Source organism: Lagopus leucura, unplaced genomic scaffold, assembly GCF_019238085.1.
Source record: "Lagopus leucura isolate 7727_CA_CO unplaced genomic scaffold, USGS_WTPT01 Super-Scaffold_73, whole genome shotgun sequence".
Lineage (NCBI taxonomy): Eukaryota > Metazoa > Chordata > Aves > Galliformes > Phasianidae > Lagopus > Lagopus leucura.
Genome location: NW_024962252.1, coordinates 36,487,072 through 36,555,659, shown reverse-complemented (window position 1 = coordinate 36,555,659; position 68,588 = coordinate 36,487,072). Strand labels below are relative to the sequence as shown.

General features: G+C 39.1%; 1 protein-coding gene across 1 annotated transcript; it reads left to right on the top strand.

The window, feature by feature from the left end:
- Nucleotides 1-8,182: 8,182 nt before the first annotated feature.
- On the top strand, nucleotides 8,183-65,805 carry SEC63 (SEC63 homolog, protein translocation regulator). Its single transcript, XM_042882631.1, has 21 exons — nucleotides 8,183-8,332; nucleotides 27,433-27,532; nucleotides 28,336-28,450; nucleotides 31,262-31,374; nucleotides 33,256-33,317; nucleotides 35,681-35,739; nucleotides 36,481-36,531; nucleotides 39,208-39,316; nucleotides 40,634-40,728; nucleotides 43,388-43,520; nucleotides 44,595-44,687; nucleotides 51,884-52,038; nucleotides 53,025-53,172; nucleotides 54,497-54,579; nucleotides 56,093-56,152; nucleotides 56,369-56,527; nucleotides 57,234-57,392; nucleotides 58,342-58,443; nucleotides 63,854-63,952; nucleotides 64,821-64,925; nucleotides 65,382-65,805. Exons 1-21 carry the CDS (start codon nucleotides 8,209-8,211, stop codon nucleotides 65,523-65,525), a joined length of 2,268 nt encoding a protein of 755 aa, XP_042738565.1. The 5' UTR covers nucleotides 8,183-8,208; the 3' UTR covers nucleotides 65,526-65,805.
- The last annotated feature ends 2,783 nt before the right edge of the window (nucleotides 65,806-68,588 follow it).

Here is a 68,588-nt window from a genome sequence, read left to right as displayed (position 1 = left end):
GGAGAGAGCCTGAGGGAGGTCAGATGGAGCATAAGTGCTCTGCTTTTTTTCTTTCATTAGCACAAATGGTGGCTACCCATGGATTTCAAATTTGTTTCAGCTCTTACCAGGAGCTCTTTGCAACCTGAAGCAGGCATTGATTGCCAGTGAAGAGGCTCTGCAATAACAAAGACAGAAGTCGTATAGCAGAGGTCTGACATGTGAGCTGTCAGAGGTGATGCCACTGGCAGCTGACCTATCATAAGACCTTCGGGAAAAGCCACTGGGAGCCGTGCTTGGGAGTTTCTAGTGCCCTGCTCCCCGCTAGTGTGTGCTTGGAAACAGATTGACTAACATAATGGAGTGATTTTGTAATCTGTCATAATACCATAAGCTACAGATCCACAGACTTTGACCCCTCACAGGTATAATGAGCTCCTTTATTCAGCTGCACATGCTCTCTCGATGGGGGGCAGGGGGGGCTTTTCTAATTATATATCCAAAGCATATGTTTTGCCCAGAAACAAAGCATTATATTCATTAGTAAAATCCTATAAGCTGGGCTCTTTCTATTAGCCAGTTAACTAATTGACAGTTAAGAACATGTATTAATATCACGGTGTAACCACGCAGTCACTTAATCTGACAGCTTTATTAAAATCATAGCATTGCCCTCTAAGTTGCTGCCATGATAGGCTGTAGCATTCGCTGTGTAAACCCTGGTGCTTAGAAATGTGTGCCTCAACATAAAGCGGTATGGACTGAGCCTCACGGTGGCTTCCTTCAGTGTTCTGACAGGGTTGGAAAAACGCTGGAGGTCCTTCTTTAAAAATCTGTTCAATCAATCTTAAATACACCTCAGGAAGCACACAAAACAGATACTGGCACGTTTTCCTTTACTAATTCAGAAAATGATCTCGCTGTAGGAAAACACAGCACTGTGCATCTGAAAGCATAATGTGAAGTGCTGAGCACAGTGAGAAGACATTGCACAAATCAATCTTGCGTGCTTACCTCATCCAGGTGAGAGCACTTTAGCAGCCTGTGCTTGGGAAGGTTGTGGTCACAGACGTGTCACAGAGTGCAGTGTTTTGGTGAGGAGTAATCAAAAGAGTTCTACAGAACTGCATTATTCACTCAGTGTGCTCACATGGCCTCTGCATTTTCTTGCAGATCTTTATCACCTGGTGTCTGAGGTGTAAGATAGAAAATATAATATGGCTTTGGGATTGTCAGCCTGATAGGTAAAGAGATTTAAAAAAAAAAAAAAAAAAGCCAGGCAAATTGGAAATGTGTGAAGGAAAAAATGAATTAATATGAAAACAGGTATTTTTACAGGTCTTTATTTCATATACATCAGCAGACAACAAGGGAAAGAAAGCTTTCAAGAATACTTCCACTGAGCATCAAAGCTGCAGTTGTCTGGCCGCACCACTGCCATTGCAACTGGAGGAGATTTGTGTTTAGCTGGGCTGGAGCTGCTGTGCATATGATGAGCTGGTGTGAGGTAGGATATACCTCTTGTTAATCACTGTCTAAAGTGCTGGCCCGACCCTTTCCCTACAAATACGTAGTGATGTGTCCCTGTCCCCACTAGGTTAGTATGAACCCCACTGATTCAAGCCTATACCCTGCCTTCTGCACCCACATCCCCAGTCATTGCTTTGGCTCACTGAGCAGAGGATTGCAGTCTGACACCAAGGGCCATCTTACTCAAGATGCTCTGTGTGCATGGAGTGCATCCTCAGTGGCTCACACAAAATCACAGAATCACAGAATGGCCAGGGTTGGAAGGGACCTCAAAGATCATGAATCTCCGACCCCCCTGCCACATGCAGGGCCACCAACCTCCCCATTTAATACTAGACCAGGCTGCCCAGGGCCCCGTCCAATCTGGCCTTGAACACCTGCAGGGATGGAGCATCTAAACCTCTCTGGGCAGCCTGTTCCAGCACCTCACCACTCTCTCTGTAAAGAATTTAGAGTCTTGGAACTTAGAACTTAAGGCTCATTGCCTCCTTTCTCTGTTGCACTGGGGATGTTCAGGGCCTAGTCCTTGTAGCACCCATCCATGGGCCTGATGTCCACCAAATTAGTTTACGAACTAGCTGACATGATCTGATTCCCTCAGCATCTTACAGGTGACAACTATGAGAATGCACTACATTCTGCATACATAAATTCTTTCCTATTTGAAACCAGTCTCCTGCCAGTTTCTTCAAGTTGCCCCCATGCTGATATTGCAATATTTGTGAATGGTGCTTCTGCTTATGTGTAGTTTTCAAAGCCTTGTAAACCTTGAACATGTTCCTTCCCACCATTCCCTATGCAGGGTCCTTTCCTGCCCGGTCTCTCCTTGTGAGGTGATCATAAGATGATCTCCTCAGTCCTTCAGTTGCCCTTCCACATGCTTCCTCTTTCTTCACTTTCCCCATCAGGTGTACATGCCAACTGCCATTCACTTGCACAAGCTGCCCAGAGAAGCTGTGATGCCCCATCCCATCCCTGGAGGTGCTCAAGGCCAGGTTGGATGGGGCCCTGGGCAGCTGATCTGGGGGGTGGCAGCCCTGTCTGTGGAAGAAGAATGAAGATCAGTAATGTTTAAGGTCCCTTCCAACTTAAGCCATACTTTGATTTACATTAGCCACAAATATGAGATGTAGTTAAAGTCTTTTTTATTTTTGCCATGATTTCTATTTGATATCAACTGCATATCGACCTTCAAGAAAACAATTGTTACCCTCTGCTTTCTGATGCTTTGGTCTTAATACAGGAGATTTTGCCCCTAAAAAATAAGCAGAAGATAAAGCGAAGCAGAGATCTGTAGCTAATTATAAGTCATAAATGAAAACTGACAAAAGCTGCCTGGAAGCCAGCACAAGCCCTTACGAATAACATTGCATCTGCAATGTGGTTCTGCAACTATTTTTTGGGCAACACTGGCATTGCTATTAGTCAGACAGCGGTGTCAATGTGAATTTTGCTTGATCACTGGTAGCATAAGTGAAAAACAAATAAAATGTCAGGGAAAGCCCTTCTTAAATATTCAAACTGGCATGGTGAACAGACCGTGGCACTGTGCTAAGCTGCTATAACTTGGACCAGGTTTGTAGGGTGGGCCATAATATCACACTTACTGAGCATTTTCTGAGCAGCACAGGAGTAAGCAATACCTCTAATGCGAAAGCAGAGGTAAAATGAATTAGGTGATGATAACCCTTTAAAAAGAAAAGGTATTTTGTGAGTTTCTGTGCAAAGGCCACTTGAGCGCTAAGCTTTATAATCAGCTTGGAAAATAGTTTAACCCACAGGATCTTTGTGACTTACTTCTGTCTTCCCCACTTTACAAGGTCAACTATCAAAACAGATACTGTTTGAACAATTCCAAATGCAAAGAAGTAAGTACAATTTCTAAACCATTTCCCATTTCTAAGGGAAATGCTACTATATCATTTTTAGGCTATGTGTAATACAGTGGTATAAAATCGCTAATTTAAACAAAAAAAAAGGGAAACATAGGGAAAAAAAAAAGGGATAATCCACTTACTGCACCTCTGTTGTGCCTATCCTCGTAATACCCCTGAGTCCCAGTTGCTGGATTTAACCACAACGTTTTCTGATTTCCAGAGGAGCAACAGCAGCACTCCAGCTTTCATCTTTAGCATTCCCAATTATGAGAGCTTTGTCAGCATGAAGCAAAGCCTGAACCTTTGCATGGGCTGAACCCTCACGGCAGCACTGGTGCTGGGGCATCCTCTTTTTGTGAGAGCAGGGAGAGGGAAAGACAGAGTGGGAGAGGGAGAGAGGGAGAAGAAGAAAAAGCAAGTGAGGAAGAGGGAAAGATGAGAAAAAGAGAGAGTCAGTGAGAACACAAAGAGAGGAAGAAGAGAAAGCGGAATTTGCCTTTGCTGTGGGCCCAGAAAGAATGGAGAGGGACCTCCCCTGAGAAACTTGCATGTTGGACTACCATCCTCTCAGTTATTCCTAGCACCAAACAGGAAAGGTGAAAGTAGGCCAGAATGCCAACAAAACTGATGTACATCCCTGATGTAACTTTTCCATCACTTGATCTTCTTCCAAGGGCAAGACTCCAGAAAATCACAGCCCAGATGAGCTTATGAGGTGCATAAACTACGTGCCCACTCTCCAGGTTCTTCTGGCACCATACTTCGTTCAGGAGCACTAGGTGTGTTTTTTTTTATTTGTTTGGTTGGTTTTTGTCTGTTTTTATTTTGTTCTACTTCTTTTGGCTACCATTAATCTCTATACAACTGTGATATAGGCTCCCAGCAACTTCCTCTAGTATCTTTTTCCCGAATTTGTCATCTCTCAGTAGGAAATACCACCGATTTCCTGCCATCTGTAACTACAGGTATGAACTACAGATGCAAACCAGGGCGAAGGTCTGCAGTACTCAGCAGGCTGCGGGTCTGTCCAACAGATCTTCACACCGCTGCCCCCCAGCGTCTATCCACCGCCTCTCCCATCCCAAATCAGCCCAGCAAACCGTTGTGCCTAGTCAGGAGTGGATCTGTGGAAGCTTTTGTGGAATCATGCCAAAATGTTGTGAAACGTGCCAAAGAGAATGCATTACGTGGCTTCCTCACCCCTCTTCAGAACCGAATCAGGTACATAAGAACGAGCAAAGACTCCTGTGTGCCGCTGCCTGCAGAGTGAAGGTGGCTGTGAGATGAGTAAACATTGAACACGACTGAGCAACCCAAAGAGAATCCTAGTTGCATGCACAGTGCACATCCTGCTGCCCTTCTCACACTTTTTCACAGCTACAGGTGCTTCTGAAACTCTTACAAAGAGCTATTCTGTTAGCAATACCCATTTCAATGAAATATGTCATACAAATCTGCTATCTTCTCTCCTCCCCACCTAAACACACTAAGAGCGTTCTTCCATCCTTGCCTTAATGACCCAGATATGGCAGACTTACATAATGTCACACTGCATTTCACTGGAAACCGATATACCCGCAAAACTGGCAAATCGTTTGAAATACATCACCCTGTTATCAGATTGGTTTGGCAGCTGTGTGAGCTGGAGGGAGTCCCAGAGCAGTGTCGGATTGCCATCTGCCGGCCGTTCCCTGCTTCTGGCAGTTCTGCTTCTCGGATTTCATCGGATTTCAACGCGCAGAAGTTCAGGAAGGCCGTGACATCTGGGGTACAAGTACCCACAGCTGTAGGCATTTCTGCTGAATTGTCATTCCCATTTCACAAGTCATAAAACCTTTCATTCTGTTTTGCAACTGCATATCTGTTGCAACAGGGATGTTTGGAACGTCACCATTCCTACCTGCTGAACCAGTCCTGCTGTCATCCTTAGTGCCTGATCACATCTGGTTTGATTTTTCTTCCATAGACACTATGTGTGGATCGGTTGCTGTGCAACTTCAGATATTAGGCTTATAGATTCCTACCTTCACACTGCCATTTCTCCTTTCTCTCAGCAGGCAAACCTGCCAGGAGCTTGGGTCTCTTGCTCACGTGTTGAGGAATTATGGTAGGACTGAATGTAGGAGACTGCTTTTTGGAACCTTTCCTTGACAAAAGCTTGAAGCCTCATGCTTGGTAGTGGCAACCAGCAGCTGACCATCTCTCATGACTGGACACATTGCCAGTGGGTGTGCAAAACTGATGCTGGTGACTGTAGTCATTCACTGAGTGAACAATCATGTAGGTGATTTCACAGGTCGGTGATCACTGAGCCATTACTGCTTATGGGGAAATTGTGCTAATAAGAAACAGCACTCTGCTAGACTGTGAGGGTCTCTGCTACAACTGCCTCTGCTCTTCAATTTCTGGGTGACAGACCTCCCACCTGAGGAGCCTTTCACCATCAGAGCTGGACAGTTCCACACCTGGAACAGGCTGATGGGAAAAGCAGAGGCAGGATGAAGCCTGGAGCAGAACCCAGGACTCTCTTACTAGATCAGTTAATGCCAAGACAGCACCCTCACAAGCCAACTGGGCAAAGGAACGATGTTACCAATACCCAATAGAAAATCAATGCAAAACAATGGCATTAGGAAGCAGTTTCATGACCTGAAACATCAGTGATGCCTGCTTTGCTCCTGACTGGGCTCCCAGGATCAGCTGAACACATTGACTAGAGACCTACACTTACAGATACTGTTCCCTCTGTGAATTATACGGTGATCTGCTGTGAGTTCACCCACTTCAGGTCCTTCAGTTACGATCAGCCAGCAACCTTCCACCTTCAACAGGCTATTTTCACAAAACCCATGTAAACTTAGTTGCCTTTGAAGGCTCTTCCTCCTTATCTGAGTGAAGCAAAGGACTTGCAGAGGAACAAAGTTGCAGAAGAGCATTTCCTCTTACAAAACTAGGCTAAGTATGTATGTAGATTATATAGACCCTTACTTGTCTTCTTGCTTTTTTTTTTTTTTTTTTTAAACTGTACAGAAGCATTTCATTTCTTCACTTCGAAAAGTTAGAGACTGGAGTCCTGCAATGGAAGGGAGTATTCCATCTACTCAGGTATCTTCCAAACCAGCTCTTTGAACAGTTGTCCCCACTGCAGAGGGTACCCAAGAGAATACTCAATCAAAGGTAGTGTATAAAGCAAAAGACTAAAGAAAGTATCTTAAATTTTGCCTATCAACTCTAGAAGGATCTAATGGAAAAAATGAAAAGTATAACTGGAAAAAAACAAAACAAAACAAAACCTATATATTTTAAACATTTTAATTAACAGAAAATCATTTTCCTTGAATAACTGAAGATTTCTTCCATCTATGGATTACTATATACCTTTCCCTACAGCTGCCACATCAGCCTTCCCCATCATTATGTTGCCACTAAGCAATACCTAACACCTTCCTTTCTTGTGCTGCCATCCCAACTTCTCTGTCACCTTTTCATAGAATCACAAAATTGTAGGGCTTGGAAGATTTCTGGAGATCATCTAGTCCAGCTCCCTGATAAACCATATATTACATAGGAAAATGTCAAGGTGGGTCTTGTGTATCTCCAGAAAAGGAAACTCCACAGCCTCTCTGGGCAGTCTGCTTTGGTGCTCTGTCACCCTCACAGTAAAGAATTTCTTCCTCATGTTTAATGAAACTTCTTGTGACCCAGTTTGTGCCCACTGCCCCTTGTCACATCACTCTACACCACTGTAAGAGCCTGGTCTCATCCATTTGAATCCTTTAGATATTTATAACCATTGATGAGATTCCCCCAGTCTTCTCTTCTCCAGGCTGAACAGCTTCAGCCTTTCCTCACAAGGGAGATGCTCCAGACCCCTCACCATCTTTGTGGCCCTCTGCTGGACTCTCTCCAGGAGTTCCCCATCTTTCTTGAACTGAGGAGCCCACAACTGGACACAGTACTCCAGGTGAGGCCTCACCAGGGCAGAGATGGGAGGGGGGAGGATCACCTCACTTGACCTGCTAGCCATGCTCTTTTTAATGCACCCCAGGATCCCATTGGCCTTCTTGGCCACCGGAGCAGACAGCTGGCTGGTGGCCAACCTGTCATCTACCAGAACTCACAGGTCCTTCTCTGCAGAGCTCCTCTCCTGCAGGTCAGCCCTAACTTGTGATGATGATGATGATGATATTATGCACGTGATTATTCCTCCCCAAGTGTAGCATTTCACACTTTCCCTTGCTAAATGTCATTAGGTTCTTCTCTGCTGAACTTTCCAGCCTGCCCAGACCTCACTGAATGGCAGCACAGCCTTCTGGTTTGTCAGCCAACCCTCCCAGCAGCCATCATCAAACTCCTGAGGATGCATTCTATCCCTTATTCTGGGTCATCGACGTTGTTGGACAAGACCGGCGTTTTCCCAGTGAGCCGAGCTGACACGTATCGAAACACTGGGGCACTGGTGAGACGCGCTCCTTTCCTCCCACCATTAAGCACCTCGCGTACCCGCGCACTCCGCATTCCGCGGGACCACGACGCGGGGAGCGCGGGTCGAGCGCCACCTCGCGGGCGGGAGGAGCCCGGCCGGCAGCTGTGCGGTCGCCCCACGCCGAAGGTGCGGGGCGGGGCTCGTGGCGGATGCGGCTGCGCGCGGCTCGTGACGCCAGAGCGGCTATGGTGGCTGCAAAGTGACACGTCTCACGCGCGGCGAGGGGCGGGGGCGCGGCCGTTCTCGCGGGATCGCGCGGCGCCTGCCTCGGCCCCGCGCGAGCCGGCAGGGCGAGAGCGGGGGCCGCCGGGCGGCGGGGGCGGCGGTCGGGCGGCCATGGCGGGGCAGCAGTTCCAGTACGACGACAGCGGCAATACGTTCTTCTACTTCCTCACCAGCTTCGTGGGGCTCATCGTCATCCCCGCCACCTACTACCTGTGGCCCCGGGATCAGCACGCCGGTGAGCCCGGCGGCGGAGCGGGCCCCGGAGCTGGAGGGGCGGCGGGGAGGGGGGCGGCCGGCGCGGGGCTGCGCGGTGCCGCGCTGCGGAGCGGCCATTGCGTACGGGGCGGGCGGCGCCGGCTGCGTGCCGCGGGGCTGGCGGGGCGGCGGGGCTGGGCCCGAGGGAAGAGCTCCGGGTTCGACAGCGGGGTGCCCGAGGTCACGGCCGGGGCAAGGGGCTGCTCCGCCGGCAGCGCGCTTCTCCCCGCGCGCAGGTCTATTGTTTCCCTATCGTAAGTCGCTGTGAGGGCTGCTGTCTGCTCTGCCCTCTGGGATGCCGCTTTGTGGCACGAACTGCTTTAGAAAGTTTCTCTGGGTATTTGAAAATTTCCCTTTCGCGGTCGTTTCCCTCTTTGTCTTTATTTTTCGTCGAGGAGGAAGCACCGTGGCACCAACCGCGGTTCTGAAATGGAAAATAAATAAATAAATAAATAAATGGATCCGACCAAAAAAACCTGTAGAAGTTGTCCCTGTTTAAAGGCAGTTAAATGCCCTTCGCGACTGAGCTGCCCCGTGCTGGCTTGCCGCTGTTGGGAGCAACGAGTGTTAAGGGTGCTTGCAGGTCACTGTCTGAGAGAAGTCCCTTTAGCTCCCTGCAGCTCTGGTTTCTTTCATGTTTCGGTATCTCATGGCTGTTTCCTAGTTCTGTGTGCCATTTGCAATGGCGTCCGTGGGGTGCTTTAACTCAGGTGTCATTGTGGAGTATTTCTTCTGCGTGTGAAGCTTCCATGTAGGAGCATGTAGAAAAGGAGCCAAGAGAACAAATGGCATTTTGGTGCTAAATCACATCTGTTTACCAATCGTCGTTGCTGGGGCTTCTGCCAGGGCCCTGGCCAATGGAGGGCTGATTCTGCCTTTCTCTGCGACCTGTTGTGCAGCTCAGGAGTTAGTGCTTTCTGTTAGGCAGAAAGAGTCCTGACTGTATCTGTGTGATACTTTGTCATCCTTTGGTTGCTTTTTCAGGAGGAGGGAATCAGAGAGAGAAAGTAACTGTAACTGTTCCTCCAAATGCAACTTTTTTTTTTTTTTTTATTCCATCATTGTTCTGGTGAAAGGTGGGAAGAGGTAGTGAAAGAGAAAAGGAGACTTGCTTTGATATGGAGGTCTAATTGCTCCATAGTTTTTAGCAGCTGATTTGACTTGGTTGAGATGCTGTGCAGCAGTGACACTGCTGTCAGCTTTGCTGTGCCGGGGTCTGATAGCAGCACCAGGATCCATAGAAATCTTGTCAGCCTTGGGCACACTTCCCAAGCATTATGTTTGATCTTCAAATACGAGATTATTCTTACAGAATGCTAGAAAGTGGCAATGTAAGTTTTACTATATGAGTGTATGGATTGTTCCCAATTTCCAAGTAGGTCTTCCCACTAAACATTGCTCATCTCTTCCCCTCTAGCTAGCCTTGTCTTGTGTGTGTATGTGTATGTGGAGCGCCTATTGCATATCGCTCTGCAATTAGTAGTGGATTCTAAAAAAGCTGAATCAGGCTGTACTTTTTAAAACAATGTAAATTTTATTATGGTGTTGGTATGGTACAGAAATGAGTCAAACTAAGTGAAAGTCACCAGGCATTGCAATGATTGGAAATAAAAAAGAGTGATTTCTGCCTCATAATTGTCTTAATGGATTTTAAAATGTGAGTATGTAGTCCAATTTTCAGTGTACAGTTGAATTGTATGCCTACATTAAAAAAAAAAAAAAAAAAAAAAATGCCTGGCAGGTGTCATTGCTGTTTTCTGTTATGTGTGGCTCTTTGTATTTGGAAAGTTGAGGTGTTGCATAAGATCACACGTAGAGCTCCCAAAGCCCTTTCTTGCTTCATCAGGTTTGTCTAGTTGTTCAAGTGTCTTCACACAGCTTTGTATTAAGCTATACTCATTCTACAATTTGAACAACATATAAGGAATAAATTAAACCTATGATGATGTTAAATACTTTTTAGCCATGGCTTCTTATTTCAAGAATAATTCATGAGTTTAAAGACCACGAAATCAAAGCACACGTAGATAGGAAGCTAAGGGGAAGCCTTTGGTCTTCAGAACAGAGATCTTCTCATTGTGTTAGCTTTTGATGTGTGGTGTTCATAGAACAGAACCATAGAACCATTAGGGTTGGAAAAGACCTCTAAGATCACATAGTTCAACTACCATTCCACCCCCACCATGCCCACTAACCACGTCCCTCAGTGCCACACCTACATGTGTCTTGAACACCTCCAGGGTGACTCCACCACCTCCCTATGCATCCTGTGCCACTGCCTTACCACTCTGAGAGGAAATTTTTTTCCTAATATCCAACCTTAACCTCCCCTGGAGCAACTTAAGGCCATTCCCTCTCATCCTTTGTTGGTTCTGGTACTATTTTAGAGCAGTTTTGCCAACCAGGAAGGCACAGCACAGGGCCAGACTGAATAGTACCTCTGTTCTCTCTGTGTAGGACTAGCTAATGTTTTTTGTTCTGGAACTGTATTTTATCATAGCCGTGCTAGAGGACCTAGCATGGAGATACCTTTAATGCTTTTATGGTGCTGGGCAGTAGGTTAGGTGCTGCTGGATGTGGCTGTTTCAGCCCCAGCTCAGCCTGTCCAGGAGTGAGGAGATGGGATCAGAGTGAACTTTTGAAGCAAAATGCATAGCTGGCCTCACTTCAAGACCCTTCTGCAATGTGAAGTAAGGCACCTTAAACATATGCTGTAGCTTTTTGAGGGGGCAAAAAATAAATTGTAAGATGTACTTCAGCCACTGATGGGGATTTGATTTGTGAGCGGGCTAGAGGTACTCTGGAAGAAGAGAGAAATGCTTGTAGTCTGGAGGTTGAACCTTCAGTGCCCTCTTTTATCTTAAAGATGCTCTGCCTTGAATTACTGGTATGTGATTCCCAGCTGCCTTCCCATGCTAGCACTACAAACCTGGGTGTAGCTAATATTTGCTAACATCTCACAGTTATTTCCATGCTGTGGTTTTGTAGTAAATGCCTGTAGAGTAAATGAAAGGGAAAGAAAGAAAGTCAGTGTTTGTTTTTGCCCCGATATAGTTTGGGAAGTAGGAGTATATCTGTATTGCTTTATTACCTTGAGAGATCTCCAACTGTGTTACCTAATGCCAAGTTTATAATAGGATAACTTTTTGGCAAGCTGTTAAGATTTTGATCTTTATTCTTTTTAGAATAAATTTTTGAAAGACTGTTTCAACACTCTTGTCTTGAAGACCGTGACTCAACTTATTGCCTCTCTCAAATACTGCGTAAAACTTGATCTGCTTTGGTTTCCTGTGTTTCTGAGCTTATTTTTCAGGGCATTGAGAGTCCATATGAATGTTGCTGCAGCCTGCAGTAGGGATTGGTATTTGTATTTGGAGGAGGGGACTTGCTATCCTTTAGTAGTCACAGTAAGAGCTATCCTATCATTTTGTTACCTCAGCTTTGATAAACCAAACAAGCAGGTAATTGACTTTGTTAAACAGATTTGTCCCAGAGACTTTGCCTCCTCAGTGTTCGTTGTCAGGCCAATAAGGCTATTGTAAAAGGTTAATTGTTCAGCCTCGTGTCTTGGGCTGTAGTTTCATAACTGCTTCAAGGTAATGGATTCTAACAGAAGTAGTTTTGTGTTTCTCCCCCTCACTGTGCCAAATAGGACAGCTAAATGTTGTGGTGGACTGAAAGAGAGCGAGTGGAGCTAACTAATCTTTAGCCTTTTTTTTTTTTTTTCCCCCAAAAGTCTAATCTTGAAAATTACAGGGAAAAAAAAATTGTAATCCACACAAACTTATAATGTAAACAATTTGAGGCAAGTCCAGTAATGAGTAGGTTCTTAGTCAGGTGCTTATCCATTGCTGGCTGCTCAGAATAAAGATCAGCATCCAGAAAGGAAATGGAAAGGAAGAGGTGAATGAATCTAGCTGAGTAACACGTCAGCTGTTGCACAATACCGATGTGCTTGCTGAACTCTGTGCACTTTTGATGTACACCTGAGCTGCAGAATAGAGACGTGCAGTTATAAAACTGTACTGAAACAGATAGCTGTCAGTTGTGGTGTGTTTTGTAGTGAAGTCTGCATATCTGTGGCGCTTTGTCGCTCAGTCCAGTTTTTGAGTTGAGTTAGGCAGGTATTAAATAAATCACCTTGTTTTAGGGCACTGGTTATTTGTGATATGTTAAAAAGCTGCTTTAAAGAATGAGGGTCTCTGTCCTAAGCCTTTTACATGCACTTGACCAGAATGAGCTGTTGAAAACCGTTCAGTACCCCTGAAGAATAACAGCTGCATGAGTACTGAGATTAGTGCTAATGCAGCTCTTCTCTCTGTCTCTCCCATGATAGAAAGGGAATGCAGGAGACGTTCTGCTTGGAATGTAGGTCTTCTTTCTGCAGTGAAAGAACAGAAAGACCTACTGTAGGAATGGAGGGAAGGGGAAGGACAAGCTGCTACATTTTTCTTATCTAGGAACAAAAATACTGACACAAAAGGGAGAAAAGCAGTTTAATTGTGATAAAAAAGAACTGTATAATGTGCGTGGCTTTTTTGATTCTGTTCCTCTGAAGAGCCGTGTGCTGTATTTGCACTCATCTGCTTCCCCTGCTCCCTCCCTTCTCAAATGTTTTGGTGCCTGAGGTGCAGCTACTTTTCTAGAGAAACACTTGGCTAATACAAATAAATGCTTACAAAATCAGGTTATAGGACGCTATTCATTGTTGTTTAGAAATGCCATGTCTCTAGGAAGTAGCATAGGCAGTTTGAGAAATGCTCTTCTAGTCTAGCCTTTTTGCACTGAGGCTGGACAATGTGCACAAATGGATATATGGAATCATAGAATCATAGAATGGCCTGGGTTGAAAAGGACCACAATGATCATCCAGTTCCAACCCCCTGCTATGTGCAGAGTCACCAATCACCAGACCAGGCTGCCCAGAGCCACATCCAGCCTGGTCTTGAATGCCTCCAGGGATGGGGCATCCACAACCTCCTTGGGCATCCTGTTCCTCTGCATATATCTATCTATGATATATATATAGATATACATATATCTATAGCACTTGGTGTGCATGCTCAAAACCTCAAGTAATGTCCTTCTATGTCAGCTTCCAGTGTTAGGAGCCGTACCTCTCTGCATGCATTCCCACTAGACTGGATATTCCCATAGTAGTGTAGTAGTGTAGGTTTCTCTGTGGCTATTTTTTGTGAACTCCGTAGATCTCAAGGCTCTCTTCAGAAGTCCATATTGATCTGCTACTTAAAGATGGAAGTAGAGGAGCTGAGTCTCTGAAGTTTTTTGGCCCTTTAAGGACAAACAGTGAGTCTGCAACTTGGGAGTGACTCAAGCCAATGTAGAGGATGCAGACAGCATTTCTTCTGTCGAATTTGTAATGGAGTAATGAGCTCTTGTACCTAACGACAGCTGTGGGAGAAGGGAATTCTCAGAAGTACAAGATGCTGCTGCTTCCACTCCAGGGCAGAATTTTGTGCTGTTTCTCATCTACCTGAAAGATAAAATTGGTTGAAGTGTGTTGACTGTGACCTCCATCCTTGCCTCACAGTTTGTTGGAATCTCATTAACCTCATAAGTATTTCACAGCGTTTTTAGTGTTTGGTAGTACGGCATGCTGGTAAAATGCAGGATATCGTGCTCACTACCAGTGCTTATGTGACGGATGGGCATGGGTGTGAAAACTTGTTATCTGTGAATTTAAGTAATTTTTGCCCATGTGTGCGTGTATGTAATTTCCTGTTAATATACGCTGTGGGCATACTGTCAGGAAGTGGAAGCAGGGCAGTGAAATTCAGTTATGCGTTTAAGAACTGTTATTAGATACAAATTGATTTTTTTCTATTTTTTTTTTTCAGTGTCGACAGATAGAGTGCGCTGTGGTTAACTTCAGCCATTTCAAGTTGAGGGAAATACATCTTGTTAGGTGACTCTTGAGGGGGAGAACAGAATCTAATGGCAACATTTAACACGATTGTAAAAATATTTTTTATTATAGCACTGCTTTGAAGCAGTATTATTTTTTTTTTTTAGAAACATTAGAAGAAAGGGCAAACATCATAAGATGTCTTTAGTAGCGCCTAGCAATTATCTCTAAAAATACATTGCAACACAAAGCTTTTGGCCAGAGTTATCTCAACTGCCCTTTTATTTGGGGAAAAAAAGACGTGTCTTTTAATGGGAAGTTTTTTGAAGTATTGTAATCTTATTATGAGCATCGTAGCAGTAAAATAAAATTAATAACTCTGTGTTACAGATTATTTGAGTAGCTTCAAGACTGTCCAGAGCACTTAATTCTGAAAAGCTCTTTGTTCCAAGACAAAGAGCAAGCTATTACAAGAATTTCATCTCTTGTTACACGGACATGAAAATAAAGATATTTCTTTTTTTTTTTTTTTTTCTTAATTAAATCATTGTTATGGAAGCTTATGAAATCAGTATTGTAAAAGTTGCTTTATGTACCTCTCTGTTAATGCCCTACTTTCTGCAGGGATACACTGGCTACTATGTGGACCCTGCTGAACTACTAGAAAATTCAAATTTGTGTCATTTTACCCAATTCAAGAGTAAAATACGATGGTTCGGTTATGGCTTCATGAGCAGCAAAACCTTCTTTCAGTAGGGACAGGAACCTGAAAGAGGAACAAGGTAAGAGAGCTTAGGTAGGGACCTGTAGGATTATGCTTACCTTTGCAGGATATTTTATGTATATAAAAAATACTATTTTGTTCACATAAATACAATGTGACAGTGTTCTAAAAGCTCTCTCTAACACAGACTTCATGCTGAGTTGGTGAAGTGCACAACTGAATTAGTGGAGGGCAGCAATTGTTAACATTGCTGCTTACCCAACTTCTCAATTTTTCCATTGTCTGCTGTATCTCTTCCATTAACGAGGTAGAAGTAAATCACAAGTTTTTTGATTTTTACTGAAGTATATTCAAGCCCAGATAAGAATTTTGGTTCTTTTAATTTATGCTTTTTTTTCACCTGAACTATTGTATAATTAATTGTAATGGTAAAAATAGTTCTAAAGACATGTACTGGAGTCTTGCTCATGTTGCTTCATCTCGTATTACTCAAAGTGATGCATCAATTGCAGCCAAGCAACTCTTTTTTCCCTTCTGAGCTGTATTCTCTCTTAAGTTTTTTTTGTTTTTGTTTTTGTTTTTTTTTTTTTTAGTGTTATCACAATATTAGTGATTAAAATTGCAGAGTGCAGAGGGTGGTTGTTGGTGGTGCAGAGTCCGGTTGGAGGCCTGTAACTAGCGGTGTTCCTCAGGGGTCTGTGCTGGGTCCGGTCTTGTTGAACATCTTCATCAATGACCTTGGTGAGGGGATAATGGCCACCCTCAGCAAGTTTGCTGATGATACGAAGTTGGGAGGATTGGCTGACACGCCTGAAGGCCGTGTTGCCATTCAGCAAGACCTGGATAGGCTGGAGAGCTGGGCAGAAAAAAACCGGACGAGGTTTAACAAAAGCAAGTGTAGAGTCTTGCATCTGGGGAGGAATAATTGAATGCACCAGTACAGGTTGGGGGATGACCTGCTGGGGAGGAGCTCTGCGGAGAGGGACCTGGGTGTCCTGGTGGACGACAGGTTGGCCATGAGCCAGCAGTGTGCCCTTGTGGCCAAAAAGGCCAATGGCTTACTGGGGTGCATTAAAAAGAGCGTGGCCAGCAGGTCAAAGGAGGTGATCCTCCCCCTCTACTCTGCCCTGGTAAGACCTCATCTGGAGTACTGCGTCCAGTTCTGGGCTCCCCAGTACAAAAAAGACAGGGATCTCTTGGAAAGAGTCCAGCGGAGGGCCACAAAGATGGTGAAGGGCCTGGAGCATCTCTCCTATGAGGAAAGGCTGAGTGAACTGGGTCTGTTCAGCCTTGAGAAAAGGAGACTGAGAGGGGACCTGATCCAGGTCTATAAATATCTAAGGTCTGGGGGGCAGAATGGTGAGGCCAGACTGTTTTCAGTGGTGAGTGGAGACAGGACAAGGGGAAACGGCTGGAAACTGCAGCATAGGAAGTTCCACACAAACATGCGCAAGAACTTCTTTACAGTGAGGTGACGGAGCACTGGAACAGGCTGCCCAGGGAGGTGGTGGAGTCTCCTTCTCTGGAGATGTTCAAGACCTGCCTGGATGCCTACCTGTGCGACCTGCTGTAGGGAACCTGCTTTGGCAGGGGGTTGGACTCGATGATCTCTGGAGGTCCCTTCCAACCCCTACAATTCTGTGATTCTGTAAAAAAGAATGTAGAAGAATGATATTTTTAGCAGCTTTCTTATTGTTTCTCTCACTGACTAGTGCAACTGTAGGTATGGCCCTCACTATAAACCTGATAAATTGGGTGATGCCATCTCTAAGACTACTGCAGGTAGTCCCATTAAAAATTTGGCAGCACAAATGGGACAGTAAACTAATGGGGAAGTGGCCAGGTGTAATTGCAATATGGCACTGTGCTCCAACAAGGCTAACTGCAAACAAAAAAATCCAAGAAAAATCTATATTCTACATTAACTTCTAAGATGTTGAATCATCTTACGATGCTATTCAGCAAAGTAGTTAGTAACAAATACTGTCTTTTGGTCAACAAATATATGTGCAAAACTATATGAGCATAAGATTAGGCTGTGTTTCATCCCATAATCTAGTTGCTGCAAAACATGCTCTGGAAGATACAGCTTACTACTTAGACTTTAACAGGATCTTCTTTTTTTTGTGAACTGCTTGGAGTTTCAAAAGTTAAGAACACATTACTGAAACACTTCTGGTATTTTTTATTACTTCTATGAATATTTACAAGACAGAAAAAATCTCTTGGAAAAAAACTAGGGTCAGATTTTTCAGCTATAAACACTTGAGAAGTGAGCGTGGACATGATCTCTTTATGGATAAACTCAAAGTAATCATAGACTCATAGAATCATAGAATGGCCTGGGTTGTAAAGGACCTCAAAGATCATCTAGTTTCAAACCCCCTGCTGTGGGAAGGGTCACCAGCCACCGGACCAGGCTGCCCAGAGCCACATCCAGCCTGGCCTTGAAATGTGGGCAGTCCTCACAATAATAGGTATTAATATCAGAGTATCCATTTAATCACTTAATTCTTTGCTGATGTGATCAGTTCAAAGTCTTTCGCAACTGTTTTGTGGGACTTGCCTCCTGAAACATGCTTTTCATTTATATATATATTTTATATATATATATATATATATATATATATATCTTAACTGGAAAATTAGTGTTCATTCAAAAGCTTTTAGATTTATGCAACTGCTTTTTAAAATGCTTTTAAACCAACTAGATTTACTTCATGCCTAAACTTGGTGTTTTACACCAGAAGTCAACCCTGTGATAAGATCTGAAATTATTTATTTACTCCAGAGGAGTTACTGACTTCAGGTTATTGGGAGTTGCTATCTTGCTTCACTTCTCAGGGAAGATGGGTTACAGCATTGAAATGTTATTAACAGGTATGTTTCAGTGGCTTTTCCTTAAAATATGCATAGGGTTTTTCCTTGTCCTGTGATTCCCTTAAAATATTCTCAAATACCTTAGATGGCCTGATCAGTCAGGAAGGCACCATACCCACACTTGTGTTCATCACCTGCTGTTTGAGATTCCATTTTGCAGTTTCAAAGCAAATTTGTTCAGAGGTCCCCAGTTTAAGACATAAGTCAATTAGTTGTCTGTCATATTGTTTAATTTCTGTGTTGAGGGAGAAAAAACTCTTAAGACCTCAGCCTTTGCATATGTGCCTGTGTACGTAGCCTGCCTTAAGGGCTGGTGATTAGCTCTTGAACGAAATGGTAGCCTTTTAGTGCACCATGAAGAGAATGATAACACTTAAACAGCAAACTCAAAAGCTCTCAAGAGCAGTGTTTATGCTGAGTCCTGTTAGTCTGATTTAATGGGACAGGTTTACCTCATAGGAGCTCTGTGCACTTGGGTCATAACCCTGTAACCTTTATTGAGACACTTATGCTACATGCGTTGCTTGTATCTCTGTGTGTATTCTGCTGGAAGTGCAAGTTTCTGTGCTAGGGATAGAAAGAGATGACACTCTAAAAATACATTTTGCAAAAATGTCTTTGAAGCGATGGTGGTATTTTCTAGCCTGCAAAGCTCTAGTCTGTTACCCCGTTCCTTATTGTAAGGTGTTATTTTCTGGTGAAACCTTGGCAGTGTTCACCTTTGCATAAATTGTCTACATCTGGTTGCAGAACATTTCGTATGCACCCAATCTTATTTGCTGGGTTTTTTTGAATGTCCACCGGAGCTGTATTGTAGACTTCCTGCCTTTGCTTTTCTAACCAGCCTAAAGGTATAAAGGGCACACAGGTGGCTAGAATGTACTTCTGTTCTTCCTGTTATTTGAGGTGGAATGAGGGCAAACCTTTATCTTTGATTTGTTCTGCATATTAATTTTGTGTTAGTTTTTGATCGTCTTAAATATTGATAATTTGTTCTTACATCTTTAGACGTGAAATGAAACTGTTAATGTTACTACTTAAATTTTTTTGCTTAAAGCAAACCTGTTTGTTGCAGCCAAAACAAGATTCTGACTATTAAAACTTTTCTGTACATTACCACGTGTACATCCTTCTCATCCCTCTTTTCTAGACTTACATCTGTAATATCTCCAATAAAATGTATTATGTCCTCATTCTTCAAGAGGTTGAAAAAAATGAGAGAAATCTATCTTACATTTTCTTTTGAGTCACTTGTTGGAGCCTTTAGAACCTTTAAGATTAGGTCTAAAAAGACTTAATTTGCCAAGCATTCTGAGGGATGAAATGAAGCCTCCTGAACTTTCAAAACCAAGTAAATAAAACTTCTCAAGCGCTTCAAATAGTAGAGTAGTGACAACCGTTTCTGCTCCACCATCAGGATGGAGTAAGACCAAATATTTCTAAAGTGGTGCATAGTTTAGGTTTTCTGCTTATTCATAATGTAACAAACCTCTTGCAGTCCTGATATAATTCTATTACTTTATGGTGTTTTCTCAAAGCCAGCTTGAATCCTAGATGTTTCTTTTTATGTCTCAGCATAACTAAGTTACTGGGTGATGTTGTCGTTGCCCACAGTAGTTGTACATCCTTTCTGTAGGACTGCTTTTACCATGATTCATGAATTTATACCAACGTATGTTTCAAATCTTTTTGTCAATAGAAATGCTTGTGTTCCTTAGCTGCCCAGCAGTGACCACATAGCTGGTATTCTTTGTATCCTGTCGGTAGGAGCATGTCTGTACTGTCCGTCATCAGCACTGAGGCATTGGTCACACTGTGGTAAAACAACAAGCCTTGGATTTTGAAGATGATATTTGTGTGGGAAGTCAAAGACTTTGCAGTTGTATAGTGCAGTGGGAGGAGAGGTGTGTGCTGGAAAGCAAGGTATGGGTGTAGGAGTATGAGCATCAGAAATGTATGGCTAAGTCAGACTTGGCTGAGTTGTAGGCCACAGGCTGTGTATGAGCTATGGAAACTGAATCTAGCCTGTGATTGGCTTCTTTGTGTTTGTTTGCCCTTGTTCCTCACCCTGCCTGTGATGGGGGGAATAGGTAGATATTGAGACAGATGTGAGAGAGGTTGGTTTTTTTTTGTTTTGTTTTTGTTTTGTTTTGTTTTATTTGTTTTTCCACTGTAAGATGATCAAACACTGGAACAGGTTGTCCAGAGGGATCTCTGTACTTGAAGATATTGGAAGGCCTACAGCCAAGATCCTGAGCAACCTGCTTCTCTTGACCCTGCTGTGAGCAGTGACCTCAAAGTCTCTTTGAGCCTTATGTGCTCAGGGCTTTTTTGATACTCAAGAGCTCTGTGGTCTGGGTTACCCACCTGGAAAATTTAGACACATCTGCTTTACTTATCTTGAAATCACTCTCTCTGAAGACTTGGTTAGTCAAGAAGAATACGTAAGTTCTAACAAAATAGAACAGATTTAATTCTTTAGTAAAGAACACTCTACTGATGTCTTTCTTGTTGTCTGGAATATAAAAAAGGAAAGCTTTAGTCATCAAATAAGAGAAATAAAGACCAAAGATCAAGCAGTCTTCTTTTTCTCTTTCTCTATTTTAATAATGGCTTTGAGCTTGTTGTTCAGGCATTGCATGCCTGTTTGATTTCAAATACAGTTGGCTGTATCTTGAGTCTATTGATCAATGATCTCTAATCATAGTCCTGTTAAGGTATGTAGTAGCCAAATGGACATCTATCTTTAAGGAAGAAAAAGTCTTTCTCCAAAGGTATACTAACCAGATTAATGTACAAATAAACCGTGCTTTTTTTACTTTAATGTAGTTACCAATAACCTAACAGTGCTGATTCTGTTTTTCGTTAATTTAAAGATTTTAGACAGTGTTGAGCCAGTTGATTAAAATACCAATTAGTATTGTTAGAGGATGTGATTAGTTGTTTCTGAGTATATGAAAGAGGTGGCCCTCGGATTGCTTTTTGTCCCAGGAACTCTTTAATTTCTTGAAGACTTAAGGAGTGTATCAAGATGCAGGTTTATCTGGATGTCTGTACACAGTAAGATACTGTAATAGGCACTTCTGAGAAGCCAGTGAAAGGGGAAATTGTACTGATAAAAAATTGCACGTGAGTCTCAGGAACTTTAGATGCATCTGAAACTATTTGGAAGGAAATAGGGGAGTTGTGGGATCCTTCCCTGGATCACTTGCAGAAATGAACTGGCATTCTTTATGCTTGTCTAAAAGAGTTGCTTTAGCAATACCTTGATACACTTGGAGTTCAAGATACTTGATACTTGGAGTTCAAGATCCTGAGTGGAAGAAGTAAAGCAAAAAGTAGGATTGCTATCCTGGACTTTAGGAGAGCCAACTTCGATCTCTTTCGGGGCCTACTTGGAGCTGTCTCATGGGCTAGGGTGTTGGAAAGCAAGGGGGCCTGTGAGAACTGGTCAGCATTTAAGCAGCTCTTCTTCCAAGCTCAGGATCGGTGTGTCCCTATGAGGAAGAAATTGGGAAAGGGTGGCAGGAGACCTGTGTGGATGAGCAAGGAGCTCGTGCACAAACTCAAAGGAAAGAAGAAGGCCCATGAAATGTGGAAAAAGGGTCTGACTACTTGGGAAGAATACAGGAATGTTGTCAGGGTCTGCAGGAATGCGACAAGGAAGGCTAAAGCCCGCCTGGAATTAAATCTGGCAAAGGGGATAAAGGATAATAAAAAAGGTTTTTTTCAAGTATGTTAACAGTAAAAGGAAGACTAGGGAGAATGTGGCTCCCCTGCTAAGTGACGGGGTGTTCTGGTAATGGGGGATGATGAGAAGGCGGAGATACTGAATGCCTTCTTTGCTTCTGTCTTCAGTGAAAAAGCTCCCCCTCGGGAATCTGAGACCCTGGAGGTTAGTGAGAGGATCTGGGGAATGGAAGACCCCCCTTCTGTCAAGGGAAGAGGTGGTCCGGGAGCGCCTAGGCAACACCAATGTTCACAAATCCATGGGACCCGATGGGATTCATCCACGGGTGCTGAGGGAGCTGGCAGAGGTGATGGCTGAACCGCTTTCTGTCATCTTTGAGAAGTCTTGGAAGACGGGGGAGGTGCCTGAAGACTGGAAGATAGCCAACGTCACCCCGGTCTTCAAAAAAGGCAAGAAGGAAGACCCAGGCAATTATAGGCCAGTCAGCCTCACCTCTGTCCCTGGAAAGGTGATGGAACAGCTTGTACTGGATGTCATCTCCAGACAACTGGAAGAAGAGGAAGTTATAAGGAGTAGTCAGCACGGGTTCACAAGGGGAGGTCGTGCTTGACCAACCTGGTAGCCTTCTATGATGTTGTCTCTGGCTGGGTGGATAGGGGGAGAGCAGTGGATGTAGTCTACCTTGATTTCAGCAAGGCACTTGATACTGTCCCCCACGACATCCTTATAACAAAGCTGAGGAAGTGTGGGATGGATGAGTGGACAGTGAGGTGGGTTGAGAACTGGCTGACTGGCAGAGCACAGAGGGTCGTTGGTGGTGCAGAGTCCGGTTGGAGGCCTGTAACTAGCGGTGTTCCTCAGGGGTCTGTGCTGGGTCCGGTCTTGTTCAACATCTTCATCAATGACCTTGATGAGGGGATAATGGCCACCCTCAGCAAGTTTGCCGATGATACGAAGTTGGGAGGATTGGCTGACACGCCTGAAGGCTGTGTTGCCATTCAGCAAGACCTGGATAGGCTGGAGAGCTGGGCAGAAAAAAAACGGATGAGGTTTAACAAAAGCAAGTGTAGAGTCTTGCATCTGGGGAGGAATAATTGAATGCACCAGTACAGGTTGGGGGATGAGCTGCTGGGGAGGAGCTCTGCGGAAAGGGACCTGGGTGTCCTGGTGGACGACAGGTTGGCCATGAGCCAGCAGTGTGCCCTTGTGGCCAAAAAGGCCAATGGCTTACTGGGGTGCATTAAAAAGAGCGTGGCCAGCAGGTCGAGGGAGGTGATCCTCCCCCTCTACTCTGCCCTGGTAAGACCTCATCTGGAGTACTGCGTCCAGTTCTGGGCTCCCCAGTACAAAAAAAACAGGGATCTCTTGGAAAGAGCCCAGCGGAGGGCCACAAAGATGGTGAAGGGCCTGGAGCATCTCTCCTATGAGGAAAGGCTGAGTGAACTGGGTCTGTTCAGCCTTGAGAAAAGAAGACTGAGAGGGGACCTGATCCAGGTCTATAAATATCTAAGGTGTGGGGGGCAGAATGGTGAGGCCGGACTCTTTTCAGTGGTGAGTGGAGACAGGACAGGGAGAAACGGCTGGAAACTGCAGCATAGGAAGTTCCGCACAAACATGCGCAAGAACTTCTTTACAGTGAGGTGACGGAGCACTGGAACAGGCTGCCCAGGGAGGTGGTGGAGTCTCCTTCTCTGGAGATGTTCAAGACCTGCCTGGATGTCTACCTGTGCGACCTGCTGTAGGGAACCTGCTTTGGCAGGGGGTTGGACTCGATGAGCTCTGGAGGTCCCTTCCAACCCCTACGATTCTGTGATTCTGTGATACACAGATTATCGTTAGTGAGATTACTTCAGAAACTCACAGATGCATTATGCCTTTGCTTTCGAAGGCTCTCTAATACTATTTTAGGAGAGATGCTCTATTGTTAATGAGTTTACTCATCAAATGAGAAGTTTCTTTTGACCAAAGAAAAAGCAGTTCCCCCCGACACTTGTCTTCCAGTAATCCCATGTCAAAGCACAGTGTGTGAAGTGCTCTTATGGTGGTGTGTCACGTTCTGGAGCAAGAGGAAACAGACCTTTTTGACCAACTCTGGATTTTTTTCCCTGACAGCAAGGATTCCAGAGCTAAAACTGAAATGAAGTACAATTCTTATTGCATGCTGCTCAGGGTAAGGCCTTGCTGTAAAATATACTTATTCCTGCATGCTTGGGGTCTGCAGGATATTGCTGCGGCAGCATGCCAGTTCTCTGTTATGGCAATTCCACTGGAGTGAAAGAGAGGTCCTTGGAAGAGGAAGGCAAAGCAAAAAAAACCAACCAAACAAAAAACAACCAAACCCCAAAAACTTGATTTATCCACAGCACCTTGCTCGTTAGAGGATGATACTGTTTTTGCTAAGAAAGTAATTGTCTGGTATTCAGGCTCTAGCGCAACATATTTCTTCCTAACTGGTTAAGTATTTTCTTTGGTGCAATCATACAGGTTGTCTCTGAATAAATAGGAATTCTGTTTTTCCTAGATAAAACAGTAATATAACATATTTGCTACTCAGGATGATGTTTCACCAATAGCTTTTGCCTAAACTGGGGCACCTGCTGTCTTTCCTCTTCTTTCCTTATCGCAAGCAGTTGTCCACTTTTGAATTCCATAAGTTAATGTGTGTTACTGATTAATTTTATCAGAAGGAGTGCCTAGGGATAGCAGGAAATAATTTGCATGGTCTAGACTTGCTTCGGCTTGGGAAAGATTTGATTCTCTCTTTATGTTCCAGACAGATAACTATAAACATTCATCTCTTTAATGCCCTGTAGCCTTGTGTGTTGTTAATCAAATGAGACCGTTGCAATCCTAAGATTGGAAAGAAGTTAAGGATGTATTTTTGCTGATAGGGTTTAATCAATTGTAATTAGATTTGATCCAGAGTTGTTCACATGCTTGTGTAAGATGCAGTGGCTGCTTAGCATCGTGTCTTAATTTTGTATTAATCTGAAGGAGTCACCCTGTGCAGCATTGCTTTTCCAAGACATCATTGCCAGGGTCTCTGTAACTGCCTTAGGCATCATGTTTATCCTTTGAGAGGGCTTAATTTTTGCTCTTACCGATTGCCTCATTTTCCTTGATGCTGTTTTCAAATTGTTCACAAAATATTATTCCTGTGGCCGTTACTAGAAGGCTGTTCCAAAACCTCAGTTCTCTGGTCACTACAAAACACCTTCGGTTTCTAGCCTCATTTATCCTGTGGTCAGTTTTTATTTGACCTAGTGCCAACTTTAATTTACCTCACATAATTACTGTATATGTATTTATTTTCTTTTTTTACCCCTCTGTGGTGTCTTCCCCTGTGGGCATTTTGGAAGCTTTTTGGCTCAGTAAGGTGAATGATATTGACTGTTCTTGCAGGGAGAATGGAGACAAAGAAAAGAGGAGAGAATCATCTGGCACTTGTCAGGGCTGGACAGCAGGCAGATGTGAGATCTGGGGCACTGTGTCGCAGTACAGCACAGATTTTTCAAGACAAGGCAGAGCATCTTGTTGAAAGCATCTTAGCAAAAACGTTAGAAGGAGTCATATCCTGTTAGGCTTAATTTTACAGGATTAAGTGAAGTGAGCTTTCTTACCTCTAGGCCCTCTCCAAGTTCTCTTCATCACTTTCTATTTCTCCAAATGCAATGGCAATCCATTTTCACATTAATTCTGTGTATTTCTCCAAGCAATGTGGTCAGCTAAGACAGTTACCAAGCAGCAGTGTCCCTCAGTTGTGCTGCAGAAATGCCTGCGGGGATGTGTTGTGGATTGGGTCGGTTAGCTGATCTCAGACAGTGGGTTTGCATTGAACGGTTGGCTTCGTCCTGCTGCAGCACTGCAGAGACAGGATTGTAGACAATATTTGAAATAAAAGATTTGTAAAATGAACGCTTGTCTTCTATTAGGGAGGTGATATAGGTGACTTCAGTAAAAGCATCATGTTGTTTCCCAGTAACCATTTGAAATCTGTAGACCATTTTCCTACCTCTTTTGTAGCAGAGTTCTTTGGTCAACATTATTTAATTGTCTCTGTAGTCTCATACCATCAGCTTTTTGATACGCCAGCTCTATGCGCTGGTCACATCCCTCAGCTTTGCATTAAAAATCTAGTTTAATTTTAGGTAACTGTGTGCTCCCATCTAGCTGTGGTGAATCCAGTTCTGAACTACTGGAGGAGATGTCCCACAGTTCTTATCTTAAAAGAAATAAAAAAAGAAAGAAAGAAAGAAAGAGAAATTGCCAAACTAGCTTGGTATCTACCTTTAGAAAGTCAGTATTGCATTTTAACCCTGTATTCATTGCCATCTTAATTTTTCCTTGCAGTGTCTTCCTTACACAACAGCAAGATGAAACAGATTGGGCAGCTACTCAACCAATTATTGACCGTATCTTTTTTGTTTAGTAAGTTTCATTTTAGGGCCTATTTTAAATATGGGAACATTTTTTGTTCCCATAAATATGGGAACATTCTCCTTGCAACTCAGGAGAATAATGGAATCCTGAAGCATGTGTAGCTTACACAAGTAAGTGAGACAAGCCTGGAAGCTTGTTTGGGAGCTCTCTGAGTTGGATCAGACAATTCAGTCAAGATTGAATTATTTTTTTCTCTTTCTCCATCTCTCCATCTTTGGGGATGATAGGACAACTAAATCTCCAGAAGGAATCTTATCAAGCTGTTTGTTATCATATTGGGTCACTGGGAAGATACACTCTAGAGAATTAAGTAGTTCAGAATAAATTGATCCATTTGTAGTTAGGTGTTACTCTGTGCCTCTTGTGGCTGATCAGGTATTGTCTGCATTTCCACTTTCTGCCAAAGTTTAAGCTACAATCCTGTGCTCACATCTGATCTGGATCATGTTTTTCTGGCCCCAGATACTTTGCTTTCTGTGATGGGTAAATTACTTAAACAAGATTAAAGTCACTTTTAAATATGAAATTTCAGTGCTTACAGTAATTCTGTACAAGCTTTTCACCAATTTATTTTTATTTTTATGGTGTGAAAGAGTTCTTTGACCAAGTATAACCCGGTCTTGATGAATGCATAAATACAATTAAATTATGTTAATGGAAATAGCTTCCGTGTTTTGTCATGGTGATGGTGACAGTTTCTTCCTAATCCTGTCCTGTCCTGAAAGGAGATGGAAGGAAATGTTGTGAGCTGGCTTGTTTTTAATGCGTGTGCTTGTACTGAACTACAGGATTTACAAATAAGTATGAACTTCTCCTTCCTCCACAGCCCCAGTAGGAAAAGCCTAAATGAAAGCAGCTTATAAAAAAACAAGCGTTGCAAAGAAATTGGGAAATGCATCATAATTTGAACTGAGGAATTAGCTGTTCATCTAGCCTTTTTCTTTGGTTGCATAAAAACAGTTCTGCTCTTCTTTTCATATACAGTAGATGGTATACTGAAACGGGAGACTCATTGGAGTCGACTATAAAATAGCAGAAGAAATTGCAGGTGCATATTAGAGAAGCAAAAACTGGATTCAGAAGTGATAGCAACTGAAAAACATGGCAATTGAAAAATATAATGGATTCCTTCTAGGTCATGGAGCATAATCTGGAGTAACTTCTTGTGGTTATTGAAGGTAGAGAATCATTTATGTGGGTCAAAAGCGTTATTTCTTCTAGTGTTACTGGATTTTTTTTGTTAGTCCTTAAAATGACCTTCCACTGCCTTCTGAAGGATGAAGTGAGCACATGAGAAATGCTCATGGTCCCAAACCTGTCAGTGTTAAGCGTTTGGACAACACTTGTCAATGGGTGATTTAACACTTAGATTGCACTGTGTGGAGCCAAAAGCTGAACTCAGTGATCTTTGTGGATCCTTCCTATGATTCTGTGTTTGCCAGATTGATTAATCAGAATCCTTTTTGTTATTTTCCACAGAGCAAATTCGATTAAAGAATATAAGAAATGTCTATGGAAGGTGTTTGTGGTATCGCTTGCGGCTTTTAAAACCACAACAAAACATAATTCCCACAGTAAAGTAAGTGTGTTTCATTTGCATGACTTTCCACTAAAGCAATTCCTGTATCTTACTTTAACAAACATATGTCTGGAATTAATTGTACTGTGGTTGTTTTATATAAGATGTTTGTAATTTCCTGTGTTTGAATAACACCTAATCATTATCTAGTAGTGCTTGAAATAATGATGAATGCCTTGTCCTTTGTAAAATACCTGTTAAATGAAACTGTAAGCCTCAGTGCTAATAAATATGCAGACAGTGCATTTATTGTTTCTTAAAACAAAGTTCCTCCCTCACAAAAACTAGTGGTGCTAGCAACATATTTTGATTTAAATATTTAATATGTAAATATATGTCTTTGAATACACAACAGTAAAGAACAGGTATGTTCAAAGCTGAAGTCTTTGTATCCTTCAGTTCTTAGTTTCTTGCTCTCAATGTTTTACCTTCTGTTATGTATCTTTTCCACCTTTTTTTAAAATAACATTTGTCTATGTCTAGGATGAGATTAAAATCATCCTTTGGAAATACAAAGTGCTATTGTATACTGCTGAAGACAGCTAAAGAATAGAAAGAGGATTTGCTGATAGCGGCTTGCCTGTGTTTTGTTTTGTTTTTTCTTTTTAAATCAAGTGTCTCATCTTTGCCAAATGTTCTGTTATCACAGAAATACTCATACCTGCTTTAAAATTTCTGTAATACTTCTTGCTATTTTAATATTGTGCCTTGTAGACTGATAACAGATGGCTTTACATGTTATTTCGAGAGTTACACTAGACCTAGTGGATTTGTACCTGTTAAAAATTCTTTCTTCCAAACAGGAAAATAATCCTCCTTGCTGGATGGGCATTATTTTTGTTTCTTGCATACAAGGTTTCCAAAACGGACCGAGAGTATCAAGAATATAACCCTTATGAGGTTCTACATTTGGATCCTGTACGTAACAGCATTTTTCAGTAGTGTATATTACTGTAATTCTATGCTTTGTCTAGTGTTTTGTGTCTAGATGTTGAATTTGATTCGTTTTTTTTTTTATAAGGTAACTTTGGTGAACATATCTCATGATTTTGTTCTTCTTTGACATTTGTTGTTCATAGAATGGTTTGGGTTGGAAGGGACCTTTAAGATCATCCAGTTCCAAACCCCTGCTACAGGCAGGGACACCACCCTCTAGACCAGGTTTCTCAAAGCCCCATCCAGCCTGATGGATTTGAATACCTTGAATATTGAATTATATTGAATACCTTGAATACCTCCAGTGAAGTGGAATCCACAACCTCTCTGGGCAGCTTGTTCCAGTATCTCACCACTCTCACAGCAAAGAATTTCTTGCTAATACCTAGTCTAAATCTACCCTCTTCCAGTTGTTCATTGTAAAGTCTGTCATTAGATATTCTGTGATGACTTTTGCATCTAATAGCTTCAAAATTCAAATGACCTCACAAGAGCAGAGTAGAGAGGGACAATCACCTCCCTGTCCCTGCTGGCCACCCCTCTTCTGATGGAGCCCAGGACACCATTTGCAGGCACACTGCTGCTGGCTCATGTTAAGCTTTTCATCCATCAGACCCCCAGGTCCTTCTCTGCAGGGCTGCTCTCAAGGACCGTTCCTTCCAGTCAGTAGAATGCCTGGGATTCCTCCAGGCCAAATGCAAAACTCTGCAGTTTGCCATGTTGAACCTCATCAGTTTCACCCGGGCCCACCTTTCAAGTCAGTTGAGGTCCCTCTGAATGGCATCCCTTCCTTCCATCACGTCAACCGCACCGCTCAGCTTGGTGTCGTCAGCAAACTTGCTGAGGGTGCACTCGATTCTGTCTTCAGTGTCATTGGTAAAGATGTTAAAGAGCACTGGTCCCAAGACAGACCCCTGGGGGACGCCGCTCTTTACCGGCCTCCACCTGGACATAGAACCATTGATGACCACCCTCTGTCTGCGGCCTTTCAACCAATTGCTTATTCACCGAGTGGTCCACCCATCAAATCCACGTCCCTATTTCTGGGTTAACTTTGGTTAAACAAAGCTGACAAGGAGTAAGTCATTAGTGGGTTTTCTTTTGTATTCTTTAGCAAATTTATACAACTCTGAGGGGGAAAAAGGTGTGTATGTACTGAATTCTAACTTGATATTTATTAAAGAAAATTTATTAGCTTAATCAAGACACATGTATCTTATTCAGATGAAGAAACCAATACTGGAATGCTCTGTGGTAGGTAGAGCAAAAGGAAAGTTGAATTAAAACTAGAGATGTTAAGAGATGAATGGATGAGTATGAAGATGCATTAGTTGCAGTAGAATTGTTTAGTAGAAGTGAAGATTTCAGAACGTGGTGGTGTTCGATGTTTTGATGCTATCAGAGAATGTCTGAAAAACTTCTTGATTCAGCCTGTGTGAAAGTTTACACCACCTTCTCCTTCTATCCATGTAAAACCATTAGAGTTATTGCCAGCCCTGCTGATGTATGATACAGTTGTCGAAGTGTTATTACATAATGAAAACGTTGGTGTGGTTTAAAAAAATAAAATGAACTTTGTTTCCTAAAAGTTGATGAAAGGGTTGAAGATGCAAGCACTTGAAAACTGGTGTGCAATAATTTTCTTCTTTGCACTCACATCCACTGTTTGTATTTTTGCACTTTCCAGCTTGTGCTGCTCGTCTGACACTTCTGTATAGTCTTGAAATGACTGTTCTTACTCAGTCTGATTTATAGCAGATTGAATTCATCCTGTGCTGCAAATGAGGCAGGCATACTGTTAAAATAGCAGTGGAAAATAGATATATTGTATAAAAAGACATGAGGTAAGGTAGCAAATGAAGCCTTAGGGTAGGTTAATTTCTGGTTAGGTTAAATTCTGTTTAGGTTAGGTTAAATTTGTTGAAACAGTGTAATCACTTTAAAGTAACTTCTGGTATGCTTATGAAAGGCTTCAGCCTGCTAGACCACCAGGTGTTGGAGAGCTCTGTTGGCGATGCTTCTGTGCAACTTAAAAAACTTAGTGGAAAAATTTTATCTGCTTGAGTTAAAGCTGTCTGACCTGAGTTAAAATTGCCTGAGTTTACTTGACTAATGAACTTCCCAACCCAATGTGAAAGTTAGTGTACGTGGGATTGTGCAGGTGGCATCTAGCAATGTGCAGTGATAGAATAAAGACTGATCTTTTTCTCAGCTCTAAGTAATGTATTCCCTTTATTTGAGAAGTTTGAAATAATTTGCGGATAGGATATTTCTAGTCAAAGGCAGTCTTAAGTAGCAGGGCTATGAATTGTTCTTGTGATAGACAAGACTTGCAAGCTGCAAGTGAACTTTCATACTTGATTTGTGAACCCTTTGCTTAAATAGAGGATTACTGCAAATTAAGAATTCTTTGTGTTCTTCAGTATGTTCAGGGAAAAATCAGAATTGTTAAACTGTATAAAAGCCTTATTTTTTAAATATAAATGGATGAGCAAGTAACACAGGAAAAAAAAAAACCCAAACAATATCCAATTATCTGAATATCTTTTTGTTAGCCTGTGGCTTCTAACTTGATTTAAAAGTAAAATGATTATATAAATGTTATTAGAAAAAAACTGTAATAGTGTTTCTACTAGATGCATATGTAGTTTCATGATCATATCATGTTAGAACATAATTCTTTAAACATGAGTGATTCAGAAGAATATCACGTGATATGCTTTAGAATACAGATATAGAATAATGGATTTGATTTAGTATATTTATTAATAACATAAAACTTTCTTTTTTAAGGGAGCAAGTATATCAGAAATCAAGAAGCAGTACCGTGCATTGTCACTAAAATACCATCCAGATAAAGGAGGAGATGAAGTTATGTTCATGAGGATTGCTAAGGCATATGCAGCGTAAGTTTGTTTTCTGCCTGTAAAAACACTAGAAGGATTAAATCTGTAAGGTAATAACAAGGGTGACCTAAGCAGCCAGAGATTATGTTTTTGGATATATGATAAACAGAACAAAATGAGTCAAAATGTGACTAGATTCCATGCATGCCTGTTATGTGTACAAGCTAGGAAGAATAATTTGTTTGTTGAGCAGCTGTGACAATACTGTAAGGTATTAGTTCCTTGTATTTAACTTTCATGTCAGCTAGGAAAAGTGCTTCCACTGTGACACAGGCTGAATCTTAAAGATGACAAAGAACAAAAAAAGTGTTGCAGTGTTTAAGCAACAAATCCTGTTGTGGCCACTCTAAAGCATCCCTTAGACAATAAATGTACTGTTCATTTCATCTGATAGTAAAGCCACAGTAAGAAGCAGCATTCTAATCCTGTTCCCATCTAGCAGTAGAGGTGCTTCATTCTGGTTCTGGTTGTTTTCTTTCAGATCTGTCACATCCCTTTTCCTTTGTACTTGGCTTGCAGACCTGTTTTTTGACTCAGTGACTGTTTCATATTATCTGTATAGTTCTTAAAAACTGAATCCTAGGAACTTCTTTTTCTCTGAAATATTTTCTTGGTCAAACTTCTGTTTGTGCATTTCTTTTTCTTTTCTTTTTTTTTTTTTTCAAATCCAAGTGAAGATGTGAAAGCCCTTTAGAAAAATGAAGTTATCCGTAATAAAAATCTGGGTTTGATTCTTATAATGCTGTTTTTTTTTGTTGTTGTTGTTGTTTTGTCTTGTTATAATGATCATCCAAGGAGCTAGCAAGTTAGTTTTAAGTCAGTTGTTTATCTGGTTGATCTTACTGAGATGGAAAGCCAACACCATGCTCACTTTGAGTAGTTTTGAATTTATTCTTTCTGCTTTTAAACCACTGCATCACTATGGAATCTCTTCAATAGAAGACTATCATACTGCTGTCTGAACTACTGAAAAATCTCACCTTTATATTTTGCAAACTAGCAATCAAATGCTTGGTGAGTACAGTTTTATACATGTGCAATAATGGTTGCAGAGGCGTATCTTAAAGAAAATGACACCAGAGTTCCTTAGCCCTGTTGTCTGGAAAGAATACATGCTCAATAGTTAAGGTTGTTAATAAGGATGAGACTTAAAAATAAGTAGGAGATCTCTGACTCACTGGATTTCTTTTCTGACAGTCTTCCTTATAGCAAATGTGCAGTGGTGTTTCCTAAAGCAGAAACTTCCTATTTCCATGTAGTAACAGGGATTCTTCTTGAGATAATCTGTTGGCAAAAGAAATGTCAATATAGGATAGGCATAGGAATGGTAAGATCTGCCTTCACTGATACGAAACTAGATACTTCCAGAAAGGAAAGATACAACAACAGATAACCAAACAAATGTGCTATCAGGGGCTAAAAGTCTAGAGTAAGGGAATAAAAGCCCATGCAAACAACTTCTGCATTATCAACTCATCTTGAATATTTACCTTCTTGCCTCCAAAAGGTAGCTTCTTTAACTTGCGTTGTCTTTTGAAACTTGCTTGCATAAAATGGCAGTGGAAGGTGCTTTTTCTTGAGAGCGAGCAGTCAGTCTCACAAAAGTGAAATGTGATCATTCTTTTTTACTATAAGAGGCTGCACCCTTTTGTGTCTGATTTCTTTTAATTTCAGAGTGCTAAGAAAAAAAAAAAGCCTGTGTATCATAAGGGAAAACAGTGACATTGTTTTTCAGATTTTATATAATCAATAAAAGTTTTTTAGTTTGTCAAACCATCTCTGAAAGAAAGTAAAATGCCACATTTTAAAGTTTCCGTATGCTAATGACTTAAAGAAATTTCTTAACTTCTGTGTTAACTTAGTATTTCTTCTTGAAACTAGCTTGACTGATGAAGAATCAAGAAAAAATTGGGAAGAATTTGGGAATCCAGATGGACCACAAGGTAACAACTATGAATGACAAAAGTGCTGTCATTTCTGTTCGTTAAGTTTTGAATTTATTAAGATGTGTAGTACTTGTTCACTTGAGAGGCACTTCAATCTTAGCATATATGGAATATATTTTTCCTTAGATTTGAAGATACGTTTGATCAATTCTTTGCATGTAAAACTGGCACTGGTGTGGTGGGAGGAGTGAAAAGTCAAGATAGCGTTTACTGTATGTTTCTTTAACTTTTTATTAGAAAAAACAGAAAGGGTTTTTTTTTTCATTATTAATACACCACTTTCATTAAGTACTTATAGTGAATTGCCAACATTAAAAGGAGTTATAAGCAGAAAACAGTCCGTTATTCTTCAGAAACTTCTCATTTTAAACTTTTTTTTTGTATTTATTTATTTAATTTTTTTTTTTTGTATTTATAAACACAAATATAAGTAAGAACTTGCTTCAGAAATGCCGTCATCATCAGCACAATGGCACTGTTAATATTATAGTAAAGCTTTCTTAAGGCCTTTATTGATTTTTTCCATCCAGAAGCTATTAACTTATTTTTGCCAAAGCATAGGAATTTGAGTTAGACTGTATGTCAGAGTACTTGAAGTGACCTGAAGCTATGACTTTAAAACAAGATTTGTCCAAAAGCAGATAAGATTTTGAAGGTGAGAAGATCCTTGTGTGGTTTGCTCAGAGGAAGCTTTCACAGACTTAGGAACTTATGGTTCTTGAATGTGAAAAGTGAAGTGATTCTTTGATAGGACAGGAGTTCACACAGTTAATTTGTAGGCGTTCTGCTCTACTGAAACCTTAACTCAGCCTGTGGAATAAGAATTCTCTGCTTTGCTACTAGATCTTGCACTGTTGCTTGATCTGAAGGGTTGGAAGAAGCCTGAAATTCTCCTCCTATCTTATGTGACCTTGTTCCATGCTGCTGTGTGAGGAGCTTTCTTTCTCATTTAATGAGATCTTTTCATTTGCGCTCTAATGTAAACAAATGAATCTGGGTTATGTACTCTGGTTTTTAGTTCTGTCTAGTCAAAGAAGGGAGATAGGTATATAGGTATATTCTGGGATGAGGTGAAGAACATCTTACATGCCTAAAGTGAGATGAGGTGCATCCCACTCTCTGTGTCTAGCACAAAAGAAGGACAAGCAGTATTCCATTCCCTGTCCAAATGAATCAGAATGAAGGTTAGAGACAGGCCAACAACTTTATCACGTCTTCAATATGACTTGCTCCTTTAAGTAAAATACTTCGTGTGCAGAATCATTTGCACAGTATTTAAAAGCAGATGAATAAACCTGGAGAATAAAAATACATGCTTTAGGAATATAAAATGTAAATTGTTTCCCCTGGGTATTTGCTTGTGTTTCATGTTGGTGAGCATGGTAGGAGGCAAGGAGATTCTCCAACCAGAAGAGAAAGAACTTTTTTGTTGAAATGTTCTATTCCTAGAACAATTTGAAGCTACAATCCTAAAGATCAAAAGTTTAGTGTCCCACAGTACCACCAGTAAAACACACGTTACGTTTTCAGTAGGTTCTTCTAAAAATGCGTGACTTTTACAGTTAGGGAAGTACCATCAAATTCTATTTATCAGCCAAGGCATTTCCCATAATGTACTGCAGTAAATTCAGTCAGTGTTATTCCACTGAACTCTTAAGCTTGAGATGTGTGTTGGGCAGATGTTGAGTTTGATTTTTGATAAATAGTAGTTTCCAATTGAAGGGCTTCTTAAAAATTGTGTTAGATTTGTGCATAATAACTAGTTATCTGAATGAATGGCTGTCAGAACCTATTGGAAACACTATCAGTATTTTCTAAGCATGTAGAAGTTCCTAGTCTGTCCTAATTCAAGGTGATGTAACTCACTGATCACTGCTGGTAGTGAGGAGATGATTTTTTTTTTTTTTTTAAATTTATTTTTTATACAATAGAGTGGGGAGGTTTAATGTAGGTCCTGGAAATCATTAAAGTTGTGGGGTTTTGCTGTTGTTTATTTTTTTCTTTTTTCAATTTATGTGTTTACTGATCTATATTTAAGCTGTGGAAACTTCTATGAGGCTGAGCTTATAAGCCTTTCTACCTGCAAAATCTTTCTCTCCTTTCATGTTAATAAATCTTGCATGTTTGTCTCATTGTGAAATGCTAAGATAAAATCATTGGGATTTCAGATGTTGCACTTACAGTTTCATTGCATACTTGAGTATATTTCTAATTTGTGTTTTTGTTCAGTTAAATTTGTTAGAATTTTACTTTATGGTAAACATGAGTGATTTTTTTTTTTTTTTTTTTAGTAGACTTAACATGATTTAAATATATTTCCTCAATATTATAGAGTGAACCTCTTTTCTTTCATCCTACAGCTACAAGCTTTGGTATAGCTTTGCCAGCTTGGATTGTGGATCAGAAAAATTCAATTTTGGTGAGTCAGCTTACTTAGGTTGATATTTTAAGATGGCTTTTCAAGTATTCACCTTAAAGCATGTGCCCATGCTTAATTCTATGTTTGAGTCAAAGCATGTAGAATGTCAGTGCTGACATTCTGGTCCAAATGTGTCTCCGAAGCAAGTTCCGTGAGTCAAAAGTAACAGAGTAGCTTAAATCTAACCTTTGAGAGTAGACCATTAATGTGCTTTGAAGGATTTAATTGCAGTGATAATTAAGTGATGCTGTGGTCACCCCTGCTGCGAAGCATGTGTTTGCTGTGGTGAGAAAACACATACACAATTATTTCTGCTTGCTGGATTTCTGTAGTTCCATTTGGTTGCTATAGATGCTGTAATCTTAGTGTCTATATGTTGTTCTTTCCATTACATTTGTTCCTGCAACATACTCAGCTTGCCTGCTTGCTCCTTGTACGTTTATCATCTCTGTCCACTGCATCACAATTTAGTTACCGACTCTGTAATAATTAAATAATCCCACCGATGACTTAAATGGATGGCTTAAGTGGTTGCTTAGCTAAACAAATACTCCTTATTTAAACTCTACCCAGTAGATTGTATTACTTTTAAGTTGTTCTTCAAAAATAACTGCTATGCAATAAGATTATTTTAACTTGTAGTAGGTTTGTGGTAATGCTGCTTGATCTTATTATGAGATAAACAAGAGTGGTATTAAGAAATTGAAGTTCCTAATGTCATTTCTTCTTTTTTTTTCCTAGGTTTTGCTTGTATACGGGCTAGCATTTATGGTTATTCTTCCAGTTGTTGTGGTAAGCGTTATTATCTGATTAATATTCTACCCTCTTTAAACAAGCTGTGAACAAAGCTTGCTCGGACATTAGTGGACTTGCTCATTCTTTCTTTTCATGGTGAGAGAGAGCTTCAGTTTTTTAAAGTGAGTGTTCTCTTATTGAAAAAGTACAGTTGTTGTAGTGTTTATTTAAAAAAAAATAATAATGCAGTGCTGTGATTGAAGGGGACTGACTGTTAGGAAAACAGCAGATAATCACAAGAGTTAGAGATTGGGTTAGGTAATTTGTCTTGTCCTTTCAGTCATGTGTCACAAGATAAGTAATAGCATTTGGTGAAATGAGAGTTTATTCAGTAGTGTTACAGTAGGGCCAAGACAAAGATGCTTTTGGCTGTTGGTGTGGGAATGATTTCTACTTGAGGAACAAGTTGTCTTCTTGGTTTCTCCTGACTGCCTTTATTTTCATAGTTTTAATTGTTGTTAATCTTCCATACACTCTGAAATGTCTGCTCTTAACATTTCTTTGTGTGAGGAATCAGTTGCAAGATGAGTAATACTTCAGGGCTCTGGTATTGCTTCTGACCATTGTCCCTTATCCTCAGAAAATGACTCTCACACTCGGAATTCCTAAACTTTCCTTTCTCTTTGGGAAAAGATTTTCATTTGAGAAATTCTGCTGGTCTGTTGAGAACTGCTCATGTCTTTGTGTACAGGACATCAGCTTGGCATTTTCCCTTGTCTTAGGGAGTGTTTCTGCATCACTGAGGATCTAGTGTAATAAATTTCAGATACACAGTTTTCAATGAGGAGTTGAGAAAGGAGTCTAAAATGCAGCGTAAGACGTCTACCTACACATCTTTCTTTTCTTTTTGGGTTTCATTTGGCATGAGTTGATGCTTTTTTTGTACGTGTGTACTTTTAATGATTTATACCAGGTTTATCATAGCTCAAGTGAAAGTAAACTTCCGTTCTGTTGTTGTGGAAAAAAATGTCCTGAGCAGGATCAAAAAACAATCTGCCTCTTCTTGTCTCTGTACCAGATGTAGACTTCTGCATTCAAACTTGTCATTGTAAATTTCTTTTATAGTCGGTGAAGAGGAACAGACATTTTTATGGAGCAAGCTATTTTATCATTTCATTCTAAAGTAGACATATAAAATGATTCATGCCTTTAATAGGGCTGTTTCTCTTTTATGAATCAATAAAGAAGCCGAAGTTAACTACGGTGTAGTCATTTCATATCCGCGATAGGCATCTTAAATAAAGTAAGGCTAGTTCACCCTTTGAATCCACATGTATAAAGGGAAAATACGGATATACAGTTCTTTATAGACTTCTGTTGACTAAAATAACAGAAAATAAAAACAAATAAAATAAATATAAATAAATAAATATATAAATAAAAAGCAGACCAAAATAATGTTCTGCTTTCATATGTGAGATGAGATAATAAGCTACTTCTGCAAAAGCAGTTAGGACTTTTAGGGCAGTCTCATTCATGTAGACTTTGTTAATGTTTCGCTTCCTGTACCTGTACTTAATTTGACAAAAAACTTGGAGATCCTTGGGATTATAATATAAATTATTCTGTAGAAAAACTTTTCAGAACTTCTGTATTCTTTTGTGTGAAGGTTTATCTATTCATGGAAGAATCAAAGTTAATTTATTCAAAACCAGCAAACGAACACACTTTTTATGAGGAGAATGTTTTCCAAATAATTAAGTAAATTGCAGAGTCCTCACTGTGCTATGGGAGTTAATGCTATTGCCTATTAAATTAATAGTAGTAACCATTGATTACTACTTCATTGCTTGCTACTTTTCACTCATGATAAACTTTACACCAGATGGAGATTTATCTTGGATGTTTTTCTCAGGTTAGTGAGCTTTGTTTACAGAGAGAATTTTAATGAACACATTGCATCTTATACTTTTCCATGCCACTTTTCTTAAAATTATGGACACTGTTCAGTGAGTTCTGTAATTTGAAGTCACTGGTGTTACTGCTTATAAGGGAATTACTGGAATGTTTCTAAAGGTTTGGGAAAAAGCTTTGGTTGTCTTAAAAGGGGGTATGGCTTAGGCTGGTGCTGGGTTACCTCCAAATTCCTCTAGCAGAAGGTGGGCCTCCCTGTGCCATTAAGGTGGAATTTAAACCACTCTAAATTCTGCTTCTGAAAAGCACATTTTAATTGGGTGACTTCAAGAGAATTTGCAGAAAAATAATTCAGAATGAAAGTTCCCTTTTTGGTCTTGGTTTATGCTGTAATCAGCCTAAACTGAATTTGATTTGAATGCTGTTGCACGATACTACTTTCTTTGTAACTGGTGATTTGAGTGTATTCACTAAAATAACACCATAAATAAACAAAACTGCGTATATATGTGTGTACGTGCATGTGCTAGGGGGAATCTTTAGGCTAAGAATTGTCCAAAAATTTTTAGCTTCAGAATCTCTCAGATGAATACATTGATGCACATTTAAAGTTCATTTTGGAGAGGATTTTTTTTCTTTCTTCTTTCTGAACTTCATTTGACCTTAATGTAAAAAAAAAAATTGTTTAGGCTTGGTCTCTTTTTTTTGTGTGTATGTGTGAGGTATAGGCTACCTATGAACAAGTATGAGATGATCTTGTGTAACTATTTTGATACTCCATTGTGGCTGACGCTGTGTTGTTCATACAAAATGTTTCAGGGTTCCTGGTGGTACCGATCGATACGATATAGCGGAGATCAGATTCTCATTCGGACAACTCAAATATATACGTACTTTGTCTATAAAACACGGAACATGGACATGAAGCGTAAGTAAAAGGCGTCTTGACATCCTGATGTGTTCATCTGGAAATGTCAGTTGGTGTTAAAATCCTTTTGCTTTGTAAGCTTTGTTACATTAAAGTATTGTTTCTGGTTCTTTCAGAGTGTTTCTTCAAACTTCATTTTTTTTTGCAGGTGAAGAAAATTTTCTAGAGAGATGACTTAAATCACATAGTGAATTTGCTTTGCTTTTGCTTGGTTATGAACTTCACGCTGGTGAGGTATCAGTGCCAAAACTCAAGATTAAAGTTGAACTAATCAAACTGGGCTAGGGAAACAGTGAGACACTTCTGCATGAGTTGGTTTGTTTTAGTTATTTTTTAAGACAAATGAGTTTATAAGACTTGTTTTCTATCTGTGAAGCTCAAATAGTAGAGAAGTATTTAGATTTGTCTAAAGCTTTTTGTTACACTCTGCTCAGGAAGTAAATAATAATTGGAACAAAAATGGCAGCTAATGCTCAGAGAACTTGTTTACTTGTTAGTAAGTGGAACTCGCTGAGCACTGAACTGGCAAAGTAACTGACTTGCTCAGAGAAGAACTTGGCCAAATTTAAGAATGAAGCTTGAATAACTGTAGCTGAAAAAGTTATAGGAACCGGAGCAAATGACAAGTTGGATTTTCTCTTGTTTGCTATGGCAGAGGTGTCTGATACAATTATGAGCAGAAAGCTGTCTAGAATATCCAATTTGGCTGATTTTTAATCTTAATTAGATAATGAAGGATATTTTGGGGTACTATGGATTTTCCTAATCATATTTTCTGCGAGAAAAGGACCAATGCATTATCTTCATGGGATTTGTTTGCAGGGGTTTTTATTGAACTGCTCTTCTAATCATTAAAAGGAAAAAGAATGGTGAATTCTCAATGTCACTTGAACAGAAAAAGGAGTTAAAATTTTTCCTGTTATTTTGCCCCTGGTATACACATTGTGGTGCAGCCTCAAACACATATATTGCTGAGGCAAGTGATTCTGGGAGCATGCAGTAATGATTAAACTGCAGTGCAGTGATGTCTGCTAGTCCTAATGAAACCTAGCTATAGTTCTGTGAAGACATTTATTGTTTGATGCCATGCAAAATGGAGTCTTAAGTTCTCTCAGATACTTTGTGCCAGGCATTTGCTCATGCCAGCTTTGCTCTGTAACAGTATAAACTGATCCAATAAAAAGAGAACGTGAATATTCATAGTTTTTGGGGAAAGAGTAGAATTAACCTTTGTGGCTGAGATTTCTGAACAAATCACTCAGTAGCACAAGATATTACTGATATTTTTTTTCTGTATACCTCCCTTCATCTTTGCAGGGCTTATCATGGTTTTAGCAGGAGCATCAGAGTTTGATCCTCAGTACAATAAAGACGCTACGAGCAGACCAGCAGACAATGTTCAGATACCACAGGTTAGTTACACTGAGAGAGGTTTTATTACTAACTTACCCCTTCGAGGGAAGAGGGAAATGGCACACTTGTTCGACCATTTGGTGGAATTAAAGTTCTCAAGGCATTAACTGTTAAGATTGCATCTGTACTTTTTCAGAAGTACGATTAGAAGTAAGGCTTGATTTAGAATTAGAAAAAAAAATAACATTAACTGATTGTAAAGCTTAATACTGATAGAAATGATTTAGTATACAACCTATTGGATTGCTTTTTGGAGGAGCAGTGGACTAAATAATGAATTTAAGTATCGGTCCTCATACACATTGTGTATCCGTATAAAGACATGATTGCTGCTTGATAGTTCCTTAGATAGTATTTAGAATTAAAACCAGTTAAATCAGCAGCACAGTTCTGGTTAAATATGTTAATGTTGAAATAAAATTATGATCTTGTCTGAAGTAATTATATCTTGAAATATTATAAAGGTTCGTCCACGAATATCAATTCTCTTCTGGTTGCCTTTTTTCATTTCCATTCTGTCTTCCTAGCAAAGATACTGTAATACGTACTGTGACAAATAATGATTGCTAGCAAAGATTAGGAAATATTTTTTATCAGAGACTGGCGCTTTGGTTTAAAGCACAGTACACAAAATGCTCCACTTAAAAATAGTTTGGGTCTGCAGAATGAGAGAGAGTAGTTGTGCTGATTTAAACTTTGCATGCACACGGTGAGATTTTCAAGTCATAAACATGTTTCCATACTCTAAACACAAATAAAATAGACTAAGATATCTCCTTACTTAACTGTCCTCATCTCTTACAAATTCTTCATCTTCTCTTGTAGACTTTGAGAAGGAGCTGGAATTATGGTTAGGTGGTTTTCTTTTTTTTTTTTTTTTATTCAGCCGGCATTTTGCTTGTGAGCATGTGGCTGGGGAAGATCATCTTGATCATCAAATCTTCTCCTGTGCTGCTGCAAACACTGTGGCATTGTGCAAGCCCTTTACATTTGGTCATTTTTCACTTAAAAGACAGTCAAGCCTCCTGCTCCAGAACTTGCTGTTCTAGTGGTTAGCGGTCTTGTTTGTGACAGATTTATATCTGTAGTTTTTGTCATCATTATTCTTGAATTTAAGTTATTCTTGCTGTGCATGTTCTTAATGCATTTATAGTCAGAAACAATAAGCTGTTTGTTTTCTTTTTGCCTTCATTTTGTTGAACTAGGACAGCTGCTGTCTTTCAACACGCTTTCCTAGAGGGCTCTTCGTTTCCCTCATCCTGTTAAGTGCTGAATGGGGTACTGTTCACTGATATATTTTTAAGTTTGATATTACTTTTCACTTTGGCTGACCTGAACTTCCCACAGTATTCCATGTTAAGTCTCAGCAGTGCCTTAGTTGCATTCCCTGCATTTCCGTAGGGAATAACTTTAAGCATACTGTTTTCCACAACTGTTTCACTTGGGTGCATTAATGTATTCTTCAAGCCTTAATTCTTGTTACTATGCAGTTGTCAACCTTACATTTTATGCTCCTGAATTTTGTTTGATTTCTAAAGCTCCGGTCATCAGTGTCATCTGTGTTCTTTATTTCTTAATATATGCCAATACAAGTCTCTGAAGTATCAATGCAGAAAGATATTGCTAATCATTTTTGATAGTACATTCTGCTTTTCAGGCCATTGTCATTGTTCCCATTTTTATTTCACCTTTTTTTCATAAACCTAATATTGACACTTTTTGTAAAACATTTCGTATCTAAGTTTTACTCTCTTGGACTGGTGTGTTACACCAGAATGTGATTATAAGGAACTTCTTGTTTAAAGATTTTTTTTTTTTTAATAAGTGTAGGGAAAGTCTAGTTAAAAGTCAGTGTTGATATCTTAACTTCCCTTTGTGGACAGAGATTTTGGAACCTCAATCTCTCCTCAGGTGACTTGACCTAAAAAGTGAAGCTTCTGGGTTGTCTTGATTCTTATAACTATGAACTTCAGTTACTCAGCTTTGCAGCCTCTCTCTCCAGGGTCTTCAGCAAACTCAGGTGAGAGACCTGTTTGAACTGTGCATCTTGGTCCAGTCAGGATCAAGTTAGGTCATCCTGAATAAAGAACACTGTGCCTTTTCCAAGTATGGGCGATTTGTAATTAAGTTAAAGTACTTGATCTTCAGCCTTCAGAGAATTTAGGCTTATAAACCTCCTTCTTTCTGTGATATTTGAGAGTATTTCTGAGGAAGCTGGCTGGATCTCAGGTGAGTGAAGAGTCTCAAGGTGATGCTGTTACTGGTGCATACTCAGTGTAGTATAAACAACCAGCGATATGGCTGAATCTAGTAACTCTTGGCAATAATATCAGATTCTGAAAATGCTGAGCAAGCAATATAAATTTACTCAGTGCTCACTGAAGGCAAGTTTTTTGCATGCCAATCTCTTCTCCTCCTCCCTCCACAATTGAAACGAGACAGTGAAAAATAACTTCTGACTTTTTGGAGCTGTATTATAAAAAACAAACAAACAAATGGCCAATGTTCATCTATACAGATCATTTCAGGGAAAAATTACTTGAAAGCTCGCATGTGTGAATGTGACATATTTCTCCTTGTAAAATAATCTCCTCACGTTTGGTTTTCTTTGGCACTGAAATAGCCGTTTGTTTAATTATTATTATTATTTTTTTTTAGCTAATCAGAGAAATTGGTGGCATAAATTTAAAGAAGAATGAACCTCCACTTACCTGCCCTTACAGCCTGAAAGCCAGAGTTCTATTGTTGACTCATCTTGCCAGGATGAAAGTTCCTGACACCCTTGAAGAAGGTAATGATGTCGCTGTCTAATCAGACACTGTTGAAACAACAAATTGCTTGCTACAGTGCTCATAAATGTAGTTTTTTTATCCATTAAAAAGTTGCATGGATTTCTGCTAAATAATTTATACATAGAACACTTTGTTTTTCAACTTGAATTATCGTTTAAAACATTTACTTAGCATTTTATCATTCTCTTGATAGCCCAGTAGTACTAATATCATCATCACTAATGCTTCTTGGCTGCAAAAGTGACTTTGTTAAGAATGTTTTTTTTTTCTTTGTAATAGACAAAAAGAGATTTGACATATAAAGTATCTTTCTTTCTCAGAATAAAGAGATTAAGGACAAGCTCCCATTATATAAAGCATGGGAGATGAAATTGAAACTTTAAAATATCAATTACATATGAGTTTCAGTTTTCCATTTTACAGTTCTTCGTGCTTGTGAACATTCAGATAAATTAATGTAGAAATGTTTCACTTTCCTTTAAGCCATGACAGTAGTGGTTTCTAAAGCTGACCAGTAAACTTGAGATATTCTATATTTTAATTCAAAATTAAAACAAACAATAAAGATTTTTTGGTTCATTTTCTCTTTTGAAAACTAAAAAGAGAATTTGATCAATTTAAATTTCCACTAAAAATCTCTCCCCTTCCTTGCTACTGAGATACCGATTCTTAAAGCCTCATCGTTCTTTATTTATAACCAGATAGTACTTTACAAGTCATGTTGTTTTTTCCCTAATTTGATGCTTCACTTTAAAATCCCGCTTTTAAAAACAAGAGATTACCTAAAAGGTAAATTGTCTGTGACATTACATTGCTTTTTTTGTTTTATCTAATAAGTACTTTGTGTGGAAGCTGTGTGTCTTGACTGTAAAATTTTTGTTCCTTCTTAGTTGTTCTTTCCTGTTTTGCTAAGGAATATTATAGATACTTCAGTGAGAATGAAGTGGTATTTTTTCAGAAATACAAGAATGAATACAAATGAAGACTGCACAATTAAATGCCCATTTCATGTAAACTATTCACTTTTTTCATAATAGAAGTGCAACGTAATTGCAGCAAGTGTTGTTTTGCAGATCAGCAGTTTATCCTGAAGAAGAGTCCTGCGCTACTTCAAGAAATGATTAATGTGATTTGCCAGCTAATAATAATGGCTCGAAGCCGTGAAGGTAGGGAAAGAAACTGTATAATTAAAAGCAGTAAATATCATTCTTCATTGCAGAACTTCAAAAAGAGTCTGTGGTTTTTGTGGAAAACTTCATCTGTGATATTTAGAAATGCCTAAATGCACTTTTTTTCCCCACTGTAATGAAAGAGTTCTCTACTTTGAAGGCTGAAATGCTTCTGTTTCTTCCAAGTCCTGCTCTGAAATCCTGGGTATCTGAGTTATGCTTTTAGTTCTTACAATTTTTGCAAAAGCTTCTCCTTGAATGCTTTAAAAAACCCTTCTCTTGAAGATCAGGTCTGTTTTTTAGTATCAGAGCGCTTAGTATAAGATATATTGTATTCATCCATCTTTAACTTGCATTCTTTTATAGTTCTTTCTCTCCTATAATGTACATAACTTGTTTTTTGACTTGTTTATTGCTGTCATTCCTTTGTTTTTGTGTTGCTCGAATTTCTCTGTTTCTCTTACTTAAGTTGTTTTGCCTGCTACGTAGACTTTTTTTTCCTGAATTTTTAATGACAGGTTCTTTGCTAAAATTGTTGTTAAAAAAAAAATGTAATCAAAATATATTACATAAGATTTTCTGTTTTTACTATAAAAAGGGAATTATGCTGAAAAGTTTTGTTTGCAGAGTAAGGACTTACATCTTTTTCCTTTATCACAACAAATGTAAGCAGGGCATTTTTAATGCATAATCCATGACTATTTTGTTGTTTGTCAAGCAGTACTAATTAGCTGGTCTTTACTGGGCCAAAACACATTTAACAAATGTTAACAGCCTCCTAACAAGAAGGGTTTGAGGAAAGATCTTCCCCAACACTGTTGCAAGCACTGCTGGAAATGGTGTTCTGTAATCCAGTAAAGTGAGAGAGGATGTGAACAGTAAAATGCTGTTTTACTACCCTAAAAAAAAGGAAATATTGAATACGTGTATTTCTATTTCTTTTTTTAATCTCTGCTTTTAACATTCTTTGAGACTGCTGGAGACCAAACTTGAAACCTAAAAATACAGTAGCTGTATTTTTCATTTTGTAACTTACTGTAGCGTTTTATTTACTGGTGATTATTAGATCATAGGTAGTAGATATGTTTTTGTGAAGCTTCTTTGGACAAGCACTATAACAATGCTGCAGAAGTGCCTCCAGTATGGGTTTAACATTGGGAAACCAACTGCATGGACTTCAACAGGAGCAAGGAGGCGAGGCAACTCTGGATATGTGTACAGAATAGGGGATGAGAGACTGCAGAGGAGTCCTGTGGAAAGGGATCTGGGGGTTGTGGTTGGTGGCAAGTAGAACATGAGGCAGCAGGGGGCCCTGGCAGCCGAAAGGGCCCTGTACCCTGGGGGCACCAGCCCAGCACTGCCACTGGGTGAGGGGAGGGCTTGTGCTGCTCTGCTCTGAGCTGTGCGGCCTCATCTCCAGCGCTGGGTGCAGGTTTGGGCACCATGATATAAAAAGGAGACAAAGCTGTTGGAGAGCGTCTGAAGGAGGGCTACAAAGATGGTGAAGGGTCTGCAGGGTAAGACTCCCATGTGTGGGGAGCAGCTGAAGACCCAGAGTTTGCTCAGCCCAGAGCAGAAGAGCTGAAGGGAGCCCTTATGGCAAACTGAATCTATGTAGTTGAAGTATAAAAAGCGCTTGTATGGAAACATCTTTTTTCCTTCCTTATCTCTTGTATATGTCAAATGCAAGTATTTATTTTTACAGAAAAAATCATCCGTCAAACTTCTAGAAATGTCTTTTAAGATGACCTATGTATATTTGTCAAGTAGCTTTTTTTTTTTCCACTTGTGCAAAATAATACAACCAAAAACTGATTTCTTTTACTGTAGTTGAACTGAAAGTCTTTGAAAAATGAAGAATGCTTATATCTCTTGTAAAAGCTGAGATAGGATATCACCATACATTGACACACTCTACAATTTGACCTCCAAGTAGCCATATTCTTCTTCTTTATTATATATTTATATTATTCTTTACTATTCTTCTTCTATGTTTACATAAAGATTCTTTTTTTATTTGGTGAAGTAATGATAGTTTATAGATGTGTTTTATAAACTGCTCTGAAGATCCAGAAAATATACAGCTGTCATTGCATATGGTAGAAATTGCTTCCATAGATAATAGGAAAACAAAGTAGAGATATATCACTGGTATAGTTGAGCTTAGTATTTCTTTAGCAGTTTTTCTCAAAAATATTTCCACAGCTTTAAAGTGCCAATATTTAGAAATTGAATCTACCAAATCTTTCATGAAAATATTCTAACTGCAGGCTATTAAACTCGGTGTCTTTTGGGTAGCATGGTACCAAGTAGTTGTTCTGGCCAATGATAATGAATTTTAGGACTTAAAAGTGAACCACTTAAGAAACATTAGGTTTTGATCCACTGGAAAATCTCATGTTTGCTAATTTGTTGCTCAGTATATTAAAACTGTTGGCTCTATCTCTAATGACAGTAGATGCAGAGAGGGTTTTACTCCCTGCTGATTTTCTCATTGGGAACCAACTGGAAATTGAAGTTGTTTTCTTAAGATATGAGTGATATGAGTGATATCCAGATTACATATTGTAATTTTTAAAAGCCTTTTTTTGTTTGTTTGTTTGTTTTGTTTAACTCTGTATTCGTTATCTTCATGTAATTTTAAATATCATAAAACATAAAATGCAGAAGTTCCTGATTTCAGTTCTAATTTTCAAGTCAGTGACATTGTACTTCAAATTAATTATCATGTGCTATAATTAGCAATAACTGTCCGGAGGTCCTTGCCTTTGAAAATACAAAGGTGAAGGCATGAGTTCATATTATCTCTGAAGAAATATTTTGTGGATAAATCATAATTTGTGGAAGCATAATTGATAGTTGGATGAGAAGTTCATTGTGTACTACATTTGTTTGTCTTGAAAGTATCAAGTGATATTATCAGTAGTAAAATCCATGCATTTGGAAGCATCTGTAAACGTTTCTGTATATTTCTTTGTAATTATCTTTTGAAGAAAAACACCTTCATAATGAATCTTCAGAATCTTGATACTTGGTTCTGTATAGCATTTGACTATTGGTCCCATGTCAGCTGTTCTTAAAGGAGGTGCAAGCAACTCTGCTGCAAAGGACGACTTACAAGTACCCACAAAAGCCAGGGATGCTACTTTTTTGTCAAACCCTACTAGAAATAATCTATCATAAAAGAATGAATATAGGTCTTAGTTTTTAACAGATCTATTGTTCTTTGCAAATAAATTTGAGATTCTTCTTAGTTGTTCAGATTTGTTATTTGCAAGAAACAGTTTTGATTTGCTTTCATAAGAGCAGAATGGATATTATTTTCATTCCAATCCAGTCAGTTTTATTTACTGCTATGACTTCTTTATCTTTGTGGAAAATGTGGCAGTTGTGAGCCACCTTCTGATAAATAGTACATTCTTGCTGAATTTCTGTACAGCCTGTGAGACTTCTTTTACATTCTGCTGCCTGAAAAATGCACTTTGCTCTGTGGTATCCCTTGCTTATATTATTTTGTATTGATAACTGATAGCTCATAGTGGCCAAAGCTATCTTGTTGGCTTTGTTGAGATCATCATTTAGGTAGAAAGTTGCCCTGTCAAGTGAGGAGTGAGGTGTTTGTTATCAAAAATATGATGTGCTCTGGTAACTGTAGAGAGATTAAGCATCATCTCAGCTGTCCGCACAATTTCATAATTCAGATTGGGAGCTGAAAGTGGAAGTTGTGGTTTGACCCATTCTCTCACGAGCAGCTATTATTTGCATTTAAACTAGTGATTGATTTCTTTCCTGTCATATGTTTTGAATCACTTTGTGCTTCATAGATTTAAGGTCATCTTATTTTGTGTGCTTTGATAAGCAGAGGCTGTCAAAATGTGCAGTAATTACAATCATATTATAGTGAGAGCAGTTGAGTGTTGTTAAAAGCTAGACTGTCTTCTTGTTGACTTTAAAGGTGATACACATTCCTGTATTAGTTTCAGGGAACTAAAATAATATTTTCCAACTTTGAAGTATTTTCTAGTGTGACGTAGATGGTGAGTTTAATACTTAAAGAAAAATGAATTTCAGCTTTGTGGACTTAAAGTAGATAAATTTCCTGTGAAAGCCAGCTTGACAGAGAATGTTTTGGACTCTTTTATTAACTTAGTTTGCAGTATGATTTTCCAGCAGACAACAACAAACAAAAAAAAGCAGAGAATGTTGTAGATAGGTAAGATGAAAGGTACGTTTTGTGCTGTTTAGTTGGGATGTCAGTCTGTCCAATACTATTTTTCGGAAGGTACAAATTCTATTCTTGCTCGTTAGAATTTCTAGCCATATAGTTCCCTTCATAATCCTCTGGTGTTATTTTTCTGTCTGCTTTGCATATTAATAAACAGCATGAAGATAATACCTTGTGTTTAAAATAAAAAGTCCTGTTGTGTAATTTGGTTTGACAGCTGATTACAGCTTGGTGTGATTCATGAGGAAACAGGCCATGTGAGGGGAAAAGGGTGGCAGCAGAAGAGGTGATGATGCGGTGATCTCTCACATGCATTTAACAATCCGTAATAGTTGCATATAGATGTAATTTATAGATGTGCAGCAGGGTAAGTGGTAGAAGTGAAGGAGAAAACATGCTGAAGACATCAAGCTTGTTCTCTTCAATCAGATTTGTTATCTTTTCATATTTCCTCTGTAAAATGTTCTAAAATTAATGCGAAATTGTTTTATATTAAAAAAGTAATGAATTGCGGCCACTGGCATTTAAATAGAACACTTAGCAGTTTTTGCTTTGGCTTTTTGTTGGGGGGGAGGGTGGGGGTGGTGATGGGAATGCAGGCTATGGCCTATCTGCCCTCCAATCCAGATGCAAGTAAAAATGCATTTATCCACACTTAAAATTGCTCTGATGCTGTGTTGTTTGATCATGCAGCCCTAGCAGAGTATATCTATTCCATCTGGCTATCCGTCTATTTATTGAAAGATGCCTGTGTTCCTGTTTTAACATCTCAAACAAAGCTGTAACAGCCAAATCCATCTATACCGCATATTCATATTTGTATATACATGTATGTGTGTATGTAAGCACACAAATATTTGTATTTATGCTTATATACTGAATATAGCTGTAACTGCCAAGGTAATTAAATGTTGATGTCTTCTGGGAAAAGTTTAGAAAAATGCATACAGTGGTTTATAGGGAAACTGACAGGCATCTTGAGTTATAGCTACCTTCCGTAATACTTACTTAAAATTGTCCTCAGTTCTTTCGTATGCTACATGGAAATTCAGGAGAAAAAAACAAAAACAAAAACAACCTAAGTAGATAACTTATTTTTGTAACTTATTTTTCTTTTTTATCTAACTTATTTTTCTCTTCAACTGCAAAGTATGTACAGAGCAACCTGAACATTGCCAATTCCAGGCTAGTGGAGGTTCACAGGTTCCTGGAGAATTCTGAATTCTGACTTTCCTGAACAGGGTTTTGAGAAATCTTATATGTGAATGGACAGTTATCTAAGTATCTCAGGATGTGAAAGTCTGTCTGATGTGGTCTTTTATTTCATTGCAGACAGGATGAATACTACATGGCTTCTTAAATACTTTTATTTTTTACTTTTGCTGTTTTCTACTTAAGAATTTCTTGTTATGTACCTTCTCCTTGTACTTTAAAATACTAAAGGAGTTGCTATTTCTATAAGAAAAATCTTACAGATGTTCACTCAGACACCTCTTTAACCTTTAGATTTGCTTATAACAGAATTACAGAATTGCAGAATGGCCAGGGTTGAAGGGACCTCAAGGATGATGAATCTCCAACCCCCCTTGCCACATGCAGGGCCACCAACCTCCCCATTTAATACTAGACCAGGCTGCCCAGGGCCCCATCCTATCTGCCCTTGAACACCTCCAGGGACGGGGCATCCACAGCCTCTCTGGGCAGCCTGTTCCAGCACCTCACCACTCTCTCTGTAAAGAACTTCCCCCTGACATCCAGCCTAAATCTCCCCTCCCTCAACTTCAAACCATTTCCCCTTGTCCTGCAGTTATCTACCCTTTCAAAGAGTTGATTCCCCTCCTGTTTGTAGGCTGCCTTTTTAGGTATTGGAAGGCTGCAATGAGGTCACCCCACATCCTTCTTTTCTCCAGGCTGAACAAGCCCAGCTCCTTCAGCCTGTCTTCATAGGGGAGCTGCTCCAGTCCCCTGATCATCTTTGTGTTTCTCCTCTGGACCCTCTCCAACAGCTCTCTGTCTTTCTTGTGCTGGGGGCTCCAGACCTGGACACAGTACTCCAGATGGGGCCTCACAAGAGCAGAGTACAGAGGGACAATCACCTCCCTGTCCCTGCTGGCTACCCGTCTTCTGATGGAGCCCAGGATACCATTTGCTTTTCAAGCTGCAGGAGCACACTGCTGGCTCATGATAAACTTTTAATTCATCAGGATCCCCAGGTTCACCCAGGCCCACCTTTCTAGCCTGTTGAGGTCCCTCTGAATGGCATCCCTTCCTTCCACCATGTCAACTGTACCACTCAGCTTAGTGTCATCAACAAACTTGCTGAGGGTGCATAACAGTTACTTTGTTTTTGATATTTTACATCTGTTATTGTCTTTTAGCACAATGTGCTTTGCTTAGTTTCAGTTATATATACTTCTTTTTTTCTTGGATGTGCTAGGCTCCAATTTCTATGTTCATATCTCAAGATGATCTTAGAACCTTTTTAAGTCTAGGAAATAATGTGTTGCAAAAGATTAATGATAGAACATATTTAATGATACAAAGTACTGCTGAATATGTGTTAAATATGTATACATATAAGATATGAATGTAAACCAAGTTTTTCTTGCTGCATTTTTTTCTGCAAATTTCAAGGGGTAGAACTTCTGTCTGTAGTTGGTAGCTGAGATACATTGTGCTGTTGTTCCTTGAGACTATTGGATGGAACTCTTTCAATTTCTTAGTGTTTATCTGTGACAACATAGAGGGAAGGAAATGTTTGCTGAACTATGTGACAATGACAGTAGGAAGACTGCCTGATTAATTATGCTGGGCATTTAAAAATAAGTCTGTCTTCTTATCGAAGAAATTATTATTATTATTATTATTATTAATGAAATCAAAGTGGTCTGCAGTCAATAACTCAAGTACACATTGTGAATGTGTTAAGAGGGGGAAAAATGATGTATTATTTTCCTTTCTCCCCAAGAAAGGGAGTTCCGTGCTCCATCTTTGGGATCTTTGGAAAATTGCATGAAGCTTTCCCAGATGACTGTCCAAGGACTTCAGCAGTTCAAATCTCCCCTTTTGCAACTGCCTCACATTGAAGAGGACAATCTGAGGCGTGTCTCTAATCATAAAAAGGTATAAGACTACAAATGACGCTTGTTAATGTATTGAATGATGCTTATTAATGTATTCTTCTTCAGCCTACTTGTCTATAAGAAAGCGAGGTCATAAATTAACTAAGGAAAAAGAAAATACTTACATTTATTTATATCTAGGTGTGTATGTATCTGTGTGTGTGTTCTCAGGAATTCAGCACAATACCTCTTAGATCTGTGTGTTTATTGTTCTTTTGAAGTCCATCTCTGTTAGAAGGTAGGAATTAAGATTGGAGATCTAGGTGTAAAAGAGGTATGCTGACCTCAAAAACAAAAGAAACATGATACCAATATATTAGGATTTTTTTTTTACAGGATTCCCATGCAATTCATTTTTGGAAACATTATGGTTCCCTGGATATAGGCGTGATCAGCCTCCTTAGAAGCACGAACTTGTTTTTAATAAAATACGTACTTCTGTAATGGTCTGAAGTAACCAAGTTTTCAGACAAATTTCTGTTTATTTTGTCTTCACCACTCTGCTCTGCAGATCTTTAAAAAAAAAAATAAATTGAATTTATCTGCAATTAATGTACAAAGCTAAGTAATTCATACTTAGTTGATCCTACAAATGTAAACCACAAAGTACTGAAATATTCTAGCTAAATAAAGAACTCAATTAGTGAGGTTTCTTGGCTCAGCTTTCTGAAAAAACTGGCTGAAGCAATAGTTTTGTAATAAATTTATTCCATTTTCTAAAGGATGGTATACTATAGAACATGCCAGTATTTAAAGCAGTTGTTTTTATTAAGTTTGAATAGAAACTCTTTGCTTTGTTGCTTCTCAAAACACACTTGCTGGTTTTCTAAATAGTGATTTCGTTAATAAGAACGTGTCAAATGTGTATGTATTAGCAACATGGGGACATGAGTTACTTGATTCTCATCATGTCATTATGAGTTTTTTGTGGACTATGTTCTTTACTGCTATGTGATTTTTTCTTTTTTTCTTCTTCTCTAAATGCAGTATAAAATCAAAAGTATTCAGGATTTGGTGAGTTTGAAAGGTTCTGATCGTCGCAACTTACTGCATTTCCTGGAGGATAAGAAATATGATGAAGTTATGGCTGTCCTTGGTAGCTTTCCATATGTCACTATGGATATAAAACCACAGGGTGAGTAGCAGGTCTTTTCTGTATATGTCACCCTCCCGACATTTTGGTAGTCTATTGGCAGTAATCTTCTGGAGGCTTCTGAGACACAACTTGCAGTTATTTATGTGCCTTGAAAATGACATACTTTCATGAGTGACAGGCTCTTGTACATGAGATTTATAGTGTGACAAGATAAAATACATTACAAGATTTAACGGATTCCCAAGCCACCTATAGTTTCCTGCAGGAGCTTATCTGATGTTTCATCTGTTCATTTAATATTTTACGAGCAATGTGGAATTCTGGTTGAAATAGCACTTTTATTAGCTATCTTTAAAAAACTGTGCTTATTCCAGAATTTATGTTCAGTTTATTCCAGTATGGAGTGTCAGTTAGGAGATCTTTCAATTAGAGATTTTGACTACATGAGTTTTTGTGATCACCTTTGCATGGCTTTTGTATATGGCAGAACTTTTCCATGCAATGCAAAATGTAGCTACATTTCGTATGCACTGTATCAAGTAAGCGCATAATGCTCTTACTAATGCTTAAAATTTCACTGTGAAATATTTATTTCTCATACTTTGACAAGCAAACCTTTTCTGTCTATAGTTTGTTACTCAGCGTGAAGAGGAGTGAACAATGCACATACTTTTCTGTTTAGTTCTGTATTAATATTTTATAAAATACGTAGATGTAAAACTAATAAAGGTGCTTTCCTGGGGAGGGAGGTAAATAAAATTTCTACGCTGGGATATAATTATGTTCTTCCCTGAGACGTTCTCAAGCTCATAGACTGCAGAGATAAACTCCTCAGAGGCTTTCCTGTGGGTTTAGTGTTTGATATTTTAGTTAAAGTAATCACTGCTGTTCTTTTACTTTCCTTTGCCTCTATTTAAAAAAGAATTAAATGCATGATTGTGAACGTGGCATTGAAATTGAGTTGTTAATCATATGAAAGCCAGGAAAATCAAAGTTACAATTCCCGGAGCTAATATAACAAGGTCCTTTTGGTCGTATGTGGTATTTCATGTTTCTGAAATGTTCCACTTTAATATATATAATGCACAATATAATTGAATTACAGTTCCCACAACAATCTTAACTTTGATTTTTTTTTTCCTAACTTCCATGCAATTAAAATCTCAAACTCAATGTTGCTGTTTTATAGTTTGCTGAGTGACTAGCCCGCATCCTGATGAAGCATTTGATGTTATAAGATACTTACTAAAAATATTTTGAGATTGTATGCTTACATTTAGACATAACAATGCCAATTTTTTTTTTCAAACAGAAAATAATATTTAATAAGTTAATAGATTCCTTGCTTTTCTTTTTATGCTAGTTTTGGATGATGAAGACAGCAACAATATTACAGTAGGTTCTCTTGTCACTGTTCTGGTCACACTAACGAGGCAGACCATGGCAGTAAGTATTAAGATTACTTCTTTGATATGGCTAACTGCAACTATGTGCTAATAAGCAAGCATTTTTTAATTGGGGAACTAGTATGTTGTTTTGCAAATGTCACTGTAAAATTACAATTTGAATCTGAGGACTTGTGCTCTTAACCCTTTCTTATATTTCTGTTTCTGAATAAGACAGCTGTCCTGGGATTAAAGTCCAGCCAGACTCATTGCAGCTGACTAGGAAACAGTAAAAGAACAGACAGGTGATACTGCCCTGTGATTTTTAAACAGGAAAAAAAACATTCAGAAACTCAGTTCTTGAGCTAGAATGAAGTGTTTGCTCTAATACTTGTATGTTTGAAATTGATTTTCCTTTATGTGGATTCATAATGCTAGAAATCCACTGATTTTTTGGACACTTAGAAACTCAGTCCAGCAAAGTGTGGCATATATACAACAAAATAAAGGAGGTACACTTGTGCCATAAGAAGGAAGTAGCAAATAGCAATGTGATGTGATTGAAATAATACTGCATCCCAATAGTTAAACTTCTTACTTGTGCTTACTTACCTTAAAACCTAGTAATGATGTTCTTTGAACAAAGAACTTAGAAACAACTAATTTTTACTCAATGTAGCCTATAATATACATTTTTACATCTGTAATATTCAGATAATTGTTTTAGTAAGTGGGAAGTCTGTGTTAAGTCACTAAGATAGGGCATACAAGCATGAGCATAACTGCTGGGGGCTAGACTGCACACTGAAGCTTAACAGAAAGTAGTCTATGTATCTACATTGTGTTCCTGTTGAATTTCAGAATGGAGCATTTAGATGTAACTAAAGATACTGTAAGTAGAAAGTTGACGTACCACGTCACTTTACTGGAGGAAGCTAAACATTATAAACAAATTTAATTGTATTGAGAAATTCATTAAATGGTCTGACAGTGTATAGAAGAGTGGTTAAAGATGCTTTCTAGAGTGAACTCCACTAGGCAACCAGTAGAGTTAAGGTTAAATGGTGTAAAATGGGAGCTAGCCTATTATATAATGCTTTTTTCTTGAGTGGTATCTCATATCTGCCATCATTCTATAAGACACATCCTTAAATTTTTTGGATGTTGTTTTCAGTGGTGTATTTTATGTTTTGAAGTAAGATATGCATGAAAATGTTCACTTTATATATAGATATTCCAGTCTACAGAATACTAATACTAATTGTGTTTTTGTCTTAATGTTTCATATTTCTAGTCTAATTGTCATCTTGTGTCCCTGACAAATAAAAAAAATTTATTTATTTATTTATTTATTTTTTTTGCTAAATTTCTTTTTAATGCCTGTGATGGGAAAATCCCAGACCAAATGTTTGAAATGGTGTTTAATTTTTATGTGTTACTCCCTTGTGGTGTTTGTCCCCTTCAGACCCAATTTCACTGTATTTAGCTTAAGTTCTACTATGAATTCAACTCTTTCATTATTCACTCCTTTGGTACAGAGAGGCACTAATGCTTTTCACATGTTTCTCTGTCAGGAAGTGTTTGAAAAGGAACAGTCTATATGTTCAGCGGAAGAGCAACCAGCAGAAGATGGAGTAAGTTAAGAGCAAATGTTCCTCTTGCCTAACTGAAAGAAACTCTCTTGAGTTGCTCATCTTGCATTTCTCAAGCAGCTTTTTCAGAAACGCCTACTAGGTGTCTCTTGAACTCTGCTTTCTAACTTTGGTTCTCAGCTAAAATGCTTGAAGTGCAGTGAATGCCTGAAATTTTGATGAACAGAAAAAAATACTTTAAATACTGCTTTCTTGCAGCAAGGAGATAGCAACAAAGTTAAGAGCAAAGGATGGCAACAAAAGAATAAAGGAACCAAGAAAGCTTCAAAATCAAAGAAAAAGAAGCCATTGAAAAAGAAACCTGTGCCACCTTCATTGCAGCCACCGAAACAGCAGAAACAAAAGCAAGCTAATGGGGTAGCTCATAAATTCATTGATATTTTAACTTTATGTTCCGTTTATCGTTCCTAAATTGAGAGTTTTTTTTGTCTCTTAATTCTATTCTTCTATAAAGTATGTTTTCTGAAGTACTTTCTGTCCTGAAATTTAAAAATCAGTGGTAAAATTTTAGGTAACGACCCTAGTAGTATATCTTGTGGCCCACTGGAAGTTGTGCCTATCTAGTTTAGAAGGCTGTCATCTTATTCGCTTTTTATTACTTTTGTTATGCTGCCATCTGGGAGATGAACAGTTCTATACTTTTTGCTGTTCATTTAAGGGCAAAAAGGAGATGAGGTTTTCCTCTGGTAAATTAAATAAGTTTAGTACCTTTACATTCGCTCCGCATGATGTTTTCTCCATCTCTCAGGCCATGTTGTAGATATTTTTCTTACGTTCTCTCTGTTTCTTGTATAATTTCTTTGAAATGTCACCTCAAAATCAAACTGTTTTCTCCTATTTATGTTGCTGATGTCATACAGAGAAGAGACATTGCTTCCCTGTTCCCCTTGAGACATGCAGTCAAAAAATAATCTTCACTGTACACTTCTCTGTGATACAGGAAGAGTGTTGTTCAAGTAGGAAGTGAGGGCCTTGACCTTAAAACGTGTGCTGTTAATGCTACATACTACCATAATGCAGACAAACTAAGAGTTGTGTTTTCCGTTGTTATTTTCCCCACTAGGAAGTAGTTGTGAAGGAAGAAGAAGAGGAGATCTCTGATAAAGGAAGTGAATCTGAAGAAGAAGAAACAAACAGGGACTCTCAAAGTGAGAAAGATGATGGAAGTGACAGGGAATCTGACAGAGAACAGGATGAGAAACAAAACAAAGACGATGAAGCTGTAAGTTTGTTGGTTTTTTTTTTTTCCAAGGGTAATGTTACCACTGGGATTGAAAGAAAATGTGTTTTAATCCTCTAGCATCGCCTCAGGCTAGGCAACACTAGAATGAAGGAATAATGCTGGTACTCCGGAGGTTTTCAGTCCTTATTCTAGCAGAAGTGCTTTGTCTGTTTTAGAGAGAACAGTGAAAGGTCTTTGAAGCATGGACAGAAAGCTTAAAAATGACATGAGAAAAATAACTTCAGGGAGAGATTATAATGTTTCTTTCAGCTTAATTTGATTATTAACTGCTACAGATTGTGAAATAAAACCTCTCCTTTGAACTTTGTTCTTTACATGCAGTTATTGTTGCATAGCGCTGCAAGTGTGCAGTAGTTGAAGGAAATCGTACATGCTTGATATGAAAACTTTACTCTTAATAATTAGCTTAGTCTTTTGAAACTGTGGCTTAAGAGCTTGCAGTTGGGAATGAGGCATTATGGATGTAGATGGCTTCTGCACCACAGGTCTTGCAGTAGAAGACTCCATAGGCAGCTGGAGGCCTCATCGAGGATGAGAATATAAAAAATAAAATCATCAGGGCACTTACAGCTTACATAGTATTTATAGGCAGTGCCGCAGAGGGGAATTCTGAAGATGGTGCACAACCCTGCAGATCTGTGATTTGTTTTTGTTTTTTAAAATACTTAGAAGTGATCTCTTAAGTTTTACCGTTTTACTGTCACTTGTTGTGGTGTTTGGTTTTTCTTTTTTTAATTGTACTTTGTAATCTAATCTCTGCCTCTCTCTTTCATGATATATAATGTAGCACAGTGTGAGAACTTGTCAGAGATAGCTTTTCCATGGAGAGACACACACATACACACACACACATGTTGTTTTTTTTTGTGGTTTTTTTTTGCCAGGAGGTGGCTAGTGCATAGTAACTCTTTAAATTTGTCTTTGACAGGAGTGGCAAGAACTACAGCAAAGTATACAGAGAAAAGAACGAGCCCTTCTTGAAACCAAGTCAAAGATAACACATCCTGTTTACAGTCTCTTTTTTCCTGAGGTCAGTAATAGAAAACTTGTATGGTTGTGAGTCGTAAGAATTTATATAATTAATTGCTCTCTATATATTTTACAGGAAATTTGAGGCTTTTTAAAGAATCTTTTAATACTTGAAAAGTTGCTGATCTTTAATTTAAAAAGTTTGAATTTCTAAAATCCTCTTAACTCCCCTCAGATACTTTCATAAAACCTACTGTTGCATTATTCTTTCTACCCAGAGACTCGCAAAATTGTATATAATTAAAAGTTCTTTCTTGACAGCAACAAAGCTAAGGTTTTCTTCTGCTGATTTATTACATAAGGATAAAATCAGAATTAAATTTTTCTGATACAGGGTTCTAATTTATAGTACTTTTCTTCCCTTTGTGCTATGGAGCATGAAAGCCCAGCAGTAACTCTAGTACAGAATTAAGGTATAACAATACTTCTTTAGCAAACTGCAAGCATCTGTGAGAGAGGGAGTTCCTGTCCTGTGTGGACAGTAATGACAGCAGAGTCTGGGAAGCTGTTTAGATCACTGGTAGTTCTGGCTTGCTGCTTGACTCAGTGCAACAGCATGGTGGCAACACAAGGGTGAAGCTAGAGATGAAGTTGTGGAAGTTTGGAGAGGGTTAGCAAAGGTGCCCCTGTACAAGAGTGTATTCTGGAAGTGGTGCAAGCCAGTCACAGACTTGCAATAGACAGTCTTGTCTATTGAGCTTAAAAGCACAAGGGCAGGTGTGAAGAGGTGTCAGAGAAAGGAAACGGGGATGTATTTAAGAATAGTGCTTCGGGATTGTACATAAAAGCTGGTGTCTCTTTGGCAGCCTTAGATGTTGAAAGTCCCATTGGTTGTTTCTTATGCAAACTGCTGACCAGTTCACAGGTAACTGAAAACCCATCACAACAATGAAACTTTGAAAAAGGTGGGACTTTTCAAATGTGGCTTTTATGTTCTGAGCAAGTAAGTTAGGTTTCTGGGGATGATCAGATTGGAACCAGAATGGAGTGTTTGGGCATGCTTTTTTTCTGGGCCAGTGGTTTAAAGGGTTCCCTTTGCTTCCCTGTTGATTGACTGGGGTGCTAATCTAGGATCTCTTCTCCTGCATTGTGCTGGCTCTGGTAACTGGAGGGTGTGAAAAGGTTGTGCTTCCTTTTTAAAGGAGGTGACTGGGATGAGGAAGAACAGGAAAACATAGGTGAAGAAAAGGGTGCTGTATACTTACTCCTCCTCTTCACTCCCCAGGACTCTTTAAACACATGCTTGTTGCATTCCCTTTTGTCCCTGTGCTTGTGATCCTATTATTCCTACTGCTTTTAACCAGATCTGCCAAGTTTAGGAAGTGAAGTGTGGGAATCACGAGTCTTCTGGACCTCTGTAGAGGTGAGGGTGTAATTGCAAGATCAGGGATCTGACCAATTAGCCTTTATTTTCTTATGTGATTTCTTCTTAATTGTTTCTAAGGAGCCAGGCAATATATACTATACTATAAACTATACCAAAGAAACTGCCTGCTTAAAGACCTTATGTGAGAATTATGCTGCCTCATGATGTCCAATTTTGTAACAACTAATCTTAATGCTCACGCAGTGAGTAAGTGCTAAGCCCAGGACCAGAAAGGTGCTGACAATTAGTATTTCTCTCTTTTACTGCACCAGAGCTTCCAGGCTTCAATCAGAGACTTTGCTTTAACTTGCTCTTAAGAAATAAGCTGCCTAAACCTCAGCTGTGTTACACACAGCTGCTGATGGATTTTGTGATAAAAACACAGTAGTGTAGCTAAAAAAAAAATAAAAAATCTAGCACTGAACTGTATGTTTGAACTTGAAAGATACACGTGTAGTCTCATGGTATTGCTGTTATAAGTTTTCCAGTCTTCACTGATTTCCTGAAAGTTAAATGCAGCTGTACTTAGTCCTGCAGTTGGAGCATATTCAAACCTGTAAAATCTGAAGAACAAAGCACTTTGGGCAGGTTTTTTTCCCCTCTGTGATTTATACTGTTACTTATATTGTGGTCACTGCCAGTTCAGAGGTGTTAAGGATGAAGTGTTGTATCAATCCCTGTATTTCCAAGGTTTATGGATATTTGAGTGTAGCTGAGCCTCATATAATGGTCCTCAGGAGGCAGTCCTAACACCATCATGTAAGTTTTTAGGCAGTTGATTGCTTTGCCAGCGATGAATCTTTAATCTATGCAGGTTCCTAAATAATTATCTTCTGCTTCCACATCCGTAAATCCAGAAACTGCACAGATTGTAGTTTTGACATTTTTAGGTAGAAACTGGCCCTGCTATTCCAATTTTGTGAGCATATTGGTTCACTGGCATGCCAAACCTTGCACCCATCTGTTAAAGGGCATTTTGCCCATTTGCCTGTTAGCTTGCCAGATCCTCACAGACATAAACTTGAAATTCCACCCAATGAGAAAGCAGAAAATGACACTCTTGCACAGTTGTCCTTTCTGTAAAGAATTACTTTGTGTTCAGGAGTTTTACTTCCAAAGAGTTTATGCTATAGAATCCTTTGAACATTAATGTCTTTTTGATCTATAAGCTGGTGTCAACAGGGATAGTTAACTTTCTTCCTAGTAGCTGGTATGTTTTGGGTTTAGAATGCTAATAATGCTGATAACGCACCAATGTTTTAGTTGCTGAGCAGTGATGACACAGTCAAGGACATTTCAGCTTCTCATGGTGCCCTGCCAACAAGGAGGTGGGAGGGACCAGCAGCAGGACAGCTGACCCAGACTGGCCAGCTGGATATCCCATATCGTGTGACACTAAAGTGGGGGGAATTTGGGGGGAACAGATGCTGCTTGTGAGCATCAGTGTGTGGTGAGCAGTTGCATTGTGCGTCACTTATTTAAATATTCTTTTATCATTATTATTATTACTTTCCCTTCCTTTCCCATTCAATTAAACTGTGTATCTCAGCCCACAAGTTTTACTTTTTCTCCCGTTCTCCCCACCTACCCCACTGTGGGTGAGTGAGTGAGCAGCTGTGTGGTACTGCCTTGCTGCTGGGTGACATCACAGCAGTCCTTGTACTACTTACACTGTCTAGCTTTCTGTTCTTAGAACCCTCTTGGCTAGGAAGTAAATATCTCTACTTCTCCACTACAGCTGTTAAGGAAATTGACAGTGTATTATTTATTGCTGAAACTTAGAGTTAATATAATTTATGGCTTATAATCATATAGGACAGTCATAAGTAAAGTCGCTGAGAATAGTTGAAACGAGTTGTTTGTAACTAATTCTGGTCCCAAGCAGTGGCCAAATAGTTTTGTGTCCTGTTCTCTGTGCCTGCTGTTGTAAACACACGGAGTAATGCTGTTGCTTTGCTGTGATGCAGTTGCTTTTACTTTTATACACTGAAGGATGGGCATTACCATATTGAGTCAATTTTACACTCCTTTGCTCTGGGATGGAGCAGTGCCAATCAGGGTCTTTTGGTTAATGGTGTGTGTTCTGCTGTTATAAATCTATGCTTTGCTAGTTGAATATTTCACTGAGGTGACGGTAAGCTTTTCTTGCATAGAAATTAGCCATTAGCCACTTTTAAAGAGAAAAATTAAATTATTTAAGTTTTTCTTTTCTTTATTTTCTACTTCCATTATATGGATTTCAGACCAGGAAACACTGGTCCTAAAGTGTTCAAAAAGGGGGGAAAAAAAAAAAAAAAAAAAAAAAAAAAGACAATGAATTTTGGACTATTGAGGGGAAAAAAAAAAATCTACTTCTACATGTTAGCAGGATTTGGTTTCCACCTCTGGAATTTGGACAAGGCTTAGCAGTGTCGTTAAAGCCCTCTACACCCTTTCAGTCAGTCCTTCCATAGAATCACAGAATGGCAGGGTTGGAAGGGATATCAAGGATGATGAATCTCCAACCCCCCCTGCCACATGCAGGGCCACCAACCTCCCCATTTAATACTAGACCAGGCTGCCCAGGGCCCCATCCAGTCTGGCCTTGAACACCTCAAGGGATGGACATCCACAACCTGTCTGGGCAGCCTACTAATATTCCAATATTGTTAGATTTAAAAACAAAAGAGCAGCATTCTTGCGGCACTGAAACATCCACGTGGTGGTTAGTGGTATAAATACACAAAAATTGGTCTTCTGGTTTGGAGCTCAACTTACATAGCTATGATAAGACATCCTCTTTAGGGCTTCACTCTGTTACAAACCTGACCAGTTACCAGACTGTCAAGAGTGTGTAGGAATTGTCTCATGACATAGCAGTGTAACATTTGAATTGTCTAAAAGGCATAGGGTGTTTCATCCCCATTTTCTCCTTAAAGGTAAATTTATACTGTTGTGACTATTAAACTTGTCGCCTGTTCCTTTTCCTCACTGTTTTATTTTCATCTCCCCATCTCTTTGCTATGTATTGTTCTTTTATTTATTTTTTATTTTTTTCTTAAGAGAAGACTTTAGGGAATTATGGAAACTTACATACTTTGTGGTACTAAACTAACCTTCCAATAGAAAGCTTTTATTTATTAAATCAACATAGGATTTTGTTGCTGTTGTTCTAAAACATGTATTAGAGGGTTAGCCAAAAAGGAGTAGTGGTTAAAGGAGTGATGTACAGTAGTGGTTAAAGGAGCTGTGCAGTTGTTTCCATTTGAGAATGGTTGCTGCTGAACTGCACCACAGTCTTAAAAATTCGGTTGAGAGATAAACTATTATTTTTGTGTGGTAACTTGCTGTCTTTTATGAGGGGTGACCTGCATTTAAATTGTTTAGGAATTCTGCTTTAGTACCTGTCGTACCTTCAAAACCTGTAGTTCTTTTAAAAGCTGTGTATGATAAACAACAGTTTGGTATCCTTTACAAATATCAATATTGCATACAGTTCCTTGAAGTGAAACATTGCTACGTCCAAATTCCAACTTTCGGCAGATTCCTGTCTTTTGGAGGAGGAGAAGCAAACCGAGGCAATACATGCTTTCCTGAAAAAGATTATTTACTGGGAAGAGCACTTTTAACTATCTTGTAGCATGCTTTGCTGTGCATGCTTTTCATCCAGGCTGGGTTTCTGTCAGAAGACCCAAGGTAGTATCATGTGGAATGGATGATATTGCTCCAGTGTGAAATTTGCTCAGTAATTCTCTGTGGGCACAATTCTTCAGAATGGTTGTGTGACTGACACGGTATCTTAGGCTGGCTATGTGGAATGAAGCCTTTGGAGTCAAACAGCTACTTGTGATGACCTGGTTGCTTTTAGTATGCAGCATATACTATTATTTTTATTAATACGTAGCCAAAAGTTTTTAACTCATCCATTCTGCCCGACCCAACACACACAAACCTTTGTATCCATATTGTAAGGCCCAGTGAGTCATAACTGCCAGTTGTCAAGTGTGGAAGCATCTTCTTGTGACTTGTCTTTTCTTAGTATTTTATTTTCTTTCCTTTCTGAAAGGAAAAACAAGAGTGGTGGTGGCTATATATTGCTGATCGGAAGGAGCAGATGCTAATATGTATGCCATATCATGTTTGTACACTAAAAGATAAAGAAGAGGTAAGTACTGGAAGAATTTACTTTTTGAATATTACAAAACCACACTGAAGTGTCTCACGGTATGCAAATATGCAGATACATTTAATTGATTTAAATTTTAACTTTTTCATACTTGTCATACTTTTAATGTTCACTGTCATACAAATTTTACTGTTCTGATAGAGGCAGACAAGAGCCTTTTAACTGTGAAAATTGATAATGGAAAAAATGAAAAAAAAAAATTAAGAGGCCTTTTAACTTTGTTTCCAGATCATATGTTTTTTTTCTTGATATCAATAGCTGATGAAAAATGATCATTTCTTATGAATGAGAAAGTTATTCAAATATGTAAGAAATACTCCTCTTTTTCTGTAAAAACAGAAGCAGTGACAAATTAATTAGCCTCAGCTCACATGAGCCTTTCTGAGACCATAAGTTTTTGCTGTGTTTTCATTTTTTCTGAGAACTGGAGATTTGGTGTATTTTGTACTTTCGAAATGGATTTCATGTTCCAATTCAAATAACAGAAGAGTTAAGCTAATACTTCCAGCAGACTCAATTTTTAAACCTGTTTGGATTTTGAAGATGTAGGAAGTGTATAACAGGGCGATGTTGTGTACTGAAAAATGTAGAGCTACTTTGGTCTAAATTGGGGGGGAAAAATGACTCATTATTTGTCTTTAATGGGAGTTACTGTTCTTGGCTATTCAGTCTCTTTTCTGTAGATATTTTATAGCGTAGCGATTCTCAGATATATGTCACTCATAAGAAACTCAAAAAAAAATATTATTCTGTAGTAGTACTTATGGTTCATTAGAGTACTCAGTTGTTTGTTTTAATGTGTCTCTTCAAAGTAGTAAGAATTCATGGAATGGTTTCTGTTTTGCAGGTGGAGCTGAAATTCCCAGCACCGGGCAAGCCTGGAAACTACCAGTACACAGTTTATTTAAGATCAGATTCGTATATGGGTTTGGACCAGATTAAACCATTGAAGGTGATGTTTAATGAGATTATGTGTTACCTGTTTAAAAACAAACAAACAAACAGCCCCATTATCTTTAAGAATTCAATATGTTCTAATTTTATTGTTGCTTATTTAATCTGCCTGATCCCAGTAGTTGGAAACATTATGTTGGATTAAATAGAACTAAAGTTTGTGATGCTTCCCAGTGTGTGCATTTTAACACCTTTTTTTTCATATTGCAGAATTTTTGCAATATAATTTGCTCTGGCCTTGAATCTTGAGCTCTGCCATGCAATTTCTCTCTGCCTACATACACCCAGTTAATAGGAAAATCCAGCATGCCTTTTTATTAGAAACAGATTTTTTTAAACTGTCATTTTTGTGCAGCATGTCCTTTTTACTTCTGTTTTTATTCTCTTAGTCTGGTTTGTGGTTTTTGTGACTCTTTTTTTCCTCTTTTCTTTGTTTCTCTTAATTCAATTACAGCTGGAAGTTCATGAAGCAAAACCAGTGCCAGAAAATCATCCTCAATGGGATACAGCAATAGAAGGTGATGAGGACCAGGAAGACAGCGAGGGCTTTGAAGACAGTTTTGAGGAAGAAGAGGAAGAGGAGGAAGATGATGATTAAAACAATACCGTTAATTAACTACAATATCTGCACCCCCTGCAAACTCTTGGTCTGACTGTGGAACTGTACAATAAACAAGAAACGCAGTACAGAAGCTTTGAGAAGGCTGAGTTTAATTTTTCTTTACCAATTAAGAGTGCATTATGTAACTTCTCAGTGGAGGTGAAACAAATCTGTTGCCATTGATACAACCTTGGAATATGCTTACGGCTCATTATAGCCTTCGAGTGCAGGACGGTGCATTTGTTTCAATTGAAAATAAAAGCTTTTTTATTATAAATATCTGGAAGTGTGGGCTATGTATCGTCTGATGAGGTTAGGGTCCAATTTAAATGAAAGGTACTACTAGCTAGGACAAAACTTAAAATCAGATTTTCTGCATTAGAAATTTATTTTAGAAGACATCTTGGTGTAGTTGACATTACACATCTCTGTTGACTGAAACAACATCTGCTCAACTTTCAAACTTGGTTTCGTGGTATTCTTTCAATATTTTGCTGTGAAACTGCTCACATCATTCATAGCTTTAAAAATCTGTTTTACTTAACTTGATTAGTATAAATTAACACCATACCTATTGCCACATTCCACTTACACAGAGGGCTGCTTTTTTAGGACTGTTGTCTTTTTATGCCCAAGATAATCATAGAAATCAAACTTTTTTGACTCTGGCTTAAAACATTTTTAAGCCTTTATTTCACCAGGTCAACAGAAGCTCTGAATCTTTTGATAAACAGAACACCTGAAAGCATCTTTGCAACCATGTGCTACGTAAGTTGGTGGCTTTTGTTTAATGCCTTTGTAAAAGGTAAATGCTGGAAAGCCAAAAGTACAACATGCAAAGAGTGCGTGTTGTGTATCAGTTTTGAATTTTCATCAACAAACTGGAAAAAAATGATGCCTGGTTTCACTTGTAATAATGTGCATCTCTTAAAGTTTGGAGGTATTTTTTTTTCAGTCTCCTTCAGGTCTGTAAATAAGACAGTGATTCTACCCAACCCATTTAGAAAGATTAGATAAGTTCAGGGAAGAGAGAATCAGGGCTGTTGGTTTATTGTGTGACTTGTCAAAAGCAACAAACAGGTTCTTCTTCTTCCCAACTATGACAGTGCGATGGTGTGAGACATGGGACAAGCTGTCATGCAGAGAAAACTCCATCCTATGAAAATCACCCAAGGCCAGGTCAGCTGTGCACTAATTTGTGACCTTGTTTATTAAAAAGGGATGTCACTTTAAATGCAAATTTACATTGATATATTCTTTGTAATTGCAATAGTTGCAAATAAAATTTGAAAATGTTCTAAATGAGGTTATGGTATCTTTCAAAGTGCTTCTGAAGTGCATATCATACAGAAAAAACTTGTAAAGCTTAAACAGTGTCAGGTGTTCAAAATCAAGTATGAAGTCTAGGTTTACTTTAAGTGACTCGTACACTTGTCATCTTTTAACTCCATGTTTCATTTGCAAAATACAGTAAAGAATTAGCAATAACAAGCACCGGTTGCATTCTGAAGTCTCTCAAGCCAGACACTGCTCTGGTGAGTGACATGCATGAAGAATAGGTGCTGGACACTATCATCAAGCAGGCAAAATGAATGCCAAACTTGCATTATCCTGCCAGAGCAATTCATAGTACACATGCTGTTGTGAAGAGTTGGAAAGAGTTAGGAGAAAATAATGATAATAATCATAAGCATAGGAAGGGGGGAGAGCATTCTGACTACTGGTTTCTAAATTTTACTGTGAGACACTGAGATATATTTGCAAGATACAAATGCTTTGAGGTGACAAAAAAAATGTCTGATCTGAACAGTGAAGTATTTTCTTCTTAGAGATTAAAGATAACAGCTGGAGTTGCAGGTTGTGCACTGAAACTAGGCTAACCATGGATAATTGCTGAACTAATAAGGCCTAAGTCTAATTCATTTTTCTATGTTGCTCGTCTGTATAGTCAAGGTAACCTTATAGAAGGTGCAAGAGGATGAACTGCAAGGGCATTGGAAATTTAGCTCATATTGTAAAGAAGGCAGGCTGATACTTTCTCTCCTAAAAATGTTGGCAATATAGTCGTGTGTCAGTTTACCAATCTGCTGAGATGGGTGCACATCTGGGGATGAGGAGGTGTTGAGGAGTTTCATGTGAATACAGATACCTGTATTCTGCAGATGTACAACTAAATGTTGCATTATTACTTGATCTGTTGTGTGTCTGACCATTAATAATAATTTCTGAGTAGCAGTTTGAATCATGACCACTGGGTTACTGGCATAGGTAAAACAGGAAGAAATGGTGTTTTGTGTTCACTGTGGTTTATGTCTCATGTTTTGAGAGGATTTAGGAAGAAATTCAACCAATTTGTTCAGTTAGCTCTTCTGAATCTCTGGACTAGTAACTGGAGGGCAAGAAAGAAAGAAGGAAAATCTGTTGTACGGTAAAGAAAATACCCTGTATGGTAGTTTCCTAAGTAAAACTTGGAAGCATCTACTATTGCTTCGGTGTAAGTAGACTCCCTTCTGTTGGAGATCGGAGGAGGTCCTGCCACTCAAGCAGAGGAGCTGCTGATGCCTCCAGGGTTTGTAGAGGCCAATTCCATGGACGTCTGCTTGGACTGGAAGAGGGAGGTGGGTGGTGCAGCACCTCTGGCCTTGCTGCTTCTGGCCCAGCTTAAATATCGGTGTGGGAGACGGTGACACGCGGCTGGCAGATGTAAGTACGGGAAGTAGATGTGGGCTAAGTTTGAAGTAGATATGCATGAGTAAAAGGAACAAATCATAAAAGTGATTTTTGTTTGCATAAAATGACGTAAGCCTCCTGCCCCCCAAATGTTATCAGTGGTCAATTAACACTGAAGGAAACATCACAACACTTCTTTCTGGTCTGCTGCACGACAGCTATAAAGCTACAGTCGTATGAAATCATGATAAACCCTTTCAAAATCTGTTGTGAGGGAAGAAACTCTAATTTGTACAGAAAAAAATGATACTTCTATTTAAAATCACTTAATTTCAGTAATTCCAGCTTTTCCTCCAGCAGGGGGAAGCAGGGGTATGAATTTGTTCAGGA

Bases quoted from the DNA above. Each gene is read 5' to 3' on its own strand.
- SEC63 (XM_042882631.1), top strand. From the start codon at position 8,209: ATGGCGGGGCAGCAGTTCCAGTACGACGACAGCGGCAATACGTTCTTC. The intron at 33,318-35,680 runs GTAACAACTATG...TTCATCCTACAG, and splicing joins GAATCCAGATGGACCACAAG to CTACAAGCTTTGGTATAGCT. The intron at 63,953-64,820 runs GTAAGTACTGGA...TCTGTTTTGCAG, and splicing joins CACTAAAAGATAAAGAAGAG to GTGGAGCTGAAATTCCCAGC.